General features: G+C 38.6%; 2 protein-coding genes across 2 annotated transcripts; one reads left to right on the plus strand and one right to left on the minus strand.

Annotated features, from left to right (window-relative positions):
- Positions 1-6,859: 6,859 nt before the first annotated feature.
- LOC100654941 (butyrophilin-like protein 1) lies at positions 6,860-14,809 on the minus strand. Its single transcript, XM_003422221.2, has 9 exons — positions 14,776-14,809; positions 12,470-12,820; positions 11,387-11,668; positions 11,031-11,231; positions 10,429-10,449; positions 10,310-10,336; positions 10,096-10,122; positions 8,032-8,058; positions 6,860-7,386 (listed from the first exon to the last, which is right to left on the minus strand). The coding sequence occupies exons 1-9, from the start codon at positions 14,807-14,809 to the stop codon at positions 6,860-6,862; spliced, it is 1,497 nt and encodes a 498-aa protein (XP_003422269.2).
- A 10,425-nt stretch (positions 14,810-25,234) lies between these two features.
- On the plus strand, positions 25,235-32,946 carry LOC100654655 (butyrophilin subfamily 1 member A1-like). Its single transcript, XM_010601551.3, has 9 exons — positions 25,235-25,379; positions 25,877-26,224; positions 27,411-27,692; positions 27,808-27,975; positions 28,355-28,375; positions 28,469-28,495; positions 28,794-28,820; positions 29,005-29,031; positions 30,525-32,946. The coding sequence occupies exons 1-9, from the start codon at positions 25,301-25,303 to the stop codon at positions 31,181-31,183; spliced, it is 1,638 nt and encodes a 545-aa protein (XP_010599853.2). The 5' UTR covers positions 25,235-25,300; the 3' UTR covers positions 31,184-32,946.
- The last annotated feature ends 39,143 nt before the right edge of the window (positions 32,947-72,089 follow it).

Here is a 72,089-nt window from a genome sequence, read left to right on the forward strand (position 1 = left end):
CCTTTCTCTCCATTAGAAAGCTCTATACCTACACCATTTATTCACTCTTTTATTGTTCTGACGTTGTTGTCATTTACAGTTTAACCTCTCTGGTTCCCTGTTGTAATTATTTTGGTTTTGGATAGTCATTGAGAGTTCATTTCCTAGGCTGGTATCTAGTTGGTATGATCCTGCATCCTAGATTCAGGCTATGGTCTGATGTTGTTTGTTCTCAAACTGAAGGACTCCCTTTAATAATTCTTGTAAGTTTGGTTTGGTTTTTACATATTCCCTTAATTTCTGTTTATCTGGAAATGTTCTAATTTCACCATTGTATTTGAATGAGAGTTTTGCAGGATGTATTATTCTTGGTTGGCAATTTTTTACTTTCAAGGTTTTATATAGGTCATTCCGTTGCCTTCTTGCCTGCATGTTTTCTGCCAAATAATCAGAGCTTAGTCTTATTATTTCCCCTCTCTATGTGACTTTTTGTTTTTCTTGAGCTGCTCTCAAGATTCTTTATCTTTGGTTTTAGTGAGTGTGATTGTCACATGTCTTAGTGGTTTTCTTTTGGGGTCTATCCTACATGGGGTTTGTTGATCTTGGATGGTCAGTTTTTTGTCTTTCATGGTATCAGGGAAGTTTTCTGTCAGCAATTTTTCAATGATCCTGTCTGCATTTTCCATCTGTTCTGGAAATCCGATCTGTCACGAATTTTTGCTTTTGATTGTATTCCACATAATTCTCAGGATTTCTTCATTCTTTTTTCTGATTTTTTCTCAAACAGAGTTGTAGCGAAGTGTTTGTCTTCAATTTTGCTGATTCTGTCTTCCGTCATTTCAAACCTGCTCCTCAGCCCTTTTATGACACAGTGCATTTCAGAAATCTTGTTGTTTATCTTTTGGATTTCTAAATGCTTTTGTTTTCTTTCTAGTTGTGAATTTATTTTGGCATGTTTTTTCTGTATTATTTGCCTGAATTCTTCGATTTTTTTGTCTGTATTTTCCATAAGTTTCTCTGCCTTTTCTATTAATTTGTCTATCTTTCCCTCATTTTTTTCTGCTGTGTACTTCAACTCTTGGATAGCTCTGAATATTAGAGATTTGAATTCCCTACCAGGTAGTTCCAATGCCTTTTCTTCTACTGGAAGGTCATCTGATGTTTTATTTTGAATGTGTACTGGAGCCATCCTGTCCTTTTTTTAAAATATGTTTTTGATATTGTCTGCTGCCTTCAGGATATTCAGTAGTTATTTTCTTCATTTATTGATTGTAAATTTGTTTCTTCCTGCTCTTTTCTTTTATTTGGTCATATCTGAGCAGGCAGGCTGTGAGTTCTTTTGTTGTTTGCTCAACTGTAGGCATATATTTTCACCTCTTTGTCCAATGCGCAAGGCCAGTCCCTCAGCTATGGTGCAGTATGGCAGGTCCAGCTGAAGGGGAGGGCCTGGAAGGGGTTGTTTGTGACCCGTACTAGGGCTGACAGAGAGGGCTGGGAATCCATGCAGGGTAGGTTCCAGTAGGCCATGCCTGTGCTTCTTGGGGGCATGATGTTCAGCACACGGTGCAGGTAGGCAGGAAGGAGGTTGTGATGTGTGGAGCTAAGATAGGTATGGGAAAGAAGAGAGTGAGGAGAGAGAACAGGAGCCAAAAAGAAACAAACAAAAAAAGATTGCTAAGGGAGCTTGCCATTAGTGTGGAAAGACAAGAAACTGAGAAATGGAGTAACACACACACACACAAATATGAGGAAAAAAAGAGAAAAAAAAAACAGAAAAGAAAAGCAAAGTCCACAGGGGTCCCACTAGTGCAGCTACGAAGACTGGGGAAGCGGCTCCCAGTCTGCGTGGTATGGCCTAGCCAGAAAGGACTCCCAAGCTGTGACAAGAAAAAGAAAAACAAACAAACAAACAAAACAAAACAGAAAAAAAGAAATGAAATGCCCCCAGGGATCCCACTGGTGTGGCAGCACAGACTTGGGGCTGTAGCTCCCAAGTCAGGCAGTATAGCCCAGCTAAAAGCAGGCTATGTAATTCTTCAGCACAGCTTGGAAGGTTGTGTCTTTCAAGGAATTGGTTTACTTTATCCAAGTTTTCTAATTTATGTCATAATGTTCTTCATAATGTTCCTTTATCAACCTTTTAATATCTGTGGAATCTGTAGTGATGTCAGTATCTCATCAATTATGGTGGTAATTTGTGTCTTCTCAGTGTTTTGCTGGTCAGTCTTGCTAGAAATTTAACTGATCTATTGATCTTCTCAAAGAAATAACTTCAGGTTTCATTGTTATTGTCTATTGTTTCTGTTTTCTATTTCATTTATTTTCACTCTCAGCTATATTACCTACCTTCTTTTGCTTTCTTTGTTTTAATTTGGTCTTTTCCAGTTTCTCAAGATGGCATTTAGTGTAACTGAGTTGAGGTGTATCTTGTTTCTAATATAGACTTTTAGTGCCACGGGTTTCCCTTAACTATTGCTTGAGCAGTAAGCTACACATTTTCATATGTTGTGTTTTTATCTTCATTCATTCCAAAATGCATTCTAATTTCTTTTTTTATGTCTTTTTAGTCGAGGGTTTATTTAGAAGTGTGTTATTTAGTTTCCTAGTGTCTGGAGGATTTTTCAGATATCTTTCTGGTTTGGTTTCTACTTGTCAAATGCTTTTTTTTTGTATCTATTTTTTAGTCTGCTAAAATGGTAAATTGCATTGACTTACTGTGAACAAAGAAAATATTTTTATAACTTGAATCTTTTAAATTCTTTGAGATGTATTTGATGGCAGAGAATATGATCTACCTTGGTAAATATTCTGTTTGTACTTAGAAAGAATGTGCTTTCTGCTCTTGTAGAGTGTCGTTTTCTATAAATGTCTATTAGTTTTTGTTGGTTGATTTATTTTTCAACTAGCTTCCCATATCCTTATAGCCTATTATTTGTCCTTTCATTTATCAGAAGAGGCTTATTGAAATATCTGACTTTATTTGGGGATTTATGTATTTCTCCTTCAAATTTGTCAGATTTTTATTTGTGAATTTTGAAGGTCTATTATTAGTTATTTAAACAGTTAGTATTATTAAGTTCTCTTGATAGAAAGATAAATTGATCCCTTTATCACAATATAATGACCATCTTTATCCCTGGTAATACTTTTTGTTCTGTAATCTACTTTGTGTGATATTAGTATAGCCATTCCAGCTTTTTCGATTAGTGTTCATACGGTATATATTTTTCTATCCTTTTACTTTTAACCTACTTGTGCCTTCAAATTTAAAGTTTATTTCTTGCAAGCATATATAGTTGTGTATTTTTCTTCTTAACCAATCTGAAAATCTCTGACTTTACACTTAATGTAATTATTGATATGGTTAGGTTTAAGCCTGTCATCTGTTTTTTATTTGTACCATCTATACTTTGTTCTGTTTTCCTCTTTTTCTGCCTTCATTCTGATAAATTGAATTTTTAAATTGAATTTTTTTTTGTTTAGTATCTATAAATCTTTTTTGTTATTTTAGTGGTTGCTTTAGGGGTTATTGTATTTACTTTTAACTTATCATGTTCTGACTTCAAGCCTGTATTTACTTTTAACTTATCATGTTCTGACTTCAAGTATTTACTTTTAACTTACCATGTTCTGACTTCAAGACACTTCATATCTAGTATAAGAAACATACAACAATATATTTCCATGTTCCCCTCCTGGCCTTGGTGCTACTGTTGTCATGCATTTTAATTTTTCCTGTGTTATGAACCCCACACTATATTGTTATTATTTTTACTTAAATGTCAGTCACCTTTAAAATTTTTATATAACAAGAAAAAAGTATTCAGTAATTACCCGTGCATATTTAATTTCTGGTGCTCTTCATTCTTTTGTATAGAACCAGATTTACATCAGTTGTCATTTTTCTTCTACAAAAAGGACATCCTTTAGCATTTCTTGTAGGGTGAGTCTACAGATGGTGAATTCTTTCTATGTCTGAAAAGTGTCTCTATTTCCCCTTTGTTTTTTGGAAGCTATTTTCACTGGGTATTAGGCTCTATTCTGTCAATATGTTTTCAGTAATTTGAAAATATTGCTCCACCGTTATCTCATTTGCATTGTTTATAATGAGAAATTGGCTATTATTCTTATCTTTGTTCTTCCATACATAATGTTTTCTTTTTATCTGGTTTCTTCTAATCTCTGTTTTTTAGCAATTTGATTTTGATGTGCATTGGCATTTCCTTCTTTTATTCTTATGCTTCGTATCTGGGGTTTATAATTGTCATGGATTGAATTATATCCTTCCAAATATGTGTGTATCAGTTGGGCTGGGCTATGATTCCTGGTATTGTGTGATTTTCCTGTATGTTGTAAATCTTTCCTCTACTATGTTAATGAGGGAGAATGGGCGGCAGTTGTGTTAGTGAGGCAGGACTCAACCTATGGGATTAGATTGTGTCTTGAGGCAGTCTCTTGAGATACAAAAGATAGAAGCAAGCAGAGAGACAGGGAGACCTCATATCACCAAGAAAGCAGCACCAGGAGCAGAGCGCTTCATTTGGACCCGGAGTCCCTGCACCTGAGAAGCTCCTCGACCAGGGGAAGATTGAGGTCAAGGACCTTCCTGCAGAGCTGACAGTGAAAGAAAGCCTTCCCCATGGAGCCAGCGCCCTGAATTTGGACTTGTAACCTACCGGACTGTGAGAAAATAAATTTCTCTTTGTTAAAGCCACCCACTTGTGGTATTTCTGTTATGGCAGCACTAAATGACTAAGACAATCATCATCGTCAAATTTGGAATATTTTTGGCTCTTTTTTCCTCAATTTTTTCTGCCCCTCCCTCTTTGCAGGGACTCCAATTACCTGTGTTTTGAACTCCTAAAGTTTTCCCATAAGTCACTGATGTGCTTTCATTTTTTAAAATTCTTTTCCTTTCTGTATGTTTCATTTTAAATAGTTTGTATGTCTATGTCTTCAAATTAACCTTTTTTTTTTTTTTAATGCAATGGCTAATCTGGTGTCCCATCTAGTGTACATTGCTCTCTCATCTAGTTTATTTTTAATCTCAAATATTTTAAGTTTCAGGGACCTTGGTGGCACAGCAGGTAAGTGCTATAGCTGTTAACCAAAAGGACAGCAGTTCGAATTCACCAGCCACTCCTTAGAAACCCTATGGGGCAGTTCTACTCCTATAGAGTTGCTATGAGTCAGAATTGACTCCATGGCAATGGGTTTGAGTTTCAGTTTTATTGTAATTTCCCTCTCTCTTGGTTCAGTTTGGCTATTTCTTTTTTTTATCTTCATATCTCTTGTAAACTTCTGAACCTCTATAGTATAGTTATAACTTACATTTCAATGTCCTTGTCTGTTAATTCTAACATATGTATCAGCTCTGGGTCAATTTTAATTCATTTATTTTTTTCTTTATTTAAGGACTGTCTTTTCCTCCTTCTTTGCATGCCCAAGAACTTTTTAATTTAAATCCAGACATTGTGAATTTTACCCGTTGGACATTATTCTGGGGTGGAGTTAAAATAGTTGTAAACAATTGAGTCCCTTTTGGTTTTTATTTTTAAGATTTGTTTAACAGGATTGGGCAATTAGTTTTTAGTCCAGTGCTAATTGTTACCTACTACGAGGCAAGACCGCTCTAAATATTCCATCCAAAATCTACTTAATTTACAAAGTTTTCCTACCTGGCTGGCAGGGCACACATCACTCCCAGCACTTTTTGAGTACTGGGTACTCTTTTCTTTAATCCTTTCACTTCAGCATAATAGATAGTTTTGCTTGGAAGCAAAGGAAGAGGAGACTTTCATTTCCTTTCCTGGTAAACATACTTAGAATCTCTAGCAATGTAAATTAGTCATTTCCCTTATAAATTCAGTAGGAAAATTAGTAAAAATCTCTCTCTTTCTCCAATAAGGTAAATACCTTAATGTCCTCTCACTTGTTCTGGTTTCTCTGGACCTGCAACATGTTGACATCATTATATTTGTTTGAATTGGTTTGTGATTTATATAGATATATTTTTTTCTTTCCTCACATGGCCTTTGCGCTTAAGATGCAACTTAGTTTGCTATCCAATATTAGTTTCTAATTTTTCCTTCAATATTTGAAATTAGCACTCCTTTGCCATTTTTATTCAATGTTGGCTGTTGAGAAATGTGACACCTATCAAATTCTTATTCATTTGAACATTGCTTTAGCAGTTCTGCTCTAAGTGTGGGTCACAGAGCAGTGACCACATGTAAACTGTTTTTATTTACTACACTGAAACCTGGGAGAGCTGGAACTTTACAGGACTGCCTTGTTTTTCTGGGTCTCACAGGTTTTCTGTCTTTGAAAGGTGCAGTTTTACCACCTTTCTATTGCTTGTTTTAGTGGAAAATACTAGAGTTTTCCCTTTCCGACAGGTTTCCACCTCACACAGGTTCTGGCTTTCAAAGGTTTTACTGTAGCACTTTATGAGACAAGTACAGAAACAGAGAGTCAATGCCGAGAAACTTTTAGAGAAAATTAACAGAATAATTTTGTTTATGTTGAATCTAGTAGTAAAATAATTGATACTTGCAATTTTTAAAAATTTTTATTTACTTAATTTTTTCCAGTAAATTTATTTTAGAGAATTATCAGTCTGCAATTGATTAGATATAAAGCAAAAAACAATATTTACAATACAATCATCATCAACAACAACATCTATCTGATCCTTCTCTGCAGAGTGTTTGAGAAGTACTGCCTGATAAGATCAGAAACTCTAGTCACAGAGACTTATAGAGCTTTCCCAGGAGGTCACCTAATCAGTGGAGACTAAGGCCACTCACAGATACAGGATCTTGGAGTTTACAGAGAATGAGTTACTGTATTCATGGTATAGGGTCTTCCTCTAAGTCACTTAACATTGTGCAGATGATGAGAGCTCCATAGGGTTATGTTTGAAGTAAGGATAGAGTGACCCAGAGAAGCTCACCTGGGTGAAGGAGAAGATGTGGGTACCCTCAGTCATGTCATAGAATGAGATGTCACTATCCTCATAATCCAAGAAAATCACAATCTTTTGTGGAAATTTCTCTATCAAGACTGGCACTTCTTGGGAAATGACTTTGGGACCACAAGTGAGAGCCCTGTAGTTACATCCCTTTTTCTCTAAGACTCTGAATTTCTTTAGTGGTACATCTTTTGGTAATTCATTGTCACTTATGTGTACCTCATAAATGCCAAGAGCCCACTCATCAGTGTCTCCAGTGTCCACTTCCCAAAAATATCTTCCTGAAGTAAAGCTTTTCTGATTAAGTATAATAAGGTTGCCATCTCCTTTCTTATTACTGAGAGATATATCATGTGTTTCCTTGCTACAGTTCTCTTTTTCCTCTGGGTCTGAATTGTTCTGATGAAAGTTTTCATGTTTCAAAGTCACAAGGGCTGGAAGAAAAAAAAAAGGAAAATATCACCATTGTATAGTTCAGAAAACTGTTGTACAGGAGAAACCTTAGAGAAACTGGGCAAATGTGGAGTGAGCCATGAAAGAACACCTCTCCTCTGAGTGTGTATGTACTTATTACCTAGTCTACACTACCCTCAATGTTTTGGTGGAGTGCTAGTGTGAGCCAAGGACTTGCAGTGTTCATTTGAGAATAGTGTTCTTTCTACTTTCCTCTACAAGTTATACCCATTCCCTTCAATTAGTAACAGGTCTTTCATGAGCTGACCTGTTTAAAAAGAGTAGTTGCATTACCCTTGCAATTTCGAGTGATTTTTTTCTTAGTTAGAAAATTTAGCTATCACATAAACTGAGGGGATATGTTAATTTTTGTTTTCAGAACCATGTGGACCCCACACATATGACAGCTTGGCCAACATGTGAAGGTGGAAGCACAAGGAGACTGGGTGGTCCTGGCAGCAACTTTCAGTTCAGGTTGACATTTATGATTTTTTTGTCTTTTTCGCTCCTTGCTGCAAGATAGCTGCCTTTGTCTTTTTAACTCAGCAGTGGTGTTAGGAAGGGAAACCAGGGTACCAAAGGGCAATTTGGAGGGGAGCCACAGAGATAAACACAGAACCACTTACCAGGCTGAAACTGTTCTTTCCTCCAGTCTGAAAAAGAGCAATATATATTGAGACTGGGCTGAAAATGCACCCAGAATGAAAAGGAGGTAAGACATTTCCTGTCCTGGCTCTTCACTTCCTCCTTCTAACTCTCCTTACTCCCTCCTCCAAGTCCCTCAGATTCTGGTAATGTCCAGAAACTAAAGGACAAATAGTATGATTTCTGTGCTCTGTCTCAGGTTAGCCTGATGCTGGGGAAATGAGCTTCTCCAGCTTGAGCCAGGTTTGGAGAAGACCAGGAGTAGGCTGACTAATGCTAAAAGTACCACTGTACTGTACTTTTCAGACCTTATGAACTTCATGGTCAAGGAAGAGTGAGTTACTGAGTGGTGCAAATGGTTAATGCACTCAGCTGCTAGCTGAAAGGCTGGAGATTCTAGTCTGCTCAGAGGTGCTGTGGAAGAAAAGCCTGAAAAATCAGCCATTGAAAATTGCCCAGAGCACACTTCTACCATGACACACATGAAGTTGCCATGAGTTGAAGCTGACTCAAGGGCAACTGGTTCCAGTACTAGTTGAGGATAAAATTTATGCCCTGTCCTTTCATTTCATTTCATTTCATTTTTCACTTTTTCCAGCCTATGATCTCCCCATAATAGGGCTTAGTCTTATGACTAAGGTCATTAGACTGACCCCTGTTATTCTGGCCCCTGTAATTAGAAATTTTTATCTTTTTCTTCAGAGTCAGATTACTTATAGTTAATATCACTGTATCACTTCTCTCATGATGGGACTGGTAATTATTTAGATATTAGATATTCTTCTGGAGTTTCTGAAGAATAGAAAGATAAGGACATATTCATAGTTCTTGACTGGAACAATGCTGTGGTTCCTCACTGAACTGCCTTCCTGTAAGAACTTCTACCCTTCTGTAAGAACTGCCCTCCTGCAAGAACTGTAGGACTAGATGTATAGAATCTATGAATACATGAGTCAAGAAGGACATCCGGGATCATGTATTTCAATCTCTTCATCTTAGCGACATGGAGACAGAGGTCAAGAGAGAGAATGTGACCAGACTTCTCAGCTGTAATTGGTGGAGATGGAACTAAAGCTCAAGTGTTCTCATGATTAATATTTTCCTCTTTCTACTGGAATTACAGTAGTATTTTTAAGAAGCTTTCCTAAGTAAATCCTCAAGAGAAACTACTTAACCAATAATGCTTGGGAACGGCTCCTCTGATCTCACATTATCAAGAGCACTTATCAGGCTGTGTAGCTGCCTGATTCCTAGTTTACCTCCTCCAATGAACTTTAAGTCCCACAGTTCAGGGAAAATGGCTTATGTCTTTGTAATGCACAATTGCTGGCATATATAAATTCATTGAACACAAGTATATGTTCAATGAATGACAGAGTATATTATTATCTCCACCTGTATATTATATATTCTCTCTCTCTGTGTATGTGTTAAACATACACAATACATAGACACAGATACTAGAGGGTATAAAAATAGCCAGTTCCCTCTACCACCAGATAAATAAGTTTTACAAACAAAATTAAGATATTTTGAATAAATTGCTTTTCAAACTTTTAAAACCTATGTTCCTGTATATTGAACATTACTACCTTTATTTTGAATACATAAAATACTTAGTAAAATAATAGTTAATGTATTTTTCCAAAGACAAAATGCTATAATAAATACATTATATGCTCTTTTAAACTTTGCATGTACTCCCAATACGTTAGCAGAAGTGCTAACAAAATAGGGCATTATTTATTTTTCCCAAATACCATCAAAATCACTCTAAGTCTGTCCCTTCCTCTCTCCATAGTGAGTGGATTAACTCTTCCTGTTGAGTCTCACTCCAGCTGTGTTGTTGTGGAATTTACCAGTAGCAGTTATATCTCCTTTATCCTTAGGACCTACAAATAAAATACCAATAACACAGAGTGGTAACAAATCAGTTTCCACAACTTGCAAGTGCACAGGTGTGTCTGTGTTTGTATCTCTGACAGCTAATTATGCCCAGAATAACAGGGGCACTTGACAAGATTTAAGACCAGAGTGTTACTTACCAGGATAAAGCTGGGCCTTTTTCCAGTCTAAAACAGAACAAAATCAGGAAAGACAAGGTGAGACATTAATCTGTGGCCTCACAGTCCTCTCCCTTCTTATTTTTCTTCCATTAGTTATCATGAAATCATTTAGTCTTTTCATCTAAGGAGAGAGAGCTGAGAACTTGTTGGGCATCAGGCTACCAGATGACGTAGTAAACCCAGAGTCTCTTACCTTCATTGTATAAGGCCTTTCGCCGTACTGAAAGAAAAAAACAGTCAATAAGAGAAGGAGAGTAGGTGTTAAAAGGGGAAGCTAACTCTACACAAGTCAATAGAAGAATCAAGACTCACCAAGATCTGCCTCCAGGGTCTCTGAAAGAAAAGGAGACACGAAATCTATCAAATTGGGTTGTATCTGTTTCTGAGTTTAGGGAACACCTAAGTGAATTCAATTTGACTCTCCCTTGGTGATTCCATAGTTAAGTAGGTAAGAAAGATTAGATAACATTTATATCACATATAAAATGGTAAGCGTTCAGGATAGCTACATTGGAAGTGTCACGGAGTCACAGAGGAAGAAATGCCCATGCTTTAGGGAAGTGTGAGATTTCTTAGGTGTTTCTAAAGCTTATTCTTGAAGGAAGAGTACAGAGACAAAGCAAGGAAAGCCATTTCCACAAGGTGAAACAGCAGCACAGATTTGGGCACAGAGGCATGAAAGCACATAATGTATGTTTGCGGAGCCACACTTTAGTGACCTCATGAACACTGTCCATTAATCTAACATCACACATGGTTCTCCCCTCCATAGGACTTCCAGTACTGCAGAATACTTGGTACCCTGTGTTTTCCTTTGGGTCCTTTGGCAATCTTGGGTTTCCCAATCCACCCAACACAACCCATATACTTGGCTTTTCCATGAACCTCTGACTTTTTCTGCTGTCCCAATTCACCTTTGGCCACAAGTGCAATTCTCTTCTCATTCTTCACTTGATCTCTTTCTGCAGCTTCTTGTTTCCTTTTCTTTATTTCTCTGTGTTTGGCTTGATGTTCTCTCCATCCAATGTAGCTGGTCCCAATGAGGAGAAGCCCCAGCACAGGGAGTGTCCCAGCCAGGGCTGCCTTCCATGGAGACATCCTGGGGAAGAAAGGCTCTGACATGGGCACATGGAGACACAGTCAGAAATTGACCTGAAAGAAACCCTGCCCTCTCTCAATTGCTCCCTTTAGCCCTTCTTCTTCCTCTGCCCTCATTTCCACCCTCTCTTACCACCCCTCAACTCTGCACTGGGGTTTGAGCCTCACTGACCTGGGAGAAAGATGGCTGATACTTTCTCTTGGCCAGAGAGAGGATTCTGGATGGAGCAGGTCACATTGCCCATGCTGCTGTCTGTGACCACAAGAGATGCCTCCACATGGAAAAGTCCATCTCCATCTTGAGTCTGGTACTCCGAGAGGGATGGTAGCTTCACTCCCGTCATGTCTTCCCACTGCACCTTGGGTTTTGGGAACCAGCCGCCTGAGGAACACAGCACTCTGATCCCACCATTCTCAAGCCCCGTCATGTGTACATGAGGGGCAGAGCCCAAGCCTGAGGAGAAAAATCATGTACCTGAGGCCTGTGGTCCTCCAGACTCAGGGGTGCCAGAGGCTGAAGGCCAAACTTACCTTCAGTGGTCTGATGGGTAAACCGAAACTTACAGGTCAAGTAGCTGCTCATGACCAGCTTTAGGCTGATCTGTGATTTTTTTTTTTTTTAACTTTATTGTGTTTAGGTAAAATTTAACAGCGCAAATGAGTTTTTCATTCCAAAATTTTATACACAAATTGTTTTGTGGCATTAGTTTCAATGCCCATAATGTGTCAACACTCTCCCTCTTTCCCTTCCTGCCCCAGTTTCTCAGTGTCTATTCAACCAGTTTTCCTGTCCCGTCCTGCCTTCTTGTCTTTGCTTTTGGGCAGGGGATTCAGTTTTGAATTCACCTTAAAGCTGAATTCACTGAACTTGGACTGAGAAAACTTTGGAGTCATTCCGGAAAGGAAAAAAAAAAAAGAATAATTAAAACTAGAAAAGAGGTTTAATTCTATTAGTTGTTTCTCCTGATTGAGTAAAAACTAATAATTTAAAGTGTTTGTAGTTATCTGAACTAATACTAGTGAATTAATTTTAGGATATCAAAACACTTTTTTTGCTACTGCCTGCCTTGGTGTAAGAGAATAGAATATGTAGTCTTATCCTCACTTTATAGTTTAGAAAACTGATATTCTGCAAGGTAAAATAGCATATGAACTTATGGAAGATCACAAGAAATGCCCATTAGGAATCCAGATAACCTCACTTTTTTCTCTGCTTTATACCGCAATATAGAAACTCTGTGCCAAGGTAACATACCTATAACGTTCAGCTCCACAATGGCTTCTTGGGAGATGTCACCATCCTTAAAAAGACACCGGTACTGGCCATTATCAGAGGCCCGGATCTGCTCTATCAGCAGCGACACACTCCCCGTGCCTATGGTGTCTTGAGCCAACTCTGTCCTGCCGCGGTACTCCAGCATCTGCTCACCACCTTGTTCCTGTCCGTTCTGGTACACGAGCACAGCCGGGGAGAGTTGGGCTCGATACCACCGGATGTCCATGTGGGTTGCACTCTGCTCAGGGGACAGTTGGCAAGGCAGAGTGGCGTCACCGCCGAGCAGGGCTACAACAGGCTCCAAGGGTCCCTTCACGGCAAACCCCGACACTGCGTGGAGATCAGGAATGGATTAGGGGAATAAGTACTAAGAAATGAGATGAAAAACCAACTGCATTCCTTTAGAGTTTCAAACATCTTTATTATTTGTATTATTTTCCAAAGAAGTAGTATATGTTTTAAAATTTAAAAGAATATATATAGAAGCAGAATCAAACTTTTTCAACTATATTCGCCTTACCCCTTACCAACAGTTTTCATTAGCTTCTCCAGAAGTAACAACTGTTGAGAGTGTCACATATGAAATGTATTTTTTATACACTTACAAATAGTGTTCATTTCTAAGTTATATAAAACCTAAATAAGAGATTCATTATTAATTAAATAGGTTCAGGGAACTTATTAAGCAATTATTATTACCATTATTACTTTTTGGTAAATGGAAAGTATGTCTTTCCTCTCTCTCTTTGAATCCTAGCACCCTGCTCCTGGGGCCCTGGTGGTGCAGTGGTTACTAGCTCCTCTGCTAACCAAAAAGCTAGCAATTCAAATCCACCAGGCACTCCTTGGAAACCCTGTGGGGCAGCTCTAATCTGTCCCATAGGATCACTGAGAGTCAGAAGCAACTCGACGGCAATGGGTTTGGACCCTGCTCCTAGGCAAGCAGGTGGAGATTTCTGACCTTGAGATTTAGATTACTTCGCGTTGGAGGCTGAGAAGATTACTAGTGTTTTATTCCAGGGTGAAAAGTAGAATTTATAAGGTAAGAAAGGCTTTTATTTTTAAATAGTATGAAGTCTTAGAATTACAGAAAAATAATTTTATAAAAATTATTTTCATGAGAGCAGGCAGCACTTGGAGGCCTGTGGCTCCAGGTGGTGAGATGCAGGATGGCTCTGATCTGACAGTGTAGGTGGATTGCCCAGGGGAGGGAAGGAGGATGCAGCAAGCCTAAACTGGAATTCCTCTGAACCAGAGATGTTCCTTCCTTTAGTCATTTCATAGCCATCTGCCTGAACATTATTTTTTTTTAATAATTTTTAGTGTGCTTTAAGTGAAAGTTTACAAATCAAGTCAGTCTGTCACATATAAGCTTATATACACCTTACTCCATACTCCCACTTACTCTCCCCCTAATGAGTCAGCCCTTCCAGTTTCTCCTTTCGTGACCGTTTTGCCAGTTTCTAGCCCTCTCTACCCTCCCATCTCCCCTCCAGACAGGAGATGCCATCACAGTCTCAAGTGTCCACCTGATACAAGTAGCTCAGTCTTCATCAGCGTCTCTCTCCAAACCATTGTCCAGTCCCTTCCATGTCTGATGAGTTGTCTTGGGGAATGGTTCCTGTCATGGGCCAGCAGAAGGTTTGGGGACCATCACCACCGGGATTCTTCTAGTCTCAGTCACACCATTAAGTCCGGTCTTTTTATGAGAATTGGGGTCTTCATCCCACTGTTCTCCTGCTCCCTCAGGGGTTCTCTGTTGTGCTCCCTGTCAGGGCAGTCATTGGTTGTGGCCAGGCACCATTTAGTTCTTCTGGTCTCAGGATGATGTAAATCTCTACTTCATGTGGCCCTTTCTGTCTCTTGGGCTCATAGTTATCATGTGACCTTGGTGTTCTTCATTCTCTTTTGATCCAGGTGGGTTGAGACCAATTGATGCATCTTAGATGGACGCTGGTTAGCATTTAAGACCCCAGATGCCACACTTCAAAGTGGGATGCAGAATGTCTGAAAATTATTTTTACTACAGAAACCCATGATGATTAAAAGATGACTGGTGCCGTTGAGAAAACTTGAGGCTCAGGAAACTATAGGTTCTGTGACTGGTCAGGCCTCAAGGCCTGAAAATGCAGTGACTCCAAGATGGGAAAACTTCAGAAAGGGATGTCCTTACGGACGCCCAGGAGGCAAGGGCATGGGAGCTTAGGGGAAGTTGCCAGTGTCCAACAGTCCCAGAGAGGGCCAATCAAATGGTCTGGGCAGGGAGCATGACAGCGGCCATTTACGTTGGACTGAGTCCATGGCCCCCTTTTTCTCCATTCTGTGTAAAACTCAGAGTGCTGGTGTAACTCAAAGATTTAGGCCCTTAGCTGACTGATACCATACTGTTGTTTAGGTAGCTGTGTGATTAATTTGGTTTAGAAAAAGGTATGAAACATTACTTACAGTGACAATGTAGCAGGAAAAATAATTCTATTTCACACAAATAGGACTGTTGTATATCATTTTCTGCAACAAGCGTTACCCAATCATTAAAATTTATATATGTCAGCTTTAACTGATTAATCATAATTTTTGTTGATGCATACTTATAATGCTTCTAGCTTAGTATCATTGCAGTCATGCAATGAACATTCTTACGCAAATATATTGTGCACATGTGAGAGCATTTATGTGCAAGACATCCCTCGAGTAGAATTGCTGAGCCAACATATATGGTCATTTAAAATTTTTGACGGTCACTGCCTAATTGACAACAAATTAAAGAGACAACAGCAAAATGTCATCACTGTGATCTCATAGCTAGTTGATCTCCAAATCTGGGTGTCTGAAAATTCATACTGAAGGTTTCTTTAATTTATAAAGAGGAACTTGTGTCCCAGTAAAACCAACTGATGTTGAATCAACTCCAACTCATGGCAATCCCATGATGCTGAACGGGCTTCACTGGAGCTTCCACACTAAGGCAGACAAAGAAGAAAGGCCTAGTAATCTACTTCCAAAATCAGCCAATGAAACCCCTATGGATCACCACAGAACATTGTCCAATCTACAATCAATCATGGGAATGGCGCAAAACTGGGAAGTGTTTCATTTCATTGTACATGGGATTGCCATGGGTCAGGGAAGACTCCATAGCAGCTAACAACAACATGTCCCAGAAAGAATAAGTTATTTTTCCAATATCACAACCAGATAGAGCTCAGGAAGCCTAAGTCCAAAGTCTTTGTACTCAGACATAGGTTTTCACGGTAGTGTGAACATTACCAGGTATATTTTTTTCAGTTACTTTAAGAGTGAAGAGACTAAAATTGCATATACTCAACAACAATTTAGGCAAATATTATTGCCATGAGATTTATGAGGACTACTCAAAGGAGCAAGGGGTGTTGATATGAAGGAGAACACCCTCAATTCTGCCCTGAACCTTAGAGTCTCCTGTTAGTAGGTGACACAACCTCATTTTCCTCAGAAAATAACTGTCTGTGAGAGGGGGCAGGTTGTATCATTTACATGAGAGGAACAATCGAAAAAAAATTTTTAAAAAATGAGATGGAAGAGAGGGAAGATGGTAAAATTGGCACGAAACGAGAGACTGTAAGGGCTGACTCAATGGGGGAGGGCAAGTGGGAGAAGGGAGTAAGATGTATGTAAACCTACACGTGACAGACTGATTGGAATGGTAAATGTTCACTTGAAGCTTAATAAAAACTAAAAAAAAAAAAATGAGATGGAGTACTGACCTGCTGCGCACCATGTGGACACCAGGAGAAGGAGGAAATGAATGAGGAAACTAGCTGGAGAGAAGTCTGGGAAATCCACCATCTTCAGAGCAGAAAGTGGAGTATGCAGGGAACATGGAGATGTTAACTCTGACAATGAGATACTCTGCAGGAGGAGATGGTGATGAGAAAGGAGGCCGATTGTAAGTTCTTAGAAAAGAAAAGACCTCTATTTAAAGACTTACTTGTAAACATTTTTTTTTTTTTTTTTTTTTTTGGCTGTTTGTCCCGCACACAGGTTAAGGCAAACATACCCAGCAATTTTTTTTATTCTAGTGCCCTACTCCCACCCCCAATGTATCACTGTTTTCTTTCTCTGCCTTTCTTATGAAAACCAACTGTTTCCCCAGCAGGTGTGGAGAACTATAAACTGTAGATTGTTCTGTAGTGTTCTGTGAACTCTTGTCCTTCTTTCATTTGTTTATTCATTTTTACCACAATCAGCTCTTGTGGCTTAACTCACAAAAGGGAAAGGAGTTTTCTCACCATGTGGACCAGAATTCAAGCCTCTCTGTTTTCAGCATCCTCACCTCCCACAGACACATCTGCACAGCACCACACATTTCTCTCTCACCATATGAATTGAGCCGAGGGATTCCTGGAAGCTCCTGGTTCCTCGGCGCACCTACAAGGCTCAGCTCCAGAGACAATTTACACCTGGTGTTCTTGTGGTCGGCATCCAAGGTTTAGCTACAGGAACAGGGTTGGGGTTGTGGGAGGGTGGTTTCTAACTCATCCCTGATTGGAAAAATAATTCTTGGTTAGGGAGACAAACAAGATTGTCAAGAAGCACTGGATTTTGAATGCAGCTTCTAGAGCAAGTCTAACTAGAAAGTCAAAGCCTACTTCCAGCTCTTCCGGTACTCTGAAAGTGGAACTAATAAGGCCACTCAGAGGACTTTGGACTGGGCTGGATTGTAGACTGATAGTGTTGGGTGTAGCTCCTCTCTCTCTCACCTTCAGTGGGCTGGATCCACATGGGGAAGGAATCATCTTCTTGTATGCTGTTTGAGTCTGTCAGTCACCCCAAAGTTCAACTCATAAGATTAACTAATATAGAGAATAAAACCAAAAGAAGCAAGCTTCCTCCTATCACATCATAAATGACGATGCAGGGCACCTACAGAGCTGTGCAAGATGAAAGCTGAGGTTGGAAATGGAGGGGTCTGTGCTTCAAAAACTTTAGGACTTTCTATAGTAGAATAGAAATAATAACACAATTGCACTGTGTCAGCACATAGGATGTGTTCAAAGGTTGATTTCATTTCACATTCTTTCAAAGTTTAATTCATGCTTCCTTATGTCACATAATGTTTAATGATAATCAGGGACACAAATAGCAATTACATAATATTAGTTAGAATGTGACGTGTCTGTCAGTTTGTCGTACTGTGGGGGCTTGTGTGTTGCTGTGATGCTGGAAGCTATGCCACCAGTATTCAGATACCACCAGGGTCACCCATGGAAGACAGGTTTCAGCTGAGCTTCCAGACTAAGACAGACTAGGAAGAAGGATCCAGCAGTCTACTTCCGAAAAGCATTAGCCAGTGAAAACCTTATGAATAGCAGCAGAACTTTGTCTGATAGAGTGCCAGAAGACGAGCATCCCAGGTTGGAAGGCACTCAAAAGATGATTGGGGAAGAGCTGCCTCCTCAAAGTAGAGTCGGCCTTAATGATGTGGTTGGAGTAAAGCTTTCGGGACCTTCATTCACTGATGTGGCACGACTCAATATGAGAAGAAACAGCTACAAACATCCATTAATAATCGGAACCTGGAATATACAAAGTATGAATCTAGGAAAATTGGAAATCGTCAAAAATGAAATGGAATGCATAAACATCGATATCCTAGGCATTAGTGAGCTGAAATGGACTGGTATTGGCCATTTTGAATCGGATAATCATATAGTCTACTATGCTGGGAATGACAACTTAAAGAGGAATGGTGTTGGATTCATCATCAAAAAGAATGGTTCAAGATGTATCCTGAAGTACAACGCTGTCAGTGATAGGATAATATCCATACTCCAACAAGGAAGACCACTTAGTGTGACTATTATTTAAATTTACGCACCAACCACTAGGGCCAAAGATGAAGAAATAGAAGATTTTTATCAGCTGCTGCAGTCTGAAATTGATTGAACATGCAATCAAGATGAATTGATAATCACTGGCAATTGGAATTCGAAAGTTGGAAACAAAGAAGAAGTGTCAGCAGTTGGAAAATATGGCCTTGGTGATAGAAACAATGCTGGAGATCGAATGACAGAATTTTGCAAGACCAAAGACTTCATTGCAAATACCTTCTTTCACCAACATAAGCAGTGATTATACACATGGCCCTTGCCAGATGGAACACACAGAAATCAAATTGACTACATCTGTGGAAAGAGATGATGGAAAAGCTCAATATCATCGGCCAGAACAAGGGCAGGGGCCAACTGTGGAACACACCATCAATTGCTCATATGCAAGTTCAAGCTGAAACTGAAGAAAATCAGAGCACACCCACGAGAACCAAAATATGACCTTGAGTATATCCCACCTGAATTTAGAGACCATCTGAAGAATAGATTTCAGGCACTAAACACTAGTAAATGAAGACCAGACGAGTTGTGGAATGACATCAAGGACATCATCCATGAAGAAACCAGAGGTCATTGAAAAGACAGGAAAGAAAGAAAAGACCAATATGGATGTCAGAGGAGACTCTGAAACTTGCTCTCGAACGTCGAGCAGCTAAAACAAAAGGAAGAATCGATGAAGAAAAAGAACTGAATAGAAGATTTCAAAGGGTGGCTCAAGAAGACAAAGTAAAATATTATGATGACATGTGCAAAGAGCTGGAGATGGAAAACCAAAAGGGAAGAACATGCTTGACGTTTCTCAAGCTGAAAGAACTGAAGAAAAAATTCAAGTCTCAAGTTGCAATAGTGAAGGATTCTATGGGGAAAATATTAAACGACACAGAAAGCATCAAAAGAAGATGGAAGGAATACACAGAGTCATTATACCAAAAAGAATTAGTCGATGTTCAACCATTTCAAGAGGTAGCATATGATCAGGAACCGATGGTACCGAAGGAAGAGGTCCAAGCTGCTCTGAAGGCATTGGCGAAAAACAAGGCTCCAGGAATTGATGGAATATCAATTAAGATGTTTCAACAAACAGCTGCAGCACTGGAGGTGCTAACTCATCTATGCCAAGAAATATGGAAGACAGCTTCCTGGCCAACTGACTGGAAGAGATCATATTTATGCCTATTCCCAAGAAAGGTGATCCAACAAAATGTGGAAATTATAGAACAATATCATTAATATCACACGTAAGCAAATTTTGCTGAAGATTGTTCAAAAACGGCTGCAGCAGTATATAGACAGGGAACTGCCAGAACTTCAGGCCGGTTTCAGAAGAGGATGTGGAACCAGGGATATCATTGCTGATGTCAGATGGATCCTGGCTGAAAGCAGAGAATACCAGAAGGATGTTTACCTGGGTTTGATTGACTATGCAAAGGCATTCGACTGTGTGGATAATAACAAATTATGGATTGCATTGAGAAGAATGGGAATTCCAGAACACTTAACTGTGCTCATGAGGAACCTTTGCATAGATCAAGAGGCAGTTATTCGGACAGAACAAGGGGATACTGACTGGTTTAAAGTCCGGTAAGTTGTGTGTCAGGGTCGTATCCTTTCACCATACCTATTCAATCTGTATGCCAAGCAAATAATCCGAGAAGCTGGACTATATGAAGAAGAATGGGGCATCAGGATTGGAGGAAGACTCATTCACAACATGCGTTATGCAGATGACACAACCTTGCTTGCTGAAAGTGAAAAGGACTTGAAGCACTTACTAATGAAGATCAAAGACCACAGCCTTCAGTATGGATTGCACCTCAACATAAAGAAAACAAAAATCCTCACAACTGGACCAATTAGCAACATTATGATAAATGGAGAAAAGATTGAAGTTGTCAAGGATTTCATTTTACTTGGATCCACAATCAACAGCCATGGAAGCAGCAGTTAAGAAATCAAAAGATGCATTGCATTGGGTAAATCTGCTGCAAAGGACCTCTTTAAAGTGTTGAAGAACAAAGATGTCACCTTGAAGACTAAGGTGCGCCTGTCCCAAACCATGGTATTTTCAGTCACATCATATGCATGTGAAATCTGGACAATGAATAAGGAAGACCAAAGAAGAATTGACGCCTTTGAATTGTGGTGTTGGCAAAGAATATTAAATATACCATGGACTGCCAAAAGAACGAACAAACAAACCTGTCTTAGAGGAAGTACAACCAGAATGTGCCTTAGAAGCAAGGATGGCAAGACTGTATCTTACATACTTTGGACATGTTGTCAGGAGGGATCCATCCCTGAAGGAAGACATCATGCTTGGCAGAGTACGGGGTCAGCAGAAAAGAGGAAGATCCTCAATGAGGTAGATTGACACAGTGGCTGCAACAATGAGCTGAAGCATAACAATGATTGTAAGGATGGCTTAGGACCAGGCAGTGTTTCATTCTGTTGTGCATAGGGTTGCTATGAGTCGGAACTGACTCGACGGCACCTGACAACAACAACGATGTGAGCTACTAGAAGTTTGGCCAAAGGGATCCTAAATAAATATTCTTTAGACATAGTGAGGTGCATGCACCTTTTCTAGATATTAAATTTATGAGCTGTGATTTGCATACAAGAAGATGCATGGTTTTGAAATTCACATCTCATTGAGATTTCACAAATGCTGTAGGGGAAAAGTTACTAAAAACAAAATCTACTCCCAATCCTGAAAACCTCCCCACAAAAGAAAAGGAAGAGAAAAAAAAGTTTTATTACTGAATAAGGATTAAACCAGACTGTTGTAGAACCCTGAAGACATTGCAAAGACAGAACAGAATTTGACCCTTTCTATAGCTAAGAGGACACAACCTACTACATTCAGTTGTTAAAGATAAAATCGGTAATTTTCTAATATGTTTATAGCAGAAAATTTGAAGTTACACAAATTTCCTTCCAGAAAACTGGGAGGTGGGGTGTGATCTTCCTTGATTACATTTCAAAAGAGTTGGTTCCCAAGTCTTTGAGGAAGCATCCTGGATTTACACACTGTTTAAAGAAACAGAGAAAGAATTTACAATGGTAAGTTATTTAAAGTGAACTCTGGAAGGACAGGGGAGGAGGGAAGCCTCTTCCCTTTTTTTCAACAGGGAGAATTAAAGCCTTTTATTTTCACTTTGAGGATTAATATGCACCTGACCCAAGCCATGGTATTTTCAATAGCCTCATATGCATGCAAAAGCTGGACAATAAATAACAAAGACCAAAGAAGAATTGCTGCCTTTGGATTATGATGTTGGCAAAGAATATTGAATATACCATGGACTGCCAAAAGAACGAACAAATCTGTCTTGGAAGAAGTACAGCCAGGATGCTCCTTAGAAGTGAGAATGGCGAGACTTCATCTCACATACTTCGGACGTGTTATCAGGAGGGATCTGGCCCTGGAGAAGGACATCATGCTTTTTAAAGCAGAGGGTCAGGTAAAAAGAGGAAGGCCTTCAATGAGATGGATTGACACAGTGGCTGCAATAATGGGTTCAAACATAGCAACTACTGAGCGAATGGCACAGGACTGGGCAGTGATAGATCTGTTGTACATAAGGTCTCTTTGAGTTGGAACCAACTCGATGGCACCTAACAACATCAAAAACAGCAACATTTTCAGTTTGTATTTGTCCTTACAGTCCTTCTATCTCTTGGAAATTCCTCTCGCATCTGTATTTAGTCAATCCATCCCATGAGAGACAAACAGTATTCTAACACATATCATAATAGCTTAATTCCTATTCTAAAACAACCAAAAATAAATCACATGGTATGTGCATATTTGTGTTTGGCTTTTTTGACTAAACAAAATATACTTGAAAGTCAATCATGGTACCAGGATTGAAAGGGTATTTCGCGAAAAGTTGAATCACTGAAGGAAAAAAATAGGGTCATTTAAACATATATTCTTGTAACTCTTTAGAGCTCTAAGATAAACAGATACGCTAACAAACAAAAACTTTGTAGTCTGGGAGATGTGTTATCTACAAAAGAAAGGGTCATATGTTTCATCATTTATCTGTTATCCCTTGCTAGAAAACAATTGAATGTTCTTTTTATCTTCCCTAAACTACAATTATTTAAGCAACAAAACTAACATTTACATGTAAGGACAAAATCAAGAAAGTTCTAGACCAGCAGAGATTCGGATTTCCTTTCATAAAACTCTGCTAATATACAGTGTGAAGTTTGTAGGTTTTGAATACAGGGGCTTGAAGTGGGAAAAAGGTATAGATTCTTCCGGGATACTTCCCATAATCTATTTTCTCCCACCCTGGGTTGTCACTGTTATTTGAGTTGCAGTAAGGTGGAAGGACGGGGGATTTTGCAGATGTCTGTTGAAGTTAGCCATCCTGACATGGAGAAGACACCTACTACCTTGGTCTATTTCCTTCTGGCTTTGGTAGCCTTTCCCAATAGAGTTTTCTCAAGGGAGATTTGTGGCTTTACTGTGGTGGTGACTGATCATAAGACTAAATAGTTTTTCAAAAGCATGATAGCATCATTCATATCCAAGTCAAAACCCTGCCTGTTTGAAAAATGCAGACTCAAATATCTGATGAAATTATTAGATACTTAAGCAAGTTTCAAAAGGAATACTTGGAATAAACAGCTATTTTGGGATTTATTTATATTGGCATATCTGGGAAAGGGTTGGGACTCTGAGCACAGCAGAGGAATGGAGTAGGTAAGTTTTCTTGCAACCATCTTAATTGACTTACATGAGCTTCTATTAAACCAATATTATAAAAAATTTTGGATCTAAACAAGTCATAATGTAAAAGATTTGATATAGCATACTTGTTTTATTATACAAAATATCTATAAATGTACTCATATGTTCTGTAATTGTTCTGTTTGTTTCTGATTAGCTATAACTTTCTTTTAATTCCTTACTGATTTAGCATTTTTAAATTCTGCTGTATGTTGACGGAGCCATACAATATTTTGACAGTTACACGTTGTTGATGAATGATAACTTATCTCTATTGAAATGGTAATCTTGTTTTTTTGAATGATTTCTATCTGAATGTCATTTTTGTTTTTATATTAATATTGACTTAGCTATGATTTTGTTAAAATATGTCAGGTTTGTATTTTTTTATTCCTTGTTTTCCTGTGTCTGTTAAACTGTATAAAGATGATCTTGGATGCAGATTTTTAAAAAATGTAAATTAGAGCTTTCTTAACTGTTTCAGGTTCCAATGCAGAATTGTTTCTGTCATTCTAAGCAAGGAAAATAATTATCTCAGAATTCATAGGACTTGAAGGATCCTCAATATAAAAATTAACAATATAAGCAGAGGACAACAATCTCATCCTTTCTCCTTTTCGTTGTTCACAGCGCGAAAGGAAGATGAAAGTGTTCAGAGAATCATTTTGGGACCATGGACCTTTTATCCTCATCATGATAGATATAACCTAGATGTCACTGGAGGAAATTGGTATGTCTGGGAGAAGGACAGTTGGAAAGTTTGAATGTGTCTAAGTCTTTTCAATTCCCTATCTAAAGGAATGAGGATTCTAACTGGCATAAGAAAATTTATGATCATAATGGCAAACGTACTGGGGAGACTTGAGCATAGAATTAAAATAAAAATAGCTAACACTTATGTAAAATTTGTATGTGCCCAGTACACTTCCATGTGATTTACATATATTAATTCATGTAAAACTCACACAAAACCTGAGGTAGGTGCTATTACTAAACCCACTGCCAGATGAAGAAACTGAGGCATGGAGCGGTTATGTAACTCATCCCAAGTCATAAGCTAGTAAGTAGCCTAGATAGGATTTTAACTCAGTCATCTATTACCTGTGCTATTAACTTGGATAATATATTTTTCAGAACTAAATAAGTCCCTTGTTTTCAATCCTTTCCACACTTTGTAAATATATAATTATTAGGTAGATTTATTACTGAGGTCAGGTCAAAGTGCTCTTTCCTTATTTCATTTTACTTTCAGTTTTGAGAATGTCAGGGTGACGGAAGAGAAGTGCACTGCTTAGGGGTTACTATGTGGGGCTCTTCTTGCTTCCGGTTTTCTGAATCTCTTTAAAAGACCACCTAACGCTTCCTCCTGAACCCTGTGTTTTTTGAAATCTGGTCTTCTCTTGGCATCTTGGAGCAAGACTCACAGAGGACCTCTATAGGCACCCAAGGAAGGAATGGCAGAAAGCATGTATCCATGGTGTCTGCTTCAGTGAGAGTAAGTCCAGGATGTTTCAGTAAGAAGAAAAAAGATGTGAGTGTTGCATGAGTGTCTTCTGGGTGATAGGCAAGAGGGAGGGAAGTGGTAGAATCCAAACAAAGACCTTGGGGGTTGACAAGGACAGGCCATGTTACATCTGCTCAGTCATACAGGAATATGTGAAGAGAAAATTCACTGAGGCCAGAGTAATGTTTGTGCTACACCCATCTCTCTCAGCAGCTACTCTTTGCCTCTCTTTCATCTTTCCTCCATTAGACAAAATAACCTTGAATAACGGAAGAGTTTAGAGAGGTTGTGGACAGATTTATCACTGCAGAATGTGGCTGTTAAGATGAAGACCGTCTCCTTAGAAAATGGAAACAAAAGATCTTTTTTCTAGTGTGAAAGGCTGTCCTGATGTTTCCTGGGAGAGACATTGCATTTTGTCTGAGAGCTCTAGGAGGCCATCTCTAGAAGCACTGTGAACACTCTAAAAAAACTCATTGCAGTCGAGTTGATTCTGAGTCATAGTGACCTTATAGGACAAAGTAGAACTTCCCCATAGGGTTTCCAAGGAGCAGCTGGTGGATTCGAACTGCTGACCTTTTGATGAACACCCTAGTCATGTTCTTTTCACCTTGTGGGTCTTATTCTTGTCTTTACTCCAGCTATTTGCAGCACCTTCCTCTGTGTCATACTATTCCCTGCACTGGGAAGAGATGGTGGGTTCCCTGGACTTCTCTCTGCCAAGAGGTCTCTTCTCTCTCCTGCTTCTCCAAGTGTCCATGTGGTGTTCAGGTAAGAACATTTTATATTTTCCGTAGCTGGGTTCTCTTGTTTTCAGAATAGAATGACTAAATCACCCCATCACTCCTCATATATACCTGGGTGGATTCTAAATCCTCTATTTTGATGTGATGATTTACTTGCCTCTACACCTCTTTAGAGAGAAGAGACAGGTAGAATTACTTCATTAATTCATTCAGGTCTCAGCTTCATGAGGACTTCATTATTTGTTGCCCCAGACCTGATTAAAAACTCCAATTTCATGATTCCCCAGCACTCTCTTATCTTCCTTCACAGTATTCACCACCATTACAGTGAAAACTTGATTTAACATGAGATTCTCCTGTTAATTGGAAGCTCACGAGGTTAGAAATCCTCTCTGTTTTGTTCACCGCCAGATCCTTAGCCAGAATACGTGCTGCAAATAATTGTTGTATAAATGATGCTGTGTCCTAAAATACCCAGGCAGGTCATTCTGATATTCTGTTCTCTATGGCCCTATTCCACAGATACCTTCATGGTGATTGGTCCCTCAGAGCCCATTGTGGCCATGCTGGGTGCAGACGCCATGTTGCCTTGTCATGTGTCCCCAGCCATGAGTGTGGAGAACATGGAGCTGCGGTGGTTTCGCTCTCAGTTCTCAGAGGCTGTGTATGTGTATCAGGATGGAATGGAGCAGGTGGCAGAACAATTGGTAGACTTCAAAGGGCAAGCAGAGTTGGTGAAAGATTATATTACCGAGGGAAGAGTAGGAGTGAGAATCTACAGTTTCCGGGCCTCAGATAATGGAATGTACAAGTGTTTTTTTAAGAAAGATAGTGACTTTGACGAAGCCAGTTTGGAGCTAAAAGTGATAGGTAAGTCATTATCTGAGAATATTAGGTCACCCTCAGGGAAATGTAAGTGTTGTGTGTTTGAGTTTGGAGGGATGATGTTGAATAAAACAGAAACAAAGAGGCAGGTACGATTGGAGTTGATCAACATCCTAGACAGTGACTTTGACCCCAAATGCTCTTAATTTATTTACACATTTATTGTGGTGTACTTTAAAATTAAACTACTTCCACAAATACCTATTCTAAAAATAGCTGATTTACTTTCCCCTCCCATGACTCTTTTCAAGCATTTTGAAAGTAAACACCATAATTCCCAAAAAGTACCATTACTCTCAGACCAGCACCTCAATCAGCTATAGTAATGGATGGAGATTCAGTTGGAAGCGTTACTGGTGAGGTCTAAAATGCAATTCATTGTTTGGAGGAAGTGGTTACCTGGGTTGTGACAGGGTGGATTGCTATTGCAGGAAAAGAATAAATAAATAACAGCATTGAGGTCAGAAAATTATCAATGTTAAGTAAGTGAAGCAAAGAAAACCATTAAGTGAGTTCCATCTTGGAATGTTGACAAGTCCTCAAGAAAGGGGCCACCGTGAAAGGGTGGACTAAACGGAAGTTCACAGAGCACTGAGTCGACCACCATGGGTTTTGTCGTGTACACATCTATCTCATTGATGCAGTTTCATTTTTAATTATAATAACTGCTTGTGTTATAATTATTAGCCAAAAAAGATAATGTAGCTGAGATTCCTAATATATTTCCTACATCTGAGTAGCTGGGGTAGGACTCAACCATACTGAATAGCATTCATACTATGTGATATTAAGTTCAAAAACAGGATAGACATTACTCTCAAAGGGACAACGGGAATCTCTAATGTTCTGGTAGTTTGTTTTTTTTTTAATATTTGATTTTACTTTGTCCCTCTTCTATGTCCTTTTATGATCTAATTGCAGATATGCTTAGATAGAGAATATATGTTAGGCATAAGTCTAAGTACTAGAATCAGCTTCAAGCCCAGGAAGTCTCCTGTGACTTTGTGTCACAGGCACACATCTATCTCATGTGGAGAAGAGAAGAAACTCTCAACTCCCACTCAGAACTTTGATGCTTCTTCCATCTCCCCACACTGGTGTTTGTATATAATGTTAGAGATTTCTGGGCAAACGAGGGTCCAGGTCTCAGACAAACAGCTTTCCTCTCCAGGTCTGGGTTCTGGTCCTCTCATCCTCATGGTGGGTCCAGAAGGTGGAGGAATAAGAGTGATATGCACAGGGAAAGGATGGTTTCCCCAGCCTGAGGTACAATGGAAAGATGAAAGGGGAGAAGAGATACCATCTATCTCGGAGGATGAGACCCAAGATGATGATGGGTTATTCCAGATGGAGGCATCCCTCATTGTGACAGACAGCACCAAGGGAAAAGTGTCCTGCTCCATGAAGAACCCCTTTTTGGGTGAAGAGCAGGTGGAAACCATTTCTATCCCAGGTCAGTTGTTCTCATTTTGGGGACAGGAAGGGAGTAAGAAGGAGATATTAGGAACTTGGGATGAGATAAGCTTGTGCAGTGGAAACCATTGACCAGGTCTTGGGCCCTGTGTCAGAACCCTTCTTCCCTAGGACCTCTCCTTGGAAGGCAGCATTTGGTGTGACTCTCCCTATACTTGGGACTCTCCTGGGTGCTGTTCTGTTTTTGGTCTGGAGAGAACGGCAAGAGAAGAAGAGAGCATGGCAAGCCGAGAAGGAAAAAGAGAAAGAAAGCAAAGCCAAAGGTAAAACTGGTAATGAGACATGTTGGGGGTTGTGAATTTATGGGTTTATGAACATAACCGTACACATGGGTGGCATTTGTTGGGAAACAGGGACACATGTAGGATGGAATCGGAGCTCTCAGGTCTCCAACAAGACATGGAGCCAGGATCCCGGGGAGAAAAATATTATAATGGAGTCCATTGGAGAGAGAAAATCCATTGGTATAAATTAGGAATTAGGAAGAAATGGTCACCGTAATATTCAATTCAAGTAAATTTCTTGGTCTAGGTGTCTAGAAGTAACACTTAGGATATGTGCAAGTGACACAGTCTTGAAACTAAACCTCGGTTGGATTTTTTTCCCTGTAAAATCTGTTTTATTAATTTCTTTCCTTTTTAGAATCACTCAAGGCAGAGCTTGGTAAGTTCCACACTTTCTTTGCAGTTACAGAGGAGGTAAAGTCCCGACTCTATGCTGTGTACTTGGATCTCGCAGGCTGTTATTCCTTTTCAGCCAGAAGGAAGGAACTATATCAACAAGGTGTTGATATTATTGTTGGACCGACCATTCTGTCTGCTCTCACAACTTAGGCCTATCTTGTTCTGAGAGGAACACACCCAAAGATTTCATCACTGATTTGTTGGTGGAATGTGGAAAATGTGGGAAACAGGACAGGAGATTTAGAAGAAGACAAATTCCACAGAATTGTAATATAATGAAGATGAACAGAGATACAGTGTTATCATGAACCTTCAGGTTTCATATGGTGGTAATAATTTCATATTCTGAAGTGAAGGCTGTATGAATGGGAGAATCTAATTCCTCTGTTTTATTTCAGACTGGAGAAAAGCAAATTTATATGCTGGCAAGTAACTTCGATGTTCTTTTCGGGCTTCAATCACAGCATTTTCTAAGGCTCTAGGGCATTTTCCAGAGAGGAAATTTTCCTTTGTTGAGCAAGGAGTGGGATACCTGGCCAGGGGCATACCACCAGGACAGAAAACATGCTTTTGGCATATTTTCTGATGTAATTTTTTTTTTCTTCTCAGACTGGAGAAAGGAACATTTCAAAGCAGGCAAGTGACATTCTTAGTCTGCCCCACATAATCTCTGTGCAAATGAAAGCTCTTGCATTTGTATAAACTCCTGATAATATCTGTGTGGTTATTCATCCCATGACTTCCACTCTCAGTCTCAATCTCATGCTGAAATGTTAACAGATTTCTTGCTATCCTGATACCATTAATTCATTCATTAATTCAGCATGAATTTATACAACTATTTATTTGGTACCAAATAAAGCAGATCTGGTCTCTGACTTCAGAGTGAAGTACACATACAAATTGTGATGAGCGTTATAAAGGAATAAGAGATTGCCATGACAGAAATTGGTGCATTAGAGGAATTCCCTAAGAAATTGACATTGAAGATTACACTTTAATGATGCTTTGAATTTCTTCATGTGAATAACATTGGATGAGTAGTTCAGTCAGAGGAAGACTATTCTGTAACTGGCCTGAGACAGAGAAGTGTTTGTTGCATTTCTGTGAAAGTGAAAAATGTCTCTTGATCATTTGAGTCTTTCCAGAATTGTGGGTCGATTTGGCTATATCCATTTTTAGAGCATGCCACTTTATATATCCCTGTATCCACAAACATTTCCTAATGATTTTATCCTCCAAAAATTCAAACATATTCTAATATCTCATATACAAATTCTAATGAGAAAATTTTAATTATTGAAGTTTGGTTTGATGAGAAGCGTATTAATATTAGTATTGCTACTATTGCTACTGCTGTTAGTGTTACTATACCTATCAGAAACTAAAATTTACCGAGTATTCATCACTGACAAGACACATTTATTTAGTTCTCTACACACTATATCATTATTTCTCACTGTAATCCTATGTTGAGTTACCATAATTATGTACATCATCATGAGGGTAGACTTAGGCTGACAGAAGCAAAGTAACTTCACCAAGATCACACAGCTGCTAAGGACAGAGTGATTATCGAAATTCAGATCTTTCTGATTCCAGAACCTGGGCCATTAGAAATATAGGCACTTAACCACTACGCCACCAGGGTTTCCAGAATTAAATATAAGAATTAAAAAAGAAAATTGGATGACTTAGCTATTATGTAAGTCCACAGAAAAATGATACTAAAGAAAGCTTAAGTGAAAGTAGGCACACTGCAATTGTAAATATGACAGGACTTCACTATCAAGAACAGGCAGTAATTGAACAGCATTTGAAGGAGAACAGAGAGACACCATCCTGAATACCTGATGCTGGGGATTTTCAGATGAGTCAACCCTCTTGGCTGGATGGTCTCAGCCTGTCTGGACAGATAGCTACTCAAGGTCCTGTCCAACCCTCTCTTTCTACATTTTATACATTGTGTGACTTCTATTAATGGACAAAGGATAGAACACAAATTGTTTTGCCTATTCCATTTCAGTCCCTCTTGTTTTCCTCCATTCTTCTTTCCTAGTAATTGTACCTTTCCTAAGGCCAACCATTCTCTATTGTGGGCTGATGTTTTTTTTCCCCCACACCTGCAGCGGCTGTTTCTTTGGCTCCAGACACGGCTCATCCCAACCTCATCTTATCTCAAAGTAGAAGACAAGTTTCTTGCATAGAGAATGTTCCTCAGAACTGTGACATTCCAATGTACCAAGGACAAGGGAGCTCTGAAACAATCTGCAGTGTTCTGGGTCAGGAGCACTTTACTACAGGGAGACATTATTGGGAAGTGGAAGTAAACATGGGGACGGAAGGTAGACCTGGAACTAGATGGGCTGTGGGTGTTTGCTCAGATACAGTGAAGAGACAGGGATGGTTTATAGAAAAACCAGAAAAGAATTTCTGGGTAGTGGCATGCAATGAAGGGAAAATTGAAGCTCTCACCTCTAAGTCAGAGTCTCTGTCCCTGAAGCAGCACCCCCACAGGATAGGAGTTTTCCTGGACTGGGAGGCTGGGGATTTGTCCTTTTACAACATGATTGCTGGGTCACACATCTACTCCTTTACTGAGATCACCTTCTGTGGGAACCTCTGCCCTTATTTTAGCCTTCAGGGTCCTGGCACATCTGTGACCATCTGCTTAGCTTCAGATCACACTGAAAATTGTCCTGATTCTCCTCCAAAGACCTCTGTAACTCATGTAAGAAATTGTGATGTAAGTACCCCTCAAGAAGCTAAATCTCTACTACCTCACTAAGAAGTGAAGTGTTGGCCCCTGTAGACAACGTCTCTGTTTCCACTCAAGCTGTTATAGGTATGTTCTCTAAGAAAGCTGTGCTTGCTTGGGTAAAGACTAGGTCAGTTTCACTAAATATGATTATAGCCCTTTCAATGAGGGAGAGGGAGTAATAGGACAACTTGGAAATATCTTGGGGAATTTCATGTAATGTTACCTTTAGGGAACTATATACCCTCTTGGTGGGCAGGTACAAAAAGTTTTCTATCACAAAAAAAATCTCCAAACAAGTGCATGGGCCTCTCTTTTGTTAAAGTGCTCAGTGTGTCTTAAAGTGAATATTTTGAAAGCAACATTTAAATAAAAAATACATCTTCTTGCTTTTTTTTTTTGGTCATCAAATATGGAATAGGGGGTGATTTTGGAAGGGAATGGTCACATTCTCAATACATATTACCACAGATGGAAATATAAAGAAGTGTGTTCAACTTTTCTACTTTTTTCTCTACTTTTTAGTCTTTAGTGTCCCCTCAGCTTCTTAACTATAAGTTTGCCAAGGGGTGGGAATGACTTGGACATAAATTAAACCATTTCAGTTGGGACCCAAGCGTCCTAGGAGGGGAAAGCCCTTTTCTTTTACAATTTTCCACTGGCCAGCAGGTCCAGAATTGTGTCCTATGTGAGACTGTGAGAGAAAAAAGAATTATACTTTCTGATTTCAGACAGAAAATAGCTAGAAGAAATGATAAACAAAAATATCCACAGTATTCATGGAGATAGATAGAGTCATTGTACCATTGACTTTTTTGTCTTCCTTTCTGACCGTGTTCTTTCCACTCTTCATGGTTTCCCTTGCCTTTACTGAATCTAAGCCCTCTCCAGCTGCTTATCCTAAGGTTCATGTCTTCAAGGATATAAAATATACACATAAAATACGAGCTTTTCCTATTAAATGAACCCTCTCTTCCTGACAATACTCCCGTCCCAGGTTCCACTTAGATTTTTTACACTATTGACAGATCTCTAAACTACAATTCCCTTTCAACAATCTCCCTTGGAAGAGTATCTCCTTAGTCTTGGCTCACTCTACTCACTAACTCTTCCAGGGCATAGGGAACTGTAGGGTTGAGGGTGCAGCCTTCATCTACATAACTTGGATTTTTACTGCAACTTTGAAAATGGAATTTTGTCCTCTTGTAAGAACTGGGAAGAAAGCAACTGTCATTATCTCCAGTTTTCCAATTCTCTTTAAAAAAAGGATTAATGTACCTGATATATTGAAATAAAAGATCACTTTTTAAGCATTTCCCAGGCTTGCTTTCTCCCTTCATTGCTGTAGACTTTTCAAAGGGGTGAGATAAATTGGGGAGACTTGCTTCAACAAGGTGTGACCTAAGTTGATAAATTACTATGCTTGGAACAGTTGTAAGTCTGACCAGTTCAGGTTAGGCGCAGGGTGAGGAGGTGTAGAAAGTCCTATTTCCGCTTACATTCCAAGCCTTTCCCCCATCCAGATTTATGAGCTACTAAGCAATTATTATTATTACTACAAAAGGTGTGTAACTTTTTCCAAACTGGTTCTTAATTCTGAAAGTGTAGTCATTATTAGACCAAAAACTTTAACAGGAAAACTCAAATCATACTACAGACCCCTCCTCAAAACTTTCATTTTATTTTTAAATTAAGGTACAGTAAAATTGGCTTTTTAGATGTACAGTTCCATGAATTTTAATACACTATAGGTTCATGTAACCACCACCACAATTAGAACACAGACAGCTCAATCATCCCCCCAAATTTCCTCATGCTATTTTTTTTTTTATCATTTTGTAGTCATAACTCTGCCCCTCTATGCCTAATCTCTGGAAATCATGGATCTCTTCATCACGATAGTTTTGTGTTTTCCAGAATATCATATAAATGGAATCATACAGTATATAGCCCTTTCAGACTGGCTTATTTAGAATTATTTGTTTCCTTCATTCAGAATTGTGCCTTTGAGAATCGTCTAAGTTATTGCATCAGTCAGAAGTTTGTTGTTGTTCTGTGCCGTCAAATTGATTCTGACTCAGAGTGACAATATTTGACAGAGCAGAACTGCTCCATAGGGCTTCTTAGACTAAAATCTTTACAGGAGCAGGTCACCAGGTCTTTTCTCTCTTGGAGTCGCTGGTGGGCTTGAACTGCTGAACTTTGGGTTAGCAGCTGAGTGCTTAACCATTGAGCCACCAGAGCTCCTTATTTTGTTGCTGTTCAGTGATTCATAATGTAACACAATATGTCAGTTTGTTTATAGCTTGTTTATCCATTCACCTGTTGATGGACTTTTGGGTTATTTTTGGCTTTTGACTATTTGTATTATTTACAATTAAAACTGCCATGGTCATTTGTGAATGACTGCATGGACACATGCTTTTATTTCTCTTGGGTAAATACCTATGATTGGGATTGCTCGTTCATATGATCAGTGTATTTTTATCTTTGTAAGTTGTTGTCAAACTGTTGTCAGAGTCACTGTACCATTTTACATTCCTACAGCAGTGTATAAGAATTTCATTTGTTCCACATCACCAATATTTGTTACTGTCAATATTTTTTATTTTAGACATTCTAGTAGGTTTGTAGTATTATTCTGATGAAGTTTACCAATTTTTTTCTCTTATGCAGCATGGTTTTGGTATCGTGTCTAAGAACTCTGCCTAACTCATGAGGTTTTTTACCTATATGTTCTCATAAACCTTTTAAACCTTTGTGCATAACATTTAGATTATAATTCAGTTTGAATTAATTTTTGTATAAAGTATGAGATTCAAATTAAGGTTTGTTTTTTTTTTTCATATTGATGTCCAAATGTTTCAAAACAATTTGTTCAAAAGTCTGCTCTTTCTATATTGAATTGCTTTACATCTTTGTCAAAAAGCAATTGGCGTTTTTGTGTGGATCTAAACTCAGTCTCTCTATTCTGTTGCATTGAATCTATGTGTCTATCCATATCTTTATGGTAACTCTTTCAAATTTATTTTTCTCTTTCAAGAAGGATTTTCTTGAAATTAATGTTTCTCAAGTTTTAGCTACTCTAGTTCATTTGATTTTCCATTTAAACTTTGGAATCAGGTTATTGGTATCTACCAAAAATCCTGTTGGAATTTTGATTGGTATGGTGTTAAATCTATAGACAAATCTTCAGAGAATTGACATTGTTACTATGTTGAATCTTCCAACCCATAAATCTTGTATGCATGAATATTGTCTCTTCATTTATTTATGTCTTAATTTCTTTCATCAGTCTACTTTTAAATATTGCAATCGAAACAGGAAATAATAAGCAGCAGAGAGAAAGCCTTCTATTATTCATTCAGAACTTCTATGAGAGCCACAACTCGTATCTCATATGGAGAGAGTTTATTTTATGGTGGCTCCACTTATACCCTTGGTAATTATTATTCCCTTTACAGGGACATAAACTGACATAAATGGAGAATTTGGCACTTGACTAACACCAAGTACTATGTCTCACTCGTCAATCAGCAAATTTTAGGTTCTCAGTTCTCATGTGTGGAAATAAAACAAAACAAAAATAAACAAACTGATTTCAGAGCCCAGAATCTTAACTTCATTGACAGTAAGATTATATAAATTAAAAGCTTATATAATTCAAGCAAGAAAAAAGTCAGGAGAGGGGTAAATGAATAGTGGAAAATATTAATAAGTATAATCAAATAGGCATGGCAAGTGAGAGATTAATGTTGATTTTCAGATTTCTGAAAAATGGGGTAAAAACAAATGGGAGTAGAATTATGATATAGAGCAGGAAGGATAATGGGTTTAGTTTTTTGATATTTTACATTTGTTATGCCCTCAAGACATTCAGCATGAGGTTCTCAAATGAGTTTTTAAGTATCTCTCCTGCAGGACCTAAATGCATAATTTATTACACAACAGAATTCGTCCACTTGCCACTTCCTGAGTCATTTTAGTGGGGTTTTGTTCTTTCAAGCTTAAGGATTGGGGAGCACAGACTAGAGGACAATGAAAGAAAATGTGAATGCAAATGGCCTATTGGAATCGAGTTGTAGAAATGGCAGGGGTAACAGGCTCATTTTACCCTCATCTGTAGTTGTCGGTAGATCAACAGGGAGTGAAGGATGCCCAAGCACCCATGGTTTTTTGTAAAGTAATGACCTTGAATTCACTATCTGGCTCAATAAATGAATTCTTCATTGCTGGACTACCCTGACAATCCCATTCTGAGTAGAGTTTGTGGAGGTATGATAAGAAATTTTAAAAAATGAAGTGATTCTACTAGAATAAGAAAAATACTTGTGGACAGGAACTTTGTCTTATTAAACATTGTATCACTAGGGCCTAGCATGGTGCATTCTACACATAAGGTATTCAATAAATACCTATTTTATGAATTGAGTCATGAGTTCCACAAATGTTTATTGATTAATTAATATATGCCAGGCACTTTTCTAGATTGTGGGGATACACAAAACAGAAAAAAAAAAAAAAGTCACTGCCTTTATTGAATTTATGTTCTACTAACAATGAGGAAAGTCATGCAGAAGGTTAACAAATTTGGTCTTCCTGGTATCTGATATCTTTCCCTGAAACTGTGATCCACCCAATCTATTCTGAGAATTTACATGACTGCAAATCTATCTACATATCAGGAGTGGGAGGGAACCAGATACATGATGGGTCAATTCCATTACTTAACCATTAGCCACAGTGACCATTCCAGTGATTGAGCAGCGGCAAAGACTTTATTCAAGCCACCAACTGGAATTGGAACTGATGAAGTAAATCACTTTCCATTGTGGGATGCTAAAGGGAAGTATGGTTCTAAATATATAGATAAGGAATCTGACTGGTACAAAAGACATTTTTTGCCACTAAATACACACACACACACACACAGTTGTTGTATATATATCCTGCACGAGCACAGAAGACTAACATCCACAGAGGTGGACTGATTAGGAAGACTGAAACACATGAAAAAGAAAAGTTATTTTTATTTTTTTCAGAGTTAATCTTCAGATATTGTGAAATAAAGCATTTATCATTACATTAAATCAAAACAAAGTAACAGGTCAAAAATATTTTCAGACAAAGCTAACATATTTACAAATAAATTTAAGACTTCAGTAAGGGTATATCAAACAAAAAAAAACCCAAGGGTGTATCAATGGAACAAAAATGTGTAAAGCCTGTGAGACAAATATGTTGTTAGGTGCCGTCTTGTCAGTTTGGACTCATAGTGACCCTATGTGTAACAGAAGGAAATGTTGTTATGTCCTGTGCCATCTTCACAGTCTTTGGTGTGTTTGAGCCCATGGTTGCAGCCACTGTGTCAATCCATCTTGTTGAGGGTCTTCTTCATTTTCATTGATCCTCTACTTGACCAAATATGATGTCCTTCTCCAGGGACTGTTCCAGACTAACAGCATGTCCAAAGTACACGAGATGAAGTCTTGCCATCCTTGTTTCCAAGGAACATTCTGGCTGTACTTATTCCAAGACAGATGTATTCATTCTTCTGGCAGCCCATGGTATATTCAATATTCTTCACCAACACTGTAATTCAAAGGCATCAATTCTTCTTCATTCTTCCTTATTCATTGTCCAGCTTTCTCATGCATATGAGGTGATTGAAAATACCATACCATAGCTTGTAACAGGTGCACCTTAGTCCTCAAAGTGACATCTTTTGCAGTTAATTTGCCCAGTGCAGTATGTTTTTTGATACCTTGACTGCTGCTGCCATGGTTGTTGCTTCAAGTAAAATAAAGTCTTTGACAATGTCAATATTTTCTTCGTGTATCATAATGTTCCTTATTGGTCCAGTAGTGAGGATTTTTGTTTTATGTTGAGGTGTGATCCATATTAAGGCTGCAGTCTTTGCTCTTCACCAGTAAGTGCTTCAAGTCCTCTTCATTTTCAGAAAACAATGTTGTGTCATCTGTATATCACAAATTCTTAATGACTCTTCCTCCAATCCTGATGTAGTGATCTTCTTCATACAGTCCAGGTTCTTGGAATATCTGTTCAGCATAAAGATTGAATAAGTATGGTGAAAGGATACAGCCCTGGCACACACCATTTCTGATTTTAAACTGATTTTAAACAGAACTTGGTTCTGTTCAAATGACTGTCTCTTTGTCTATGTACAGGTTCCTCATGAGCACAATTAAGTGCTCTGAAACTCCTGTTCTTTGGTGAAATGTTATCCGTGATTTGTTATGATCCAAACAGTAGAATGCCTTTGAGTAGTCAATAAAACACAGGTAAACATCTTACTAATATTCTCTGCTTTCAGCCAAGATCATCTGGCATTAGCAATGATATCCCTGGTTCCATGTCCTCTTCTGAATTTGGCCTGAATTTCTGGCTGTTCCCTGTTGATGTACTGCTGCAACTGCTTTCAAATGATCTTCAGCAAAATTTTACTTGTGTGTGATATTAATGATATTGTTCGATAATTTCTGCATTTTATTGGATCATCTTTCTTTGAAATAGGCAAAAATATAGATCTCTTCCAGTAGGTTGACCAGCTGTCTTCCAAATTTCTTGGCATAGAAGAGTGAGCATTTCAGCTCTGCTTCCTTTCATTGAAACATCTTAATTGGTATTCCGTCAATTCCTGGAGCCTTGTTTTTCGCTAATCCCTTCAGTGCAGCTTGGACTCCTCCCTTCATTACCATTGGCTCTTGATCATATGCTACCTCCTGAAATGGTTAAACATTAACCAATTCTTTTTAGTACAGTAGCTTTTTTAATTCCTTCCATCTTCTTTTGATGCTTTCTGTGTCATTCAATATTTTCCCTGTGGAATCCTTCAATATCGCAGCTTGAGGCTTTAATTTTTTTCTTCAGTTCTCTCAGCTTTAGAAATGCCAAGCATGTTCCCTTTTGGTTTTCTAACTCAGGTCTTTGCACATTTCATTATAATATTTACTTTGTCTACTCGAGCCACCCCTTGACATCTTCTGTTAAGCTCTTTTACTTCATTGTTTCTTCAATTTTCTTTAGCTACTGACATTCAAAAGCAAGTTTTAGAGTCTCTTCTGACATGCATTTTGGTCTCTTCTTTCTTTCCAGTCTTTTTAAAGACCTCTTGCTTTCTTCATGTGTGATGTCTTCATGTTATCCCACAACTTGTGTGGTCTTCAGTCATTAGTGTACAATGTGTGAAATCTATTCTTGAGATAATCTCTGAGTTCAGGTGTGGTATCGTCAGCATCATACTTTGGCTTTCGTGGACTTTTTAAAATTTTCTTCAGCTTCAACTTCAACTTGTATGTTAGCAATTTATGGTCTGTTCTGCAGTTGGCCACTGGCCATCTGACTGTTGATATTGAGCTTTTCTATCCTCTCTTTCCACAGGTGTAGTCAATTTGATTCCTGTGTATTTCATCTGGTGAGTTTCAAGTGTATAGTCATTGTTTATGTTGTTGAAAAAAAATATTTCCAATGAACAATTTGTTGGTCTTGAAAAATTCTATCATGTGATATCTAGTGTCATTTCTATCACCAAAGCCATATTTTTCAACTACCAATGCTTCTTTGTTTCTAACTTTTGATATCCAATCACTGGTAATTATCAATGCATCTTGATTGCATGTTTGATCAATTTCAGACTGCAGAAGCTGGTAAAAATCCTCAATTTCTTCGTCCTTGGCATTCATGTTTGATACGTTAACTAGTCTTCCTTGTAGGAGTATGGATATCATCATATCATTGACAGCATTGTACTTCAGGATAGGTCTTGAAATGTTCTTTTTGATTATGAATGCAATGCTTTTCCTCTTCAATTTGTCATTCCTGGTATAGTAGACTATATGATTGTCTGATTCAAAATGGCCCATATTAGTCCAGCGCAGCTCACTAATGCCTAAGATATTGATCTTCAAGTGTTCCATTTCATTTTTGGCAATTTTTCATTTTCGGCAATTTTTCATTTTCCTCGATTCATACTTTATGCATTCCACATTCTGATTACTAACGGACGTTTGAAGCTGTTTCTTCTCATTTTGAGTCATGTGACATCAGCAAATGAAGGTAGGTCCTGAAAGCTTTACTCCATCCGTGTCATTTAAGTTGACTCTATTTTGAGTAGACAGCTTTTCTATTTTGAGAGGCTTCCAACCTGAGGGGCTCAACTTTCAGCACTATATTAGACTATGTTCTGCTGCTATTTGTAAGGTTTCCACTGGCAAATTTTCTTCCAGAAGTAGATAGCCAAGTCCATCTTCCTAGTCTCTCTTAATCTGGAAGCTCTGCTGAAACCTGTCCACCACGAGTGACCCTCTGGTACTTGAAATACTGGTGGCATAGCTTTCACCTTCACACCAACACGCAAGTCACCACAGTACAACAAACTGACAGACAAATGGTTACAGACAATAATTCACACTTTCGAACATAAATTTATGAATTTAAAAATGAAGAAAAAATATATTAGGACCTGAGAGAAATTCCAGAATGCTTCAGAAGTCTATCAAATGATAAGAATGATATTTTGGAGGCTATGATCATTTGTAAGAGAAGTAAAGGTATCAGTTGTATATTCTCTGGATGGAACTCAATGACCAAAGACAAAATGTCTCTATATGTCATTAGCCAAAATCTACCAGGGAACCTCTCTTGACAGGAAACTCAGTCAACACAAATCTGATTTTCAGATTATTTCCTTCTGCGCAAGCTAAAATTTGACTCCCAACTATTTCCTATTTCCAGAATTTTGTTTGTCCTTCAATTTTTCCTAAAAAACATATCGTCTCTACTGCACATATAGCTGTTAAAATCTGAAGACAAAAATAGGATCCAGGAAAAATGAAACTTTTGCTGCTATTTCTCCATCCAATTGTCTTAAAGGAAATCACTTAATAAAACGGACTGTTTGCTCATCCCCGTTAACCATAAGTGGGTTTTCTTCTGTGTTACACATCAAATCTCAAACTGGCTTACCTTGCCAGACATAGGTAATTAAGAACTAAAACTGATTTTAATGTGGGCTAAAGGAAGAAAATACAAATATGAGGATACAGTTTTGGTTGTTTTTAAAGGAAGAAAATACAAGTATGAGGATATAATAAACTAGATCCATTAGAGATACATGAAACTCCTGCTTTTCCAGAATCCAAATAAAAATAAAATTTAAGTACTAGAAAAGTAATGCAGCCTGTTTATTAATAATTTAGATTTTACATTTCAACCTCCTTCAGAGCAGCTCTGCCTAATAAATTTTTTTTCTATGCAGCTTGGTACACAGCCTTCCACAAAATTTTACTCACATTTTTTTTGTTTATTTTTGAGTAGTGGATGTATGTTCCTGAAATGTCTTCTGAATATCCACTGAAAAATGAAATCGCTTCTGGTATGTGAGGTACACTAAATTATACACTAATTCCTTGAAACCTGATAATGTAGTCATTGTATTATATAACTCCCTTTGAATCAGCATATTCACTTAAGTGTTCTATTCTACTCCTCAAATATGCTAAATTTATCATATTCAGGTTTGGAGAAACTGAAAAATGATTACATGCAACCCATTCATTTTAAAGGTGAGGAAAATAGAGATCAAACAGTTGCCAAATCACACATAAGTGATTAATAACTCCCTATTTTAAGTCAAATAGACATAGGTTTGAAGGTAAATGTCACAATTTCCTAGTGGTTTTTGGCAAAGCACATATGACTCTAAGACTGTTCTCTACCTATAAAATAAGAATAATTCTATTAACTTTTCTTATTATTGTAAAAAACAAAATGAAATAATTCTCGTAAAGCATTTTTGATAGTGCCTGGCATATAATTAATATTTCAAAAAGCTGGTGGTTATTTTTATGCACTGATAACATTATTTGCCTGAGTTGGGACTGGGATTTCAGTCTCAGGACTTCTATTGACAGCTCAATTTGCTGTGGCCCTTTGTGGTCGATCCTTATTTTTGAGTCTTTAATTCATGAGGACAATACAGATACGACTGTGAAGTTCCTGGTCTCTTCAATCCCCACAGCACACCCTCAAAGCTCCTGAAGCTGTAGCCTACTTCCCCCACCTGACAAGGAGCAATGTGAAGCTCATCTTTCCATCTTCTTTCATTGGGACCCTTGGATTTTCAGGGAGGGAACCTGTTACTTGAAACATTGGAATAACAAGACTTTGGTTTATATTTTGTATGCAAGGACTCCAGTGGATATGTTGAGTTGGCTGAGAGAACTTAGAGGAATAACTTTTCACCTAAAATCTTCCTGTGGGAAGAGACATGTGCCCCAAACGCTGGCTTGACTTCCTGATCTGTTAACTAACAAGCTTTGCCAGCCAAAGTTTCTCTTCTCAAGTGCAAATCCTGCCCCAGGCAGAAGGGGATCAGACTCAAAAGAGTAAGGTTCATAGGGTGCCTCTCTCCTCAGATTGTGGAGTTACCTTTGACGTCCAGAGGCCCTTCCCTTTATCTTTTATGGTTCCATGGGGTCCAGAGTGTCACAATAGATTCTGGCAGAAATTGGAGTATGTCTGCCACCCTGGCTTTCCTCAACAACTCCTACATGGGCTGAAAAGTGTGCTTAAGCTCACCTTAAGTGCATGTACACACTCACAAATATGCACACGTTCCTTTAACAGATGATTTGACAGGGGTGAGAGTATTGATGGAAGGAAAGGGTGGGAGATAAACAGGTGATGCATCTAGGCAGGCTGGTTGTCATGGCCAGGGAGAAGATGCCACAGAAAAGAAAGGGGACAGAGTTAAAGGAAAAATAACTCTCCAGCAGTAATGAACACACTTAGTGTTCAGGTCTTAGTTTCTAATATCTTTCTCCAAAAATAAAAAGGAACTAGAGGTCTTTGGAGAAATGGCTGATTCTAGAATTGGGGCAGGAGATATACAAGATGAGCCTAGAGTATCTTTTAGTGCCAGAAAGTAAGTAAATATGAAAGAAAGAAAGAGAGGGAAACCAAGGGGTGGTGGAGATAGAAAGAGAGAAGAAAATAAAAGAAAAAGAAACACTGTACTGATGGAGGCATGGCAAGTAAAAGGGCCATGTTGTTGTTAGTTGCCAGTGAGACTATTTCAACTCATAGCAACCACATGTGACAGAGTAGAGCTGCCCCATCAGGTTTTCTTGGCTGTAATATTTATGGAAGCAGATCACCAGGTCTTTCTCCTGTGGAGCGTCTGGGTGTGTTTGAACTGCCAACCTTTTAGTTAGCAGCCAAGCTCTTAACCATTTGTGCCACAATAGCAGCCAATTTAAAGATTTCTCAATAGCCAAACTGGAATAATTTGAGCAACAGTATAAATAAGTAGTATTATTTTATAACTCAAAGTATAAAATAAATATAAGTTCCTACTGATCTAAATATACGATTGAATAAATAAATAAGTAGTGTAAAGAAATGAATCCCCCTTGTAGTATCCCAAGTAACTGATGTAGATACTCTACCCTTAAGGATGGGGAACATAAAACGTCCTTTTATTAAGGGGTGAGCTGAGCATAGCAACTTCTTGCCAAGGAGTACAAAAGGAAAAGGGAAAATATGCAAGAGCAACTTTACAGTGGAGAGATCTGCCAAACACTACCTCAGCCAAGGAATCAATATCAAAATATATAAACCGTGTTATTGGTATAAACCCATGATAGGATGTAATGACAATGGAACTTTACCTCTGTGGTCTTCCTCCCCCAAACCAATAACCTAAGTTTAACCATGAGAAAAAACCATAAAATTTTCAATAGAAGGACATCTTACAAAATATTTGACTACTACTCCTCAGAGCTGTCAGAGTCATCAAATCCAAGGAAACTCTGAGAAATGGTCACAAACAGTAGGAGCCTAAGGAGACATGACAATGAAATGTAATGAAAGTAAATGTGTCCTGGATGGTATTCTTGAGCAAAAAAGACATTAAGTAAAACTAAAGAAACCTGAATCAACTATGGATTTTACTTACTAATAATTAATTAATATTAGTTCATTACTTATAACAAATATACCATACCAATCGTGCATAATAGTCCAGGAAAACTAAGATCACCCACTACTGATGCTAAATTGTGCACTCCACACACCAGCTGTGTTGTTTGGAAATCTCAGCTTCCATGTTCAGTTGAAGCCCAGCTGTCCACTCAGTTCTTCTCTTTCTCATTCCCAGCAACCTGGTGTTGGATCCGCTGGTACTAGCCACAGACTCTGGAGGCCACATGACTCCCTCCACTTTGATCAGCCAGCCCCAAACCTGGGTTTTCCTTTACCCTCTTAGGGTTCCCACTGCCAGCCTAGTAGACTGCATGACTCTTTGCAGTTTGAGACCAACTAGTTGCCCTTGCTTCTTTGGGTCTAATAATTCACTGGAAGAGTTCACGGAGCTCACAGGAGATACCAGACCTACAGTGATGGTTTTAGTATAACAAAAAAGGACACAAATGAAAAGACCATAGGTGGAGGTCCAGGAAGAGTCAAAGTGCAGAGCTTCCATGTCCTAAAAAGGACAGCTATCTTTCTGTGCAGACATTTGTTCTCTGCTCCTCCCTGAATTCCCAGCTTTGAAAATCTTTATTGGCCTCACCATGCATGTGCCCATGATAAATACATCTTGCTTTGTGTGGCTTAGTCAGGGTCAGCTCCCAGGTGAGCCTCTGTCTTTGGGGCACTCAGGAAACCAGAAAAAAAAAATGCCAAATTGCTTTCTGCACCTCATGCTAACTGAAGACGTTAAAAATAGGGGAAATTAGGCATGAGATATATGGAAACTTTCTGTACTACCTTCTCAATATTTTAGTGTAATATTAAAATTGTTCCATAAAACAGTCTATTACATAAAAGAAAAATGCAATGTGATACTACATACTCACTGTTGTGCTATTAGGTGCCATCGAGTCAGTTCTGACTCCTAGCAACCCTATGTACAACAGAATGAAACACTGCCTGGTCCTGTACCATCTTCACAATTGTTGTTATGCTTAAGCCCATTGTTGTAGCCATTGTGTCAGTCCATCTCATTGTGGGCCTTCTTTTTCGCTGACCCTCTACTTTACCAAGCATGATTTCCTTCTGCAGGGGGCTGATCCCTCTCGATAACATGTGCAAAGTATGTGAGATGAATTCTCATCATCCTCACTTCCAAAGAGCACTCTGGCTTCTTTAGGACAGTTTTGTTTGTTCTTTTGGCAGTCCACGGTATAGTCAATATTCTTTGCCAACACCATAATTCACAGGTATCAATTTTTCTTAGGTACTCCTTATTCACTGCTCAGCTTTCTCATGCATTTGAGGCAACTGAAAACCCCTGGCTTGGGTCAGGCACATTTTACTCCTTAAAGTGACATCTTTGCTTTTTAACACTTCAAAAAAGCCTTTTGCAGCAGGTTTACCCAACGCAACGCATCCTTTGATTTCTTGATTGCTGTTTCCGTGGGTATTGATTGTAGGTTCAAGTCAAATGAAATCCTTGCAAATTTCAATCTTTTCTCTGTTTATCATGATGTTGCTTATTGGTTGAGTTGTGAGGATTTCTGTTTTCTTTATGTTGAGGTGTAATCCATACTGAAGGTTTTGGTCTTTGATCTTCATCTGTAAGCACTTCAAGTCCTCTTTACTTTCAGCAAGCAAGCCTGTGTCATCTGCGTAACGCGGATTGTTAATGAGTCTTCCTTCAATTGAAGAACATACTCATTAAAAACTCATTAGACTGGGTAAAATGATAAAGACTGATAATACAAAGTATTGACTAGGATGTGTAGGAAATGGGTCTCTCATACATTGTTGGAGGAAGTAAAAATGGTAAAGACACTTTTATAAAGTTTGACAGTCTCTTGCAAAGTTAGACACGCACATTTTATATGGTCCAACAACCCAGTCTTGGGTATTTATCCAAAGGAAATAAAAACATACACTCACAAAAAGATATTAATGAAAGTTCATAACATTTTTGTTTATAATAGTCCCAGACTGGAAGGTCTTTATTAGGTAAATGGATAACCTAACTGTGATACATTCATAAAATGGCATATTACTGTGCTTGTTCAGTTTATTGCCCTTGACCTCCAAATTCATCATTCTTTGACCTACTTTGTGATACTGGAACTGGACCCTGTACCCTTTCTTATCTGCCAGCAACGCAATGTTCATTTCTTGCCAGTAGAGGAGAATGGAGGGACACTGCAAGGCATAAGAGAGGAAGGGTCCTCTCTACTTATTTGCCTGCTGGCTTTTCCGTGTTTGCTCCTATGTCATGCAGACCTCCCAGCTGAGCTCACCTCCCAATGAGTTTCAGCGGTACTGAGATAGGGAAGAAACAGGGACCAAGCCTCTAGCCCCCGAACACCTGCAACTTAGAACTTACTTACAATACTATGTATTTGGCTAACGCAAAACCTCCATCCTGGAAGAAAAGCTAAGGAAAGAAGAAACAATGCACTACTTTGTAAGATGTTTTTCAGAAGGACCGACCCAATCTGGTCCCTGGAGTATGCGCAGACGTCCGCAAGGTGACCAACAGATGGCTTGTGCCTGATGCAAGTAACCGCCACTCATAACCCAACCAATGCTGCAGGGGGACTGTGCAGGCACAACACCCCATAATAAGTCCCGTCACCCAGTTCAGGGAGCCTTTGCTACGGATTCCAGATGCATGCGCAACCTAATTTCGTATGCACTGCTATTCTGAGAAAGACCTGCCCCTTGAAAGAAACCTACTAAATATTCATTACTTTATTACCCTCACCAAACCCTTGTAATGTCTGGAAAAACCTTTGCTTGAGAGAGCAGAGGCTAGCGTTGCTTGGTCCCTCTCTGTTCCCGGCTTGCAAGCCTTCACTTTCTTTCTGCCGCTAATAAACCTTTGCTCTTGTGGAACCTCTGAGCCTCTCCTGGTCATTTTTTGGTCAGTAGAAGGCAAGAACCTAGGCAGGGCTTAGTCCCAAGCTGGAAGACCTTGCCCTGTAACAGAATTTGGCGAGCCAGCCACGAGTGATTTTTCTCAGACCCGGGTCTGAGAGATCAGCCGGGAGACCTACAAAGCTCTGACGGACAGACAAGCAGCTGCCGGGGCTGTATTTGTCCTGTGTCCCTCCCTCCGATGAGTAGATCTCCGTGCCTGCTCCTTTCCACTGGGTTTCCACAAGAACAAAGGATCTCCCTTTATCTTTTACTCTGGAACTATGACTTCTGGTTTTTGTCTGCAGTGCGGGGCTCAGCCCCAAGACCCATGAGACCTGGTGAATCAGGCATGCTTAACAGACACGCTTCCCAGGTTGAGTTGAAAAGCCACCTGCCCAGGCCCATGCAATCTGGGAGTCTCACAAGTGCAGTGAATCCCCTCGATTGAGACCTGGCATCTGCCGTGAGGGACTTGGCCCCAAGACCCGTGACCCTGGTGTAGTCTGCAGACCTGGCAATTGGCTTTTTCTCTCTTCTCTATTTCACTTTCCTCTCTATTTTATTTTCCTTTTGATTAAGTGCCGGCTGGTGGGTGATAGCCCTGGTGTCTTGCCCAGTTAGTGCATTTCTAACATACAGTTATTTTCCCTCCCTGTGTCCTCGATTATGGGGGCTCCAAGTTTGTGATTACTTTTGCAGGATTTTGATTCTTAATTGTTATCCAGTTCAGTCCCCTTATTGCATTTGCGGTCACAAGGAGGGACTCTTGGTGACTCTAGAGTTTGGGCAGACATATGAGTGTGTGGCAGCTGTAGTTTTTCTGTGTCTGGATGTTGTCTGACTCTGGTTGGTGCACCCTAGTTCTGAGGAGTGGATGTAGACATGGCTATCTGTTTAGATTGGGAGATTGAAGCCCCTCTGTGTGGTATTGGGGATAGGAGGTGTCTGGAGGATTGAAGTGGAGATTCAGATATTCTTAGTAACGTGTTAGACCTCACTAAGCTCATCCTTGTTCCCCTTTTCCCTTTCTGACTTGTCTGTTCCAAGCGCTGTCTGTCTGTCTGTTGGGCTTATGTGTGAATCTTACGTGTGGCCAGGACTGTCTGGGCGGTTGAGACTGTAAGATTATTTCTGTCACCTCTGTCTGTGTCTTATGTGTAATTTATGTGTGATGCATAGAAATTAATTTGTGAAAAGGAATTCAGATTAATTAGAACATACTTATAGAGACTCCTGAGAATTTATTGATTGGGCTGAAGAAAAAGAAGCATAGGGACAGCAGATTTCCAGTCTAGACTGGGATTTGAACCACAATACAGAGAACACTCCAGGCAGAGTGTTAAGATTTTTTAAAAAGTTGTCTCCCAGAGCTGAGAAAACTCTTGGCTGCAGCACGAGAGACAAATAAATTTCCACTGGACTAAAAGAAAATGCTGGTGGTATCAGCTACCCATAAAAATAAAAAGCTAGGTTCTTGGAAACAGTTAATTGGACAGAATGAGAAATCAGGAGAAACCAAACCACATAGCTTTTAGAAAAAAGAAAAAGCTAAGGTTTTTATTTTAAGATCTTTGGTTAAATAATTAAAGTATTATTTCTTGGTAAATTACGATAAATTCCTGACAAGTTTGAAAGCCAAAAACATTTTTTATAAAGAAAAGTTCCTAAAAGATTTATTTAACATGTTATAAATTACGTAGAACATATTGATAAAATCAAGAGAAGTACCTGATTCATTCTGAGGTAAAATTTATGTGTTAGTAAACTTTATTATTATTATTTTTTAATCTAGCAACATCAAAGCCAATGGATTAATTGAAGAATTCACATCGTTTACCTATGAAGTTTTTAAATTACTATTCAGGTATTTGGAGACTTCATAATCTTGGTATATTCTTAATATATCCTGACTATTGTATTATGTCTCAACACTGTTATTTATTATATCTGAAGCTCTTAAAAATGTAGTCAATGTTTACATTTAGAAATATTTTTTGAAAGTTTTTTTAAACTGATTTTAGTTGGCCTTCACATTATGCTTGTAATTAATTTCTATCAGGTCTTTCACTATTAAGAGTTATGTTTATAAATTAGTCATGGCCATATTAAGTTTTTTCATCTACAGGCAAGTTTTTACTTTGCTGATTTCCTGAAAACTTTTGACCAGAATAGTTCAACAAAAGAACGATGGACTATGTTGGGCTTATGAAAGGGACTGTGACTAGACTCCATCAAGATTTCCAGAACTCTAATGCAGATGCTGATGTGTTCATAGACTGTGGTCAATCCAGAATCATTTGCAACAGAAATTAACTATATAAGACTGAGTAAATGAAATGATACTATGGGTTTTATGTAAAAATATTGCTGATGTTTTTAAGTCTTTCTTTCTGGATATAAGAAATGCTTTAAAGTCCTACTTTCTAGATATAAGAAACCATTTTCCTCTTTTCTCCTAAATTATCTAACTAGAGGGTTTAGATATTGTAACTCTTGAATAACAAGATAAGTGTCTAAAATTTGAGCTATGGTTTTACGAATTATAATAGCATTAGATTTCCTATTAGTTCTCTCAAGGAATAGTTTGTGCCTTAATGGATAAATGTTGCGGTATTTATATTAATATGCAATCTGAGGTTTTGCACAATGTGGTTTCTGCTGAGGCACATGAAAAGCAGTTACTGATCCTGCCTATTCATAAACAAATAACTAGTGAGATTTGTTTTCTGGTTCAAAGTCCTTAGAGTCATGGTTTCATGGGTTATTTCAGACAAGTGAGCTAATATTAGTGTCAATGTTTCTCTTCTAGCTCCTGATTTGCTGTATGGTGCCTGAGATCTTAAAAACCAGATAGTGCCCAATTGCCATTTATTGAACATTTTTGATCAAAAGATTCTATAACAAGATCATGATCCAAAGGAGGGAAGCATAAAAGAGTTATACCCACCAACACCTACAACTTACAATTTACTTGCAATACTGTGTGCTTGGCTAATGCAAAACCCCCATCCTGGAATGTACGATAATGAAAGAACAAACAATATACTCCCTTGTAAGATGTTTTTCAGAAGGACCAACCTGATCTGGTCCCTGGAGCATGTGCAGACATCTGCAAGGTGACAGATGGATGACTTGCTGCCTGATGAAAGTACCCGCCACAAGAATTGAACCAGGGGAGGTGGAGCCAAGATGGCAGAATAGACAGACGCTTCCAGAGAGCCCTCCTTACAACAAAGACCAGAAAAAACAAGTGAAACGAGTATATTTGTGACAAGCTGGGAGCCCTGAGCATCAAAAGCAAGCTTAGACAATGAACTGAGGGGCAGGGGAAGGAAGAGGCAGTTCAAAAGCAGAGAGGAGTTACCAGAATTGAATCGTGGGGAGTCCTCAGGCACCATTCCCAGGGCGACGGTGGTGGCAGCAGGATGGTACTAGCATTCAGCCGCAGTTTTCTCAGGGAGAAGCAACCAGCCACACAGCCCACGCACACCTCAGGAACCTGAGGAGAATGGCGCTCTCGGAAAAGATAAGTACTTGCATATATTTACCGCACCCCCCCCCACCCCCAAGCCGGCCTCAGCGGCTGAATCCCTGGGCCTGAGATAGACCCTGGTGAGCATCTAGAGCCATCCTCCCAGCCTTAGAGAAGGAAAAAATTGGCAACTGGAGGAAAAGATAATTTGCTAGCTCCATTAACTGGGGGAGCTCAGGACAGAAGCGGCTCCTGTCCAGGCATAAACTGTCCATGGACCTCAAGGACCTTTCCCTTTTGCATGGACCTGTGTGGGCCTATTTTGGGAGAATAGGCCCTTGTTGGCAGACTCCACATTTCAGCTTTGCGGTGGAGAGGTAGGTGTTTGACGTTTGACATTGTTTTGCCTATTAAAAAATGTCCTCACCCACATCAGGGACTGAAGGACTGGAAGCTCCACTCAAATCACCCAGCCACCCACAACAGGGGTACAGAGATAACTGGTACCTCCTAGTCCTTACAACCAAAAACTTTGGTTGCCCCTGGTCCCTCTGCAGAACCCACCCACCAGCACACTCTAGGGAACGGAGATGGGTTTTCCTCAGAGACACGTGGGGGTCAGTTCTCAGCCCCTTGCCTTGTTCAGAGCATGACCCCCAGCTGCAATCAGATACTGCTATATACGCCAATCACCCCTGACCCTCTAAGACTGTAGGACAGAGCCTGTACCACACACTTGATGATCAGTTACCTGGAAACCTGAGCTGAATTCATGCAAGAAAACTGAATGGACTCCTAGACTGATATACCTGATAGCAACTCTAGCTAGCTGGGGACAGGACACTAGAGCTCCAGAGGTGAAAATAATCAAGTTAGCTCACTTAAGCAACCCATAGGGGTATACCAAAACAAAACAAAGCAAGCAGCTAGGACATAGTAAGCAAGCATAAACTAATACAATAACTTATAGATGGCTTGGAGACAACACTCAATATCAAGTCACATAAAGAAATAGACCATGATCACCTCAACAGGCTCTCAAAACAAAGAAACCAGGGATCTTCTAGATGAAAGTGCATTCCTGGAATTACCAGAGCCAGAATACAAATGTTTAATATACAGAACCCTTCAAGACATCAGGAAGGAAATGAGACAATATGCAGAACAAGCCAAGGAACACACAGATAAAGCAACTGAAGAAATTAGAAAGATTATTCAGGAACACAATGAAAAGTTTAATAAGCCGGAAAAATCCATAGATGGACAGCGATTAGAAATTCAGAAGATTAACAATAAAATTACAGAAGTAGACAACTCAATAGAAAGTGAGAGGAGCAGAATTGAGCAAGTAGGAGCTAGAATTTCTGAACTGGAAGATAAATCACATGGCACTAATATATTTGAAGAAAAATCAGATAAAAGAATTTAAAAAAATGAAGAAACCTTAAGAATCATGTGGGATTCTATCAAGAGAAATAACTTACGAGTGATTGGAGTACCAGAACAGGGAGGGATAACAGAAAATACAGAGAAGATTGTTGAAGATTTGTTGGCAGAAAACTTCCCTGATATTGTGAAAGATGAGAAGATATCTATCCAAGATGCTCACTGAACTCCACATAAGGTAGATCTGAAAAGAAAGTCACCAAGACATATTATAATCAAACTTGCCAAAACCAAAGATGAAGAGACAACTATAAGAGCAGTGAGGGATAAACGAAAAGTCACCTACAAAGGAGAGCCAATAAGAATAAGCTCGGACTACTCGACAGAAACGATGCAGGCAAGAAGGCAATAGGATGACACATTTAAAAAATTGAAGGAAAAAAATTGCCTACCAAGAATCATATATCCAGCAAAACTGTCTCTTATATACGTAGGTGAAATTAAGACATTTCCAAATACACAGAAGTTTAGGGAATTTGTAAAAACCAAACCAAAACTACAAGAAATACTAAAGGGAGTTCTTTGGTTAGAAAATCAATACTATCAGGTATCAACCCAAGTCTAGAACACTGGGCAGAGCAACCAGAAGTCAACCCAGAAAGGGAAATCCAAAAAAAAACAAAGCAAGATTTTATATATATATATATATATATATATATATATATATATATATATATATATATATATATATATGACCATATGTATATATATACGTATATATATATATATATATATACGTATATATATACATATATGTGCCCCAAACAGGGTAACAATAATGTTATTATGTAAAAGAAGACAACATTAAAATAATAAAGAGGGACTAAGATTTTTTTTAAGAAATGTAATCATACACCTTCCATATGGAGAGGAAGATACGGTGATAAAAAGAAATAAAAGTTAGTTTTAAATTTAGAAAAATAGGGGTAAATAATAAGGTAACCACAATGGAGACAAATTATCCTACTCATGAAAATAAAATACAAGGGAAGAATAGAGACTCAGCAGAAACAAAATTAACAACATCAAATACGAGGAAAGGACAATATGTAAAGAAAATCTACTCTGCACGTAAAATCAAGTGGGAAAAAGAAACTGTCAACACACAAAAAGACATCAAAATGATAGCACTAAATCCATACCTATCCATAATTACCCTGAATGTAAATGGACTAAATGCACCAATAAAAGACAGAGAGTGGCAGAATGGATTAAAAAACATGATCCGTCTACATGGTGCCTACAAGAGACACACCTTAGACTTAGAGACACAAATTAAAACTCAAAGGATGGAAAAAAATATATCAAGCAAACAACAATCAAAAAAGAGCATGAGTGGCAAAATTAATTTCTGACAAAATAGACTTTAAAGTTAAATCCATCATAAAGGATAAGGAAGGACACGATATAATGATTAAAGGGACAATACACTAAGAAGATATAACCATATTAAATTTTTATGTGCCCAACGACAGAGCTGCAAGATTCATAAAAGAAACTCTATCAGCATTGAAAAGTGAGATAGGCAGCTCCACAATAATAGTAGGAGACTTCAACACACCACTTTCGGTGAAGGACAGGACATCCAGAAAGAAGCTCAATAAAGACACGGAAGATCTAAATGCCACAATCAACCAACTTGACCTCGTAGACATATACAGAACACTCCACCCAACAGCAACCAAGTATAGTTTCTTTTCTAGTGCACATGGAACATTCTCTAGAAGAGTCCACATAGCAGGTCATAAAGCAAGCCTTAGCAGAATCCAAAACATTGAAATATTTCAAAGCATCTTCTCTGACCATAAGGCCATAAAAGTGGAAATCAATAACAGGAAAAGCAGTGAAAAGAAATCAAACACTTGGAAACTGAACAATACCCTGCTCAAAAAAGACTGGATTATAGGAGACATTAAGGATGGAATAAAGAAATTCATAGAATCCAATGAGAATGAAAACACTTCCTATCAGAAACTTTGCGACACAGCAAAAGCCGTGCTTAGAGGCCAATTTATATCAATAAACACACACATACAAAAAAGAAGAAAGGGCCAAAATCAAAGAATTATGCCTACAACTTGAACAAATAGAAAGAGAGCAACAAAAGAGACCCACAGCCACCGGAAGAAAACAAATAATAAAAATTAGAGCTGAACTAAATGAGATAGAAAACAGAAAAACAATTGAAAGAATTAACAAGAGCAAAAGCTTGTTTTTTGAAAAAATCAACAAAATTGATAAACCACTGGCCAAACTGACAAAAGAAAAACAGGAGAGGAAGCAAATAGCCCAAATAAGAAATGAGATGGGTGATATTACAACAAATCCAAATGAAATTAAAAGAATCATATCAGATTACTAAGAAAAAGTATACTCAAACAAATTTGAAAACCTACAAGAAATGAATGAATTCCTTGAAACACACTACCTGCCTAAACTAACACAAACAGAGGTAGAAAAACTAAATAGACCCATAACAAAAGAAGAGATTAAAAAGGTAATCAAAAAATTCCCAACAAAAAAAGCCGTGGTCTGGACTGCTTCACTGCAGAGTTCTACCAAACATTCAGAGAAGAGTTAACACCACTACTACTAAAGGTATTTCAGAGAATAGAAAAGGATGGAATACTACCAAACTCATTCTATGAAGCCACCATATCCCTGACTCCAAAACCAGGTAAAGATACCACAAGAAAAGAAAATTATAGACCTATATCCCTCATGAATGTAGATGCAAAAATTCTCAACAAAATTCTAGCCAATAGAATTCAACAACATATCAAAAAAATAATTCACCATGACCAAGTGGGATTCATACCAGGTATGCAGGGATGGTTCAACATTAGAAAAACAACTAATGTAATCCACCACACAGATAAAACTAAAGACAAGAATCACATGATTTTATCAATTGATGCAGAAAAGGCATTTGACAAAGTTCAACACTCATTCATGATAATAACTCCCAGCAAAATAGGAATAGAAGGAAAATTCCTCAACATAATAAAGGGTATTTATACAAAGCCAACAGTCAACATCACCCTAAATGGAGAGAGCCTGAAAACATCCCCACTGAGACTGGGAACCAGGCAAGGATGCCCTTTATCACTGCTCTTAATCAACATTGTGCTGGAAGTCCTAGCCAGAGCAATTAGGCTAGATAAAGAAATAAAGCATCCAGATTGGCAAGGAAGAAGTAAAAGTATCTCTATTTGCAGATGACATGATCTTATACACAGAAAACCCTAAGGAATCCTCCAGAAAAATACTGAAACTAATAGTTCAGCAGAGTAATGGGATACAAGATAAACATACAAAAATCAGCTGGATTCCTCTACACCAACAAAAAGAACATTGAAGAGGAAATCACCAAATCAATGCCATTTACACTAGCCCCCAAGAAGATAAAATACTTAGGAATAAATCTTACCAGAGATGTAAAAGACTTATACAAAGAAAACTACAATACACTTCTGCAAGAAACCAAAAGAGACTTATGTAAGTGGAAGAACATACCTTGCTCGTGGATAGGAAGACTTAACATTATAAAAATGTCTATTATACCAAAAGCGTTCCATACATTTAATGTAATTCTGATCCAAATCCCAAGAACATTCTTTAATAAGATGGAGAAACAAATCACCAACTTCATATGGAAGGGAAAGAGGCCCTGGATAAATAAGGCATTACTGAAAAAGAAGAACAAAGTAGGAGGCCTTACTTTACCTGATTTTAGAACCTATTATACCGCCACAGTAGTCAAAACAGCCTCGTACTGGTACAACAACAGATACATGGACCAATGGAACATAATTGAGAATCCAGGCATAAATCCATCCACATATGAGCAGCTGATATTTGACAAAGGCCCCAAACAGTTAAATGGGGGAAAAGAGAGTCTTTTTAACAAATGGTGCTGGCGTAACTGGATATCCATCTGCAAAAAAATGAAACAAGATCCATACCTCACTCCATGCACAAAATCTAACTCAAAATGGATCGAAGACCTAAATATAAAATCTAAAATGATAAAGATCATGGAAGAAAAAATAGGGACAATGTTAGGAGCCCTAATACATGGCATAAACAGTATACAAACATTGTAAAGAATGTAGAAGAAAAACTAGACAACTGGGAGCTCCTAAAAATCAAGCACCTATGATCATCCGAAGACTTCACCAAAAGAGTAAAAAGACTACCCTCAGACTGGGAAAAAGTTTTTAGCTATGACATTTCTGACCAGCACCTGATCTCTAAAATCTACATAATACTGCAAAAACTCAACTGCAAAAAGACAAATAGCCCAATTAAAAATTAGGCAAAAGGTATGAATAGACACTTCACTAAAGAAGACATTCAGGTAGCTAACATACATATGAGGAAATGCTCACGATCATTAGCCATTAGAGAAATGCAGATCAAAACTACATTGAGATTTCATTTCACTCCAACATGGCTGACGTTAATCCAAAAAAAGCACGAAATAATAAACGTTGGAGAGGCTGTGGAGAGATTGGAACACTTATACACTGCTGGTGAGAAAGTAAAATGGTACAACCACTTTGGAAATCAATTTGGTGCTTCCTTAAAAAGCGAGAAATAGAACTGCCATAGAATCCAGCAATCCCACTCCTTGGAATATATCCTAGAGAAATAAGAGCCTTTACATGAACAGGTATACGCACAGCCATGTTTATTGCAGCACTGTTTACAGTAGCAAAAGGATGGAAGCAACCAAGGTGCCCATCAACAGATGAATGGAAAAATAAATTATGGTACATTCACACAAGGGAATACTATGCATCGATAAAGAACAGTGAGGAATCTGTGAAACATTTCATAACATGGAGGAACCTGGAAGGCATTATGCTGAGTGAAATTAGTCAGTTGCGAAAGGACAAATATCGCATAAGACCACTATTATAAGAACTTGAGAAATAGTTTAAACTGAGAAGAAAACATTCTTTTGTGGTTATGAGAGGGGGGAGGAAGGGAGGGTGGAAGAGTGTTATTTACTAATTAGATAGTAGATAAGAACTACTTTAGGTGAAGGGAAGGACAACACTCAATACAGGGGAGGTCAGCACAACTGGACTAAACCAAAAGCAAAGAACTTTCCTGAATAAACTGAATGCTTTGAAGGTCAGCGAAGCAGGGAAAGGGGTTTGGGGACCATGGTTTCAGGGGACATCTAAGTCAATTGGCAAAATAAAATCTATTAAGAAAGCATTCTGCATCCCACTTTGGAGAGTGGCATCTGGGGTCTTAAACACTGGTAAGTAGCCATCTAAGATGCATCAATGAGTCTCAACCCACCTGGAATAAAGGAGAAAGAAGAACGCCAAGGACACGAAGTAATTACAGGCCCAAGAGACAGAAAGGGCTACATAAACCAGAGACTACGTCATCCTGAGATCAGAAGAACTAGATGGTGCCTGGCCACAACCGATGACTGCCCTGACAGGAAACACAACAGAGAACCCCTGAGGGAGCAGGAGAACAGTGGGATGCAGACCCCAAATTCTCATAAAAAGACCAGACTTAATGGTCTGACTGAGACTAGAAGGACCCTGGAGGTCATGGTCCCCAGAACTTCTGTTGGCCCAGTACAGGAACCATTCCTGAAGCCTACTCTTCAGACATGGATTGGACTGGACAATGGGTTGGAGAGAGATGCTGTTGAGAAGTGAGCTACTTGCATCAGGTGGACACTTGAGACTATGTTGACATTTCCTGTCTGGAGGGGAGATGAGGGGGTAGTGGGGGTTAGAAGCTGGCAAAATGGTCATGAAAAGAGAGACTGGAAGGAAGGAGCGGTCTGTCTCATTGGAGGCAGAGTAATTGGGAGTATGTAATTAGGTGTATATAAGTTTTTATGTGAGAGACTGACTTGATTTGTAAACTTTCACTTTAAGCACAATAAAAATTATTTTTAAAAAATACATGTTGATTTGTTGATTTAACCACAGAGGATTGAAATAGAAAAAAGAGAACCCCAAAATACCCTTGCAATTACAATACTGCCTGCCTGGAGAATCAACACGAGCCCACCGTGCAAAGAAAATAATTGAATTACCAGTAGCATTCCACAATAATGACAAAAATTCTGAGCATGGTTCAGCCCACCCATGTCCCCATCTTCCCTTCAACTCCCTAAACTCTCTGTTTTTCAAATTTCTCCCTCATTCCTTCCTATGATCTGTCATTGCAGCCCAAAATGTAAACCCTACATGTGAACATTTCTCTCTCATAGTCTGCTTTTCATTCAAATAAGGTCTTGTTCTCTGAATCGTCCCCTTCCTGCTAATTCCTTTTCTAGCTCTTTTCATTTTGCTTTATTAAACCCTTACTCATTTTACATACACCGTCAACCTTTTCTATAGAACAGTGTTTCTCAATATTTATTCATTATTATTCCCCCATGCCAATGGTTAGTGCTCTCGCTGTTAACTGAAAGTTTGTGGATTGAGTCCACAGAGAGATGCCTCAAAAGAAGGGCCTGGCAATCTACTTCCAAAAAAACCTATTGAAAACCTTATGGAGGGGTGTGGTCAAGATGGCAGAATAGACAGATGCTTCTGGTGAACCCTCTTACAACAAAGACCTGAAAAAACAAGTGAAACAAGTATATTTATGACAAGCTAGAAGCCCTGAACATAAAAGCAAGCTTAGAAAATGAACTGAGGGGCAGCAGGAGGAAGAGACAGTTCAGAAGCGGAGAGGAGTTACCAGACCTGAATCACTGGGAGCTCTCAGATACCATTCCCAGAAGTGGCTGTGGCAGGCTGGTACTAGCATTCAGCCTCAGTTTCCTCAGGGAGAAGCAGCCAGCCACACAACCTACTCACACCTCCAGAACCAGAGAAGAAGGGCGCTCTCGGCAAAAGCTAAGAACTTGTGTATATTTTACTGCACCCCCTTGCTCCCAAGCTGGCTTCAGCAGACGATTTCCCTGGGCCTGAGATAGGACCAGTTGAGCTCATAGAGCCATCCTCCCAGCCTTGGAGAAGGAATAAATTTGCAGTTGGGGTAAAAGATAAATTGCCAGTTCCATTGACTAGGGGAGCTCTGCACATAAACAGTGTATGAATTTAGAGTACCTTTCTCCTCTGCATGGATCTGTGTGGGTCTATTTCAGAGAATAGGCCTTGTTGGCAGACTACAACTGTTTCAGCTGTGTGGCAGAGAGGTGGGTGTTTGATGGTTGACCCTGCTTTGCCTATTAAACGGTGTCCTCACCTACCCACATCAGGGGCCTAAGGACTGATGGCTCCACTCAGGTCACCCAGCTACCCACGATAAGTGTCCAAGGATAACTGGTACCTTCCAGTCCTTACAACCAAAAACATTGCATGCCCACGGTCGGGCTGTAGAACCAACCAACCCATACATTGTAGGGAATGGGGACATGCTCTCCCTAGAGGCACTTGGGGGACAACTCTCAGCCCCCTGCCTTGTTTAGAGCTTGACCCCCTGCTGCAACCAGATACCGGTATCTACACCAATCACCCATGCCCTTTGAAGACTGTAGGACAGAGTCTGTACCACAGAAATGACGACCAGCTACCTGCACACCTGAGCTGAATTCATACAAGTGAATGGACTCTAAGGCTGATATACCTAATAACAGCTCTACCCATCTGGGGACAGGTCGTCAGAGCTCCAAAGGTGAAAATAATCAAGCTAGCTCACTCAAGCAACCCATTTGGGCATATCAAATCAAAACAAAGTGAGAAGCTAAGACATAGTAAGCAAACATAAAATAAATTAATACAATAACTTATAGATGGCTTGGAGACAACAGTCAATATCAAGTAACATAAAGAAACAGGGTATGATCACCTTAACAAGCTCTCAGAACAAAGAATCCAGGGATCTTCTAGATGAAAGTGCCTTCCTGGAACTACCAGATGCAGAATACAAAACACTAACATATAGAACCCTTCAAGATATCAGGAAGGAAATGAGGCAATATGCAGAACAAGCCAAGGAACACACAGATAAAGAAACTGAAGAGATTAAAAAGATTACTCAGGAACATAATGTAAAATTTAATAAGCAAAAAAAAATCCATAGACAGACAGCAATAAGAAATTCAGAAGATTAACAATAAAATTACAGAATTAGACAACTCGATAGAAAGTGAGAGGAGCAGAATTGACCAAGCGCAAGGCAGAATTGGTGAGCTTGAAGATACAGCACTAGGCACCAATATATTTGAGGAAAAATCAGATAAAAGAATTTTAAAAAATGAAGAAACCTTAAGAATCATGTTGGACTCTATCAAGAGAAATAACCTACAAGTGATTGGAGTGCCAGAACAGGAAGGAATACCAGAAAATACAGAGAGAATTGTTGAAGATTTGTTGGCAGAAAACTTCCCTGATATCTTGAAAGATAAGAAGATTATCTATCCAAGATGCTCATCCAACTCCACATGAGGTAGATTTTAAAAGAACGTCACCAAGACATATTAGAATCAAACTTGCCAAAACCAAAGACAAAGAGAGAATTTTAACGAAAAGTCACATACACAGAACAGTCAATAAGAATAAGATCGGACTACTCGGCAGAAACCATGCAGGCAAGAAGGCAATGGGATGACTTATATAAAGCATTGATGGAAAAAAAATTGCCAGCCAAGAATCATATATCCAGCAAAAATGTCTCTTAAATATGAAGGTGAAATTAAGACATTTCCAGATAAACAAGTTTAGGGAATTCGTAAAAACCAAAGCAAAACTACAAGAAATACTAAAGGAAGTTCTTTGGTTAGAAAATCAATAATACCAGCTATCAACCCAAGACTAGAACACTGGAAAGAGCAATCAGAAGTCAGCCCAGACAGGAAAATCACAAAAATAAATCAAGATAAAAAAGTTCAAAATGGGGAAACAGCAATGTTATTATGTAAAAAAAGACATTAGAACAATAAAAAGAGACTAAGAAATGTAGTCATAGATCTTCCACATGGAGAGGAAGACAAGGAGATGCAAAGAAATAAAAGTTAGGTTTAAATTTAGAAAAATAGAGGTAAATAATAAGGTAACCACAAAGGAGACAAACTATCCTACTCATCAAAATAAAACACAAGAAAAAAAAATAGAGACTCAGCAGAAACAAAATGAACAACAATGAATATGAGGAAGGACAATATATAAAGATTATCTACTCAGCACATAAAATTAAGTGGGAAAAAGAAACTGTCAATGACACACAAAAAAGACATCAAAATGATAGCACTAAATTCATACCTATCCATAATTATGCTGATTGTAAATGGACTAAATGCACCAATAAAGAGACAGAGAGTGGCAGAATAGATTAAAAAACACGATCCATCTATATGATGTCTACAAGAGACACAACTTAGAGACACAAGCAAACTAAAACTCAAAGGATGGGAAAAAAACTATATCAAACAAACAACATCAAAAAACAGCAGGAGTGGCAATATTAATTTCTGACAAAATAGACTTTAAAGTTAAATCCATCATAAATGATAAGGAAGGACACTATATAATGATTAAAGGGACAATATAGCAGGATGATATAACCATATTAAACATTTATGCACCCAACGACAGGGCTGCAAGATACATAAAACAAACTTTAACAGAACTGAAAAGTGAGATAGACACCGCCAAAATTATAGTAGGAGACTTCAACACACCACTTTTGGTGAAGGATAGGCTTCCAGGAAGAAGCTCAATAGAGACACAGAAGATCTAATTGCTAGAGTCAACGAACTTGACCTCATAGACTTACACAGAACACTCCACCCAACAGCAGCCAAGTATGCTTTCTTTTCTAGTGCACATGGAACATTCTCTAGAATAGACCACATATTAGGTCATAAAGGAACCCTCAGCAGAATCCAAAACATTGAAATATTACAAAGCATCTTCTCTGACCATAAGGCCATAAAAGTAGAAATCAATAATAGAAAAAGCAGGAAAAAGAAATCAAACACTCGGAAACTGAATAATACCCTGCTCAAAAAAGACTGGATTACAGAAGATATTAAGGATAGAATAAAGAAATTCATAGAATCCAATGAGAATGAAAATACTTCCTATCAGAACCTTTGGGACACAGTGAAAACAGTGCTCAGAAGTCAGTTTATATCAACAAATGCACACATCCAAAAAGAAGAAAGGGCCAAAATCAAAGAATTATCCCTACAGCTTGAACAAATAGAAAGAGGGCAACAAAACAAGCCCTCGGGCACCAGAAGAAAACAAATATAAAAATTAGAGCAGAACCAAATGAAATGGAAAACAGAAAAACAATTGAAAGAATTAACATGTCCAAAAGCTGTTTTTGGAAAAATCACCAAAATTAATAAACCATTGTCCTGCCCCAGGGCTGCTGTGCCCCTTTCATCTTGTTTGTTCCACAGGGCTGTCAAATCTTTGGTTGAAGGGTGAACTTCAGGAGTGACCTCATTACTGAGCTGAAAGTGTGTCTGGGGGCCATACTCTCAGGGTTTCTCCAGTCTCCGTCAGGCCAGCAAGTCTGGTCTGTCTTTTTCAGTTAGATTTTTTTTATACATTTTTCTCCAGCTCTGCCTGGGACCCTCTATTGTGATCCCTGTCAGGGCAGTCAGTGGTGGCAGCTGGGTATCATCTCATTGTTCCGGACTCAGTCTGGTGGAGGCCGTGGTAGATGTGGTCCCTTAGTCCTTTGGACTAATCTTTCCCTTGTATCTTTAGTTTTCTTCTTTCTTCCTTGCTCCCAAAGGGGTGAGACCACTGGAATATCCTAGATGGCTGCTCACAGGCTTTTAATACCCCAGATGCTACTCACCAAAGTAGAATGTAGAACATATTCTTTATAAAATATGCTATGCAAATTGAGCTACACATTTCCCGAGATCATGGTCCCCATAGCTCTCAGCCCAGCAATTTGGTCCCAAAGCGAGTTTGGATGTGTCTTTTTTTTTTATGGAGCTACCATGACCTTGCCTTGTACAGGTTGTGGTGGCTTCCTCTGTATTGCGTACTGTCTTAGCCTTCGCCTAAGTTTCCACTTATCTATTGTCTTTTAAATGTTTTTCCATCCCCACCCTTCACCTCCCTCGTAGCCATCAAAGATTGTTTCTTTTTGTAAACCATTTCATGAGTATTTACAGTAGTGGTTGCATACAATATTTCTCCTTTTGTAACTGACTTTTTTCACTCAGCATAATGTCCTCCACATTCATTCATGCTATGAGATGCTTCACAGATTCATCTTTGTTGCTTATCGTTGTATAATACTCCATTGTGTATATGTATGACAGTTTACTAACTCATCTGTTGATGGGCATCTCAGTTGTTTCCATCTTTTTACTATTGTGAACAATGCTGCAATGAACATGGGTGTGCATATGTCTATTTGTGTGATGACTCTTATTTCTCTAGGACATATTCCTAGGAGTAGGATTGCTGGATCATATGGTGTTCCTATTTCTAGCTGTCTAAGGAAGTGCCATATCTTTTTCCAAAAATCATTTTGCATTCCCAGCAGCAGTGCATAAGAGTTCTGATCTCCCCGCAATTATTGATTCGTGCCAGTAATGCCACAGTGAAATGGTATCTCACTATGGTTTTGATTTGCGTTTTTCTAATGGCTAGAGATCCTGAGCATTCCCGTATGTGTCTGCTGGCCACTTGAATGTCTTCTTTGGTGAAGTGTCTGTTCATTTCCTTTGACCTTGTTTAATTGGGTTATTTGTCTTTTTGTTGTAGAGGTGTTGGATTTCCTTGTAGATTTTAGAGATTAGACCTTTGTCTGATTTGTAATAGCCAAAATTTTTTTTCCCGGTCTCTAGGTTCTCTTTTTAATCTTTTGGTGAAGTCTTTTGATGAGCATAAGTGTTTAATTTTCAGAAGATTCCAGTTATCCAGCTTATCCTCCGGAGCTTGTGTCTTGTTAGTTGTGGTTTGTATCCCATTAATGCCGTGTATTAGGGCCTCTAGCATTGACCCTATTTTTTCTTCTATGAACTTCATGGTTTTGGGCTTTATACTTAGATCTTTGATCCATTTTGAGTTAGTTTTTGTATATGGTGTGAGGTATGGGTCCTGTTTCATTTTTTTTTTTTTTGCAGATGGACATCCAGTTTTGCCAGCACCATTTGTTAAAAAGACTGTCTTTTCCCCATTTGATTGACTTTGGGCCCTTGTTGAAGATCAGGTGACCATAGGTAGATGGATTTACATCTGGATTCTCAATTCTGTCCATTTGTCAGTGTATATGTTGTTGTACAGCACCGGGCTGTTTTGACTACTGTAGGTGTATAGTAGTTTCTGAGGTCAGGTAGTGAGAGTCCTCCTACTTTGTTCTTCTTCTTCAGTAGTGCATTACTTTTCAGGGGCTTCTTTCCTTTCCATACAAAGTTAATGATAAGTTTTTCCATCTTTTTAAGGAATGTTGTTGGTATTTGGATCAGGATTGCATTGCATTTGCAAATCACTTTGGGTAGAATTGTCATTTTCACAACGTTGAGTCTACTTATCCATGAGCATAGTATGTTTTTCCATTTATGTAGGTCTCTTTTGGTTCCTTGCAGTAGCGTTTTGTAGTTTGCATAGGTCTTTTACATCCTGGTTTGATTTATTCCCAAGTATTTTATTTTTTTAGGGGCTATTATAAATGGTATTGTTTTTGTGATTTCCTTTTCATCACTTTCTTTATTGATGTATAGGAATACAATAGATTTTTTGTGTTTATCTTGTATCCTGCAATTCTGCTGAATCTTTCTATTAGTTCCAGCAGTTTTATCGTAGAGTCTTTTGGGTTTTCTGTGTATAGTATCATATCATCTGCAGATAGGGAGAGTTTATCTTCTTCTTTGCCAATTTGGATGCCTTTTATTTCTGTTTCTTGCCTTATTGCTCTAGCTAGGACTTCCAACACAATTTTAAATAAGAGTGGTGATAAAGGTCATCCTTGTCTTGTTCCTGTTCTCAAGGGGAACGTTTTCATCCTCTCTCCATTAAGAATGATGTTGACCATTGGTTTTGCATATATGCCCTTTATTATGTTGAGAAATTTTCCTTCTATACCTATTTTATTTAGAGTTTTTTTCAGGAATGTCGGAGTGTGTCAAAGCTTTTTCTGCATTGATTGAGATGATCATACGATCCTTTGCTTTCTTTTTATTTATGTGGCATATTACAATGATTGATCTAATGTTGAACCGTCCTTGCATACCGGGTATGAATCCTATTTGTTTGTGCTGTATTTTTTTTTTTATATACTGCTGAATTCTATTGGCTAGAATTTTGTTGAGAATTTTTGCATCTATATTCATGACAGCTATTGGTCTGTAGTTTTTCTTTTCTTGTGGTGTCTTTGCTGATTTTGATATCATGGTTATGCTGGCTCCATAGAATGAAATCAGAAGTATTGCTTTCTTTTCAATGTTCTGAAACAGTTTAAGTAATACTGGTGTAAGCTTTTCTCTGCATGTGTGGTAGAATCCTCCAGTAAAGCCATTTGGGCCAGGGCTTTTTTTTTTTCCCCTTTTCAATCTCTTCTCTTGTTATGGGTCTGTTTAGATTTTCAACATCATTTTCTGTTAGTTTGGGTAGGTAGTCTGTTTCTAGAAATTTGTCCATTTTCTCTAGGTTTTCAGATTTGTTGTTTTTCATAATACTCTGTTATGATCATCTTTATTTCAGTCGTGTCTATTGTAATGTTCCCCAACTCATTTCATATTTGGGTTATTTGCCTCCTCTCCTGTTTTTTTTTTTTTCAATTTGGCCAGTGATTTGTTGAGTTTGTTGATCCTTTCAAAGAACCAACTTTTGGTTTTGTTGATTCTTTCTATTGTTTTCTAGTCTCCATTTATTTCTGCTCTGGTCTTTATTATTTCCTTTCTTCTGGTGGCTGTGGGCTTCTTTTGCTGTTCTTTTTCTATTTGTTCAAGTTGTATAGCTAATGTTTTGATTTTATTCCTATTCCTTCTTTTTTTGATGCATGCATCTATTGCTATAAATTGACTTTTGAGGACTGTCTCTACTGTGTCCCAGAGGTTTTTGTATGATGTGTTTTCATTCTCATTTGATTCTAGGGATTTTTTTATTCCATCTGATTTCTTCTATTACCTAGTGGCTTTTAAGCAGGGTGTTAATCATTTTCCATGTTATTTGATTTTTTTTCCTTACTCTTCCTGTTGTTAATTTCTACTTTGATGGCATGTGATCAGAGAAGATACTTTGTATTATCTCAATGTTTTGGATTTTGTGGAGGGTTGCTCTGTGGCCTAAGATGTGGTCTATTCTGGAGAACATTCCATGTGTGTTGGAAAAGAACGTGTGCTTTGCAGCTGTTGGGTGGAGTGTCTTATGAGGTCAAGCTGGCTGATTGTGCTCTTTAGCTCTTCCGTATCTTTGTTGCGTTTCTTTCTAGATGTTCTGTCCTTTACCAAGAGTGGTGTCTTGAAGTCTCCTACTATTATTGTGGAACTCTCAATTTCTCTTTTCAGTGCTGTTAGAGTTTTGTTTTATGTATTTTGGAGCCTTGACATTGAGTGTGTAGATGTTTATTACGGTTAAGTCTTCATGTTGGATCATCCCTTTAATCATCATATAGTGCCCGTCTTTGCCTTTTATAGTAGATTTTGTTTTTTTAGTTTTATTCTTATATTACAAACTGACTGTAAAGATTCATAAAAGTTTATTTATTTATAGTTTTTATTGTGCTTTAAGTGAAAGTTTACAAATCAAGTCAGTCTCTCACACAAAAACCCATATACACCTTGCTACACATTCCCAATTACTCTCCCCCTAATAAGACAGCCCGCTCTCTCCCTCCACTCTCTCTTTTCATGTCCATTTCACCAGCTTCTAACCCCCTCCACCCTCTCATCTCCCCTCCAGGCAGGAGATGCCAACATAGTCTCAAGTGTCCACCTGATTCAAGAAGCTCACTCCTCATCAGCATCCCTCTCCAACACATTGTTCAGTCCAATCCATGTCTGAAGAGTTGTCTTCGGGAATGGTTCCTGTCCTGAGCCAACAGAAGGTCTGCGGGCCATGACCACAGGGGTCCTTCTAGTCTCAGTCAGACCATTAAGTCTGGTCTTTTTATGAGAATTTGGGGTCTGCATTCCACTGCTCTTCTGCTTCCTCAGGGGTTCTCTGTTGTGTTCCCTGTCAGGGCAGTCATCGGTTGTAGTTGGGCACCATCTAGTTCTTCTGATCTCAGGATGATGTAGTCTCTGGTTCATTTGGCCCTTTCTGTCTCTTGGGCTCGTAATCGCCTTGTGTTTTTGGTGTTCTTCATTCTTCTTTGACCCCGGTGGGTTGAGACCAATTGATGCATCTTAGATGGCTGCTTGCTAGCGTTTAAGACCCTAGACACCACTCTTCAAAGTGGGATGCAGAATGTTTTCTTAATAGATTTTATTATTCCAGTTGACTTAGATGTCGCCTGAAACCATGGTCCCCAGACCCCTGCCCCTGCTACGCTGGTCTTCGAAGCATTCAGTTTATTCAGGAAACTTCTTTGCTTTTGATTTAGTCCAATTGTGCTGACCTCCCCTGTATTTTGTGCTGTCTTTCCCTTCACCTAAAGTAGTTCTTATCTACTATCTAATTAGTGAGTACTCCTCTCCCACCCTCCACCCTCCCCCCTCTCGTAACCATGAAAGAATGTTTTCTTCTCAGTTTAAACTATTTCTCAAGTTCTTATAATAGTGGTCTTATGCGATATTTGTCCTTTTGCAACTGACTAATTTCACTCAGCATAATGCCTTCCAGGTTCCTCCATGTTATGAAATGTTTCACAGATTCCTCACTGTTCTTTATCAATGGGTAGTATTCCATTGTGTGACTATACCATAATTTATTTATCCATTCATCCATTGATGGGCACCTTGGTTGCTTCCACGTTTTTGCTATCGTAAACATTGCTGCAGTAAACATGGGTGTGCATATATCTGTTCATGTAAAGGCTCTTATTTCTCTAGGATATATTCCAAGGAGTGGGATTGCTGGATTGTATGGTAGTCTATTTTCAGCTTTTTACGGAAGCACCAAATCAATTTCCAAAGTGGTTGTACCATTTTACATTCCCACCAGAAGTGTATAAATGTTCCAATCTCTCCATCGCCTCTCCAACATTGGATTAATGCCAGCCTTGTTGGAGTGAGATGAAATCTCATTGTAGTTTTGATCTCCCTTTCTCTAATGGCTAATGATCGTGGATATTTCCTCATATATCTGTTAGCTACCTGAATGTCTTCTTTAGTGAAGTGTCTATTCATATCTTTTGCCCATTTTTTAATTGGGCTATTTGTCTTTTTGCAGTTGAGTTTTTGCAGTATCATGTAGATTGTAGAGATCAGGTGCTGGTCAGAAATGTCATAACTAAAAACTTTTTCCCAGTCTGTAGGTAGTCTTTTTACTCTTTTGGTGAAGTTTTGGATGAGCATAGGTGTCTGATTTTTAGGAGCTCCCAGTTATCTAGTTTTTCTTCTGTACTCTTAATAATGTTGTGTACACTCTTTGTGCCATGTATTAGGGCTCCTAACATTGTCCATATTTTTTCTTCCATGATCTTTATTGTTTTAGATTTTATATTTAGGTCTTTGATCCATTTAGAGCTCATTTTTGTGCATGGAGTGAGGTATGGGTCTTGTTTCATTTTTTTGCAGATGGGTATCCAGTTATGGCAGCACCATTTGTTAAAAAGATTTTCTTTTCCCCATTTAACTGTTTTGGGGCCTTTGTCAAATACCAACTGCTCATATGTGGATGGATTTATGTCTGCATTCTCAATTCTGTTCCACTGGTCCATGTATCTGTTGTTGTACTAGTACCAGGCCATTTTGACTACTGTGGCGGTATAATAGGTTCTAAAATCAGGTAAAGTAAGGCCTCCCACTTTGTTCTTCTTTTTCGGTAATGCCTTATTTATCAGGGGACTCATTCCCTTCCATATGAAGTTGGTGATTTGTTTCTCTATCTCATTAAAGAATGTCGTTGGGATTTGGATCGGAATTGCATTAAATGTATAGATCACTTTTGGTAGAATAGACATTTTTATAATGTTAAGTCTTCCTATCCACGAGCGAGGTATGTTCTTCTACTTAGGTACGTCTCTTTTGGTTTCTTGCAGAAGCGTACTGTAGTTTTCTTTGTACAAGTCTTTTGCAACTCTGGTAAAATTTATTCCTAAGTATTTTATCTTCTTGGGGGCTAGTGTAAATGGCATTGATTTGGTGATTTCCTCTTCAATGTTCTTTTTGTTGGTGTAGAGGAATCCAACTGATTTTTGTATGTTTATCTTGTATCTTGATATTCTGCTGAACTCTTCTATTAGTTTCAGTAGTTTTCTGGACGATTCCTTAGGTTTTTCTGTGTATAAGATCATGTCATCCGCGAACAGACATACTTTTACTTCTTCCTTCCAATCTGGATGCTTTATTTCTTTATCTAGCCTAATTGCTCTGTCTAGGACTTCCAGCACAATGTTGATTAAGAGCAGTGATAAAGAGCATCCTTGTCTGGTTCCCAGTCTCAGTGGGAATGTTTTCAGGCTCTCTCCATTTAGGGTGATGTTGGCTGTTGGCTTTGCATAAATACCCTTTATTATGTTGAGGAATTTTCCTTCTATTCCTATTTTGCTGGGAGTTATTATCATGAATGAGTGTTGAACTTTGTCAGATGCCTTTTCTGCATCAATTGATAAAATCATGTGATTCTTGTCTTTTGTTTTATCTATGTGGTGGATTACATTAATTGTTTTTCTAGTGTTGAACCATCTCTGCATACCTGGTATGAATCCCACTTGGTCATGGTGAATTATTTTTTTGATATGTTGTTGAATTCTATTGGCTAGAATTTTGTTGAGGATTTTTACATCTACATTCATGAGGGATATAGGTCTATAATTTTCTTTTCTTGTGGTGTCTTTACCTGGTTTTGGAGTCAGGGATATGGTGGCGTCATAGAATGAGTTTGGTAGTATTCCATCCTTTTCTATGCTCTGAAATACCTTTAGTAGTAGTGGTGTTAGCTCTTCTCTGAATGTGTGGTAGAACTCTGCAGTAAAGCCGTCGAACCAGGGCTTTTTTTTTTGTTGGGAGTTTTTTGATTACCTTTATAGTGGATTTTGTTTTACAGTCTATTTTATCTGAGATTAGTATTGCCACTCCTGCCCTTTTTTCTTAGTTATTTCCTTGATATATATTTTTTTCGATCTTTTGATTATTAATGAACTTGCACTTTTGTTTCTAAGGTGTGTTGCTTGTCGACAGCATATCGATGGATACTGTTTTTTTTTTTTAATCCATTTTTTCACTCTGTTTCTCTTTATGGGTGCATTTATTGCATTTACAGTCAGTGTAATTATTGGTAGGTGTGAGTTTATTGCTGTCATTTGTAGTGCTTTTTTTGTGGTGCTAACATTTTCTTCGTTCCTTTTACTCTCTTGTGCTGAGTTCCTTTCTTTGGCGGATTTCTTTTGTTTTTAAAGTTTTTTTTTTAAGACTTTATGTTTTTCTTCTTTATTTCAATGAGTAGGTTTGTTAACTTTCTTTGTGGTTACCTTGAAATTTACTCTTATCTTCCTAGGTTTGAACCAATCTATTATACTTGGTGTCAACTTGCCTTCCTCTCCTCCAGAAAGTCCTATACCTAAGCCATTTATTCCCGCTTTTATTGTTCTGACGTTGTCATCTACAGATTAACCTCTCTGGCTCTTTGTTGCAAGTCTTTGGTTTTGAATAGTCCTTGAGAGTTCATTTCCTACATTGGTATCTGGCTGGTACAATCTTGCATCCTGGATTCAGGCTGTGGTCTGATGTTTGTTCTAAGACCGAAGGACTCCCTTTAATAATTCTTGTAGGTTTGGTTTGGTTTTTACATATTCCCTTAATTTCTGTTTATCTGGAATGTTCTAATTTCACCATCATATCTGAATGAAAGTTCTGTGGTTGGCAATGTTTTTCTTTCAAGGTTTTGTATATATCATTCCATTGTCTTCTTCCCTGCATTGTTCCTGACAAATAATCAGAGCTTAGTCTTATTGTTCCTCCTCCATATGTGACTTTTTGTTTTTCTTGAGCTGCTCGCAGGATTTTTTGTTTTTGGTTTTGGTTTTAGCAAGAGGGATTATGATATGCCTTGGCGTTTTTCTTTTGAATTCTATCCTGTATGGGGTCCATTGAGCTTCCTGGATGGTCAGCTTTCATCATTTATGATATTAGGGAAATTTCCTGTCAGCAATTCTTCAATGATCCCCTCTGTGTTTTCCCTTTTCTCTCCCTGTTCTGGACCTCTGATCACTAGTAAATTTTTGTTTTTGATTGTATCGCACAAAATTCTCAGTGTTTTCTCATTTTTCCTTACTCTTTTTTTCTGATTTTTCCTCAGTGTTGTAGCCAAGTGTTTGTCTTCAATTTCACTGATCTTGTTTTCCATTGTTTCAGACCTGCTCCTTAGTCCTTCTATGACACTGTCCATTTTTGAAACATGGTTTATCTTTTGGATTTTAATTGTTGTTTTTGTATCATTTCTAGTTGTGAATTTATTTTGGCCTTTTCTTCCTGTATTATTTCCCTGAATTCTTCCATTTTTTTTTTGTTTGTATTTTCCATGAATTTTTCTGACTTTTCCATAAATTTTTCTACTTTTTCCTCATTTTTGTCTGCTTTTTGCTTCATCTCTTGGATAGCTCTGAATATTAGAGATTTGAATTCCTTGTCAGGCAGTGCTAGTGCCTTTTTTTCTACTGGGAAGTCATGTGGTGTTTCCTTTTTGATGCCTAGTGGAACCACCCTTTCCTGCTTTTTTTTTTTTTAATATGTTTTGATAATGTATGTTGTCTTCGGGACATTCAGTAGTTATCTTCTTCATTTCTTGATTGTAGATTTGTTTGTTTTTTCCTGGATTTTTGTTTTATTTGGTTATGTCTGAGCAGGCAGGCTGTGCGTTCTTTATTGTTTGCTTGTCTGTAGTCGTGATAATTTTCACCTCCTTCTCCAATGGTTGGGGCCTATCACTCAGTTAAGGTGCAGCAGGGCAGGTCCAGCTGAAGGGAAGGAGCTAGGATGGGTTGTTTGTGGCACGTACTAGGGCCAACAGGGCAGACCAGGAATCAGTGCTGGGCAGGTTCCGATAGGCCATGCCTGTGCTGCTTGGGGGGTTGATGTTCAGAGTATGGTGTAGGTAGGGAGGAAAGTGGGAGCAGATTGTCATGCATGGAGCTAATATGGGTATGGGAAAGGGAAGAGAGAAACAGGAGCCAAAAACAAAGGAAAAAAAATACCTCCCCCCCAAAAAAACAGTGCAGAGAGATCTTGCCAAGAAATGAGATCCCAAGAAATGGAGAGAAGCAAAAAAAAAAAAAAAAGATGAAAATTTGGGAAAGAAAAAAAAAGTTGAAAAGAAAAGCCCGAGGGTTCCCACCAGTGCTGCTGTGAAGACTGGGGAAGTCTCTCAGGTTGTGCAGTATAGCCTGGCTAAAGGGGGTATAGATGTCACACAGAGCAAGGTATTCAGGAAACTGGAAAAGAAGGTAAGTATATACGTACCAGAACAGAGAAATGATGAAAGATAGAAAGGAAAAAGAAAAAAAGGAAAGAAATGACCCTAGGTGTCTGGCCCCCATGGCTGTACAGATTGGGTGAGTGGCTCCTAGGCCATGCAGTGCAGCCTGGCTAGAAGAGCTCCCAATTGTGAAAAGAGAAAGAAAACAAACAAACCAAACAGAAGAAAGCAAGACAAAACAAGCAAAATATAAAATAAAATAAACCAGGGACCATCAGTGTTGTTTCTTGGACTGGGGGAGTGGATCCCCAGTCGAGCAGGGCTTCACAGCCTTTCAAGAAGAAGCAAAGACGGTACAAAGAGCCAGGTGTTCAAGAGACAGGAGGAGGAGGTGGTGGGAGGCATGGAGAAAGCCAAAATAGATGGAAAGAAGCTGCACCAGCTCAGGGACGAGGCCACTGTCAAATGGCAAATCCAAGTGGCCCAGGGCACAAGCAGTTGCCTCCTGGCTAAGAGACTGTGGCTGGCAGGAAGCAGAAGAGACTGAATGGGGAGGGGAAGGAGAGTGGCGGTTGGAAAAGCGTGTACTGCTCCTTATCAGGTGCTCTGTCTCCTGCCTGAAACTTTG

This window comes from Loxodonta africana, chromosome 1 (assembly GCF_030014295.1).
Source record: "Loxodonta africana isolate mLoxAfr1 chromosome 1, mLoxAfr1.hap2, whole genome shotgun sequence".
Classification (NCBI taxonomy): domain Eukaryota; kingdom Metazoa; phylum Chordata; class Mammalia; order Proboscidea; family Elephantidae; genus Loxodonta; species Loxodonta africana.

What these genes read in the sequence shown, in the direction of transcription:
- LOC100654655 (XM_010601551.3), top strand. Translation starts at nt 25,301, where the DNA reads ATGGTGGGTTCCCTGGACTTCTCTCTGCCAAGAGGTCTCTTCTCTCTC. An exon ending in TTTGGAGCTAAAAGTGATAG is followed by an intron (nt 26,225 to 27,410) that starts GTAAGTCATTAT and finishes TTTCCTCTCCAG; the next exon opens with GTCTGGGTTCTGGTCCTCTC. An exon ending in AAAAGCAAATTTATATGCTG is followed by an intron (nt 28,821 to 29,004) that starts GCAAGTAACTTC and finishes TTTTCTTCTCAG; the next exon opens with ACTGGAGAAAGGAACATTTC.
- LOC100654941 (XM_003422221.2), bottom strand. Translation starts at nt 14,809, where the DNA reads ATGGAGAAAAAGGGGGCCATGGACTCAGTCCAAC. An exon ending in GACCCTGGAGGCAGATCTTG is followed by an intron (nt 10,337 to 10,428) that starts GTGAGTCTTGAT and finishes TTTTTCTTTCAG; the next exon opens with TACGGCGAAAGGCCTTATAC. An exon ending in AAAGGCCCAGCTTTATCCTG is followed by an intron (nt 8,059 to 10,095) that starts GTAAGTAACACT and finishes GCTCTTTTTCAG; the next exon opens with ACTGGAGGAAAGAACAGTTT.